At 35.4% G+C, this 72089-nt stretch overlaps 4 protein-coding genes across 12 annotated transcripts in view; 1 reads left to right on the top strand and 3 right to left on the bottom strand.

Moving 5' to 3' along the window:
• The first annotated feature begins 27218 nt into the window (after nucleotides 1-27218).
• Nucleotides 27219-39215, top strand: LOC114528919 (receptor-type tyrosine-protein phosphatase epsilon-like). The gene is made up of 20 exons (XM_028550630.1): nucleotides 27219-27245; nucleotides 27401-27527; nucleotides 28138-28255; nucleotides 28340-28503; nucleotides 29287-29393; nucleotides 29791-29878; nucleotides 30200-30267; nucleotides 30961-30994; nucleotides 31244-31347; nucleotides 31783-31902; nucleotides 32648-32796; nucleotides 33126-33267; nucleotides 33608-33754; nucleotides 34452-34551; nucleotides 34829-34905; nucleotides 36321-36452; nucleotides 36987-37118; nucleotides 37417-37571; nucleotides 37944-38079; nucleotides 39127-39215. The coding sequence occupies exons 1-20, from the start codon at nucleotides 27219-27221 to the stop codon at nucleotides 39193-39195; spliced, it is 2196 nt and encodes a 731-aa protein (XP_028406431.1). The 3' UTR covers nucleotides 39196-39215.
• Nucleotides 39216-42189: 2974 nt separating this feature from the next.
• On the bottom strand, nucleotides 42190-42666 carry LOC114528918 (kelch-like protein 40b). Its single transcript, XM_028550629.1, has one exon. The coding sequence runs from the start codon at nucleotides 42664-42666 to the stop codon at nucleotides 42190-42192; it is 477 nt and encodes a 158-aa protein (XP_028406430.1).
• Nucleotides 42667-44686: 2020 nt separating this feature from the next.
• Nucleotides 44687-54366, bottom strand: LOC114528983. Of its 5 annotated transcripts, none has more exons than XM_028550698.1 (7): nucleotides 54338-54366; nucleotides 47268-49119; nucleotides 46377-46741; nucleotides 46002-46129; nucleotides 45797-45917; nucleotides 45386-45468; nucleotides 44687-45139 (listed from the first exon to the last, which is right to left on the bottom strand). In XM_028550698.1, exons 2-7 carry the CDS (start codon nucleotides 49102-49104, stop codon nucleotides 45049-45051), a joined length of 2625 nt encoding a protein of 874 aa, XP_028406499.1. In that variant the 5' UTR covers nucleotides 49105-49119; nucleotides 54338-54366; the 3' UTR covers nucleotides 44687-45048. The 5 variants fall into 5 exon arrangements, with proteins under 5 accessions (XP_028406499.1, XP_028406498.1, XP_028406497.1 ...); XM_028550697.1 differs by lacking the exon at nucleotides 54338-54366 and adding an exon at nucleotides 50782-50909; XM_028550696.1 differs by lacking the exon at nucleotides 54338-54366 and adding an exon at nucleotides 49829-49888.
• A 13956-nt stretch (nucleotides 54367-68322) lies between these two features.
• LOC114528985 (RING finger and CHY zinc finger domain-containing protein 1-like) overlaps nucleotides 68323-72089 on the bottom strand; it is an 8033-nt gene continuing 4266 nt past the window's right edge. For 4 of the 5 annotated variants that reach the window (XM_028550705.1, XM_028550706.1, XM_028550707.1 and 1 more), the window contains 5 exons: nucleotides 69874-70185; nucleotides 69484-69611; nucleotides 69270-69390; nucleotides 69028-69113; nucleotides 68323-68810 (listed from right to left, as the gene is read on the bottom strand). In XM_028550705.1, the coding sequence (XP_028406506.1) occupies nucleotides 68732-68810; nucleotides 69028-69113; nucleotides 69270-69390; nucleotides 69484-69611; nucleotides 69874-70086 (627 nt within the window). In that variant the 5' untranslated portion in view covers nucleotides 70087-70185 and the 3' untranslated portion in view covers nucleotides 68323-68731. Of the gene's footprint in view, nucleotides 68811-69023; nucleotides 69114-69269; nucleotides 69391-69483; nucleotides 69612-69873; nucleotides 70186-72089 lie in introns of those variants that run through there. The other variant, XM_028550709.1, reaches the window with a different exon arrangement.

Here is a 72089-nt window from a genome sequence, read left to right as displayed (position 1 = left end):
AATCACGCAATCAGAAAGTGCACAGGAATATTGTGCTATGGGAATATGTGCATGACGGGGAAATTATTTATGTGGTAAACGCACAGGAGCTGTTTTATGGTTAATTTTCCATAGTTCGTCCCTACCTCGTTTTCATGCTGACAGACGGATGATGCGTCAAGACGAACTACCTATTCAAATTCGTCTAAATAAACGAACCATGCGGATAATTCGTGTCAGTGACGGATGCATGATCTATCTGTTTCCCCGTGTTCACACATAGACGAACTAGAAGACGAACTATCTTTCGCTTGCCCAAGTTCGTCCACCGATGATCCGTCCTTATAATTATAGTATAAAGCCCCTTACAGACGAGCAAGTTTTCTATGAGAATTTTAATTGTTCGTCAGTATAAACCCAACTTAAATCGGGTCAATCATGCATGCACTATAAATTTCGTGATTATATATTTAAGCCCCTTACAGACGAGCTAGTTTTATATGACAATTTTTTATATGACAAGTTTTAATTGGCAATTGCAGTGTGTGTGTACAACAAATTTTCTATGACAATTTTTTTCTGTGACAAGAATTGTGTGAACGTGCCATTAAGCCCCGTACAGACGGGCAAGTTTTCTTGACCAGTTCACTTGCTGGTGTGTATGGCGAACAAGTTTTATTTGCTCGTGTGTACGCGAAATATATGAAAAATATTTCTTGACAAGTTTTACGATAATATGAGCCATGATAAAATTAGTATATACGCGACAGAATCTCAAAACAAACAAAAAATGATAGAACATCAACTGAAAAACCTGCTCGATTGGCTCGTTGAGTACTGTTGCAACAATATTGTTATATTTTATTGAATATATAGTTCCGCACTGCGCAATTCCTTGTCAAGTTTTCTTTGACGGCCGTACATACGAGCATTTTTCCTTGTTGAAAAGCTGGCATGACTAGGTTTTTAACTAGGCTCCTTGTCAAGGAAGACTTGTTAATTGGAACTTAGCAAATAAAATTTGGCAAGGAATTTGACCCATGATTATGGCCTCGACGATTCGTGGTGACAAATCTCGCACGAGGCCTCGATAATGCTCACAAAAGTTTTACGAACAATTAATATTTTTATACATTTTTGAATTTAGTATTTGTGCACTAGTCATTAGAACAAAAGTGTTTTTATTTGCGTATACTATATATAGCTATACTCTAATATAATATAAAAGTTAAAAAAACTATTTAAAAATTCTAAACGGGAAAAAAGTCTAATTTTGAAACATTTCGCGGCGGACTTAATATTTATCAAATTTTCTGAAATTGCGATAAATTGCACAAGAGTCCAAACTTTCACCTCTTTAAATGACCTTGGATTTTCAACCTCTCATTTTCTTTGCACATGGAAGCGGTTAAAAATGAGGCTTTTACAAACCGTTCTCCCGCTTCACGAGGTTAATTTTTCAGCTAGTTTTTACTGTTAGATAAGCCAGATATTTTGATAAAATGATAGTTTTTTGAACATTTTAAAATCTTCTAGTTTTTTCTGATACAGGCCTGTATATTTTTTCCTGTACTGTTCGCAGTCTGTTTGCAAATCCTGTACTGTTTGCAAATTTCGATCCATCGAACTCCTCCGAGATGATCAGACTCCTCATTTAATAATGCAGTTCCAATAATACAGAACCCTAGAGCATGCATAATTGAATGTTTAAAGAGAAATAAACTGAAAAAACCTGACCGGCCCGAAAATCACACAGCCTAAAATTTCATACGCCATTTTGGGCTTTTACAAATAAACATGCCCGGGTAATTCTATCTTATCGACTGTCATAATTTATTGTCCTTGAGACAAAATACATATATTATCTCAGTGTAATTTCTTATAATTATATGTGCGACGGAAAAATAGAATTATAGCAATACATGCACACATATAGTCGAAAAATGTCGTCACAAAGAAAGATAATTAAACCTTATACTCTTACTACGAGAAAATAATTATGTAGTTGTGGTTTATTTTACAGATTGTCGAAGCTTTTTCCTCAGAAACCATCTTTCCGGGTATTGCATTACAACGGTGGGCAATTTTCGAGTGGCATTTCTCCCGAATCATGCCTATAACTATGCAATGATGGGTGAGAACTGTTTGGAAGATAATGCACAATTCCGTTATCTCAGTAATGAGAAATTACAAAACATAAGAAGTACGGGAATACTTATCTCTCCGTATACTAACCAGTATGAAAGGTGTTTGATAGTGTATTACATAGAAATAACTGTCACGAAACGGGATTACCTAAATTACCGGGAACACCGTTTAAAGCAAACACCAACTGGATCCTTAAGTTTTTACGACAGAGTATATGGACCAGTTTGTGCTGAACCTAACTCAACGACATATATAAAAAGAGAGAATTGCACTGAAAAACCACAACAAAAGTTTACTTTAGGTAAGTGAAAGTAATGCACTTTATCATCCCACACATTACGCGACATTCATACAGTGCGCTTTTGAAACCTGTCTTCGCCATGTTTTTTATAAAATTCAAACAGTTAATAAAAACATTAATTGCCATAAAGAAAAATAAATTAAATAAATTAAATTTCATTTTTGAGTGAATTAACTTGTAGGTACACCACGTTGTTATTTAATACTTCAAAGCTTTCGGTCTTTTAGCCCGAAGTTTTACGCATTACGCGCGTAGTTATTCGTTTTACGCATTAAGGCTGCTTTCCACTTATGCGTTTTTCATACGCACGTACACGCACGTAAAAGTGTAAATCCTTACATATGTTATCTTTGAAAGAACGAAGTAAATAAATCGAAAGAACTTAGTTTTCCGCATATTTTAGTATGCACTTGTAGACCTGGATGTTAAATAATAAAAATTTGGAAGCATTTCAAATTTCCCGTGCGTGTACGTGCGTATATAAAAAAACGCATAAGTGGAAAGCAGCCCTTACGCGGAAAACCAGGGAACGTTGATGCCATAAAGAACAATTAAACGAAAGCATTTTCAGAATGACCTTTAATTGCTCTTGCATAAACGTCTACTATTTCAAGGTTGTTATTAACTTTCTCTGTCAAAAACATTAGTTAACTGAATTATTATTATCAAATGCTTTACAGGATCAGTAACCAGGTATGGCGCCAAAACGAAAGACGTTCATTGCTCTTCAAAACAACTCATGGTAGTCAAGAGAGCAGATTATGGGGACTTTGACAAGAGTGGTAGATTTGATTATTCCGCAGGAACTTCTTTTAAATGTAGCAAATTTACCAACTGCAAGGTGAAATCGTTTTGTAATGGAAACAGGTCTTGTAGTATAATTTTTAATGATAATTTCTTAGCACCAGAATATTGTTCCGGCGCCGAAAAACAGATTTTTACTGAGTATACTTGTACGGATTCCTACAAATCACCTGTGTTTTCAGGTATAGTGTGCGATAATAATTATTACGTCGACCGTTAAACTAGCCATGCACGCGGTTGTTCGCAAATAATTTTACTCTCGTCAAGATAAATTATAGAAGCCTCTTGTTAATGTATTACAATTAAAGTTACACCCTTGTGCATTACAATTTTATTATATCATATTAGACATAACTCTACACCAAATCTTGACAAGCCAAATCTGTAACTAAATGTACATTAAATAAAAACCAGACCTTGCACCACTCGGTTTGATGCAGCTTCTTATTTTTTTCACAATCTTTAGCACTCAATGTAAGATTAACAAAGTTATACAAAGGTTTCATCGAAGTACACGACGGCTCAACTTCGTGGAAAGTTTATGATGAAAATTGGGATAAAGTTCGCCGTAACATGCTGTGTAAACACTTGGGGTTTGAAGTAAATGGAAATAATGAATTGATGTCACTAGATATTCCCAGTGGGGAGAAAATTGCCAAGGGAGATGTCATGTGTTACTCTACGAGCTCAAACGAAACATCATGCTGTATGCACCTTCAGTCTTACACAACCACTTCAAGTACAACAATTCCAAATGTAAATTGTAAGTAGAGTCAAGGAGATAACTTAATCATATATTTTTCAACAAAGCAAATTGCCTCATAATAATAGTGGTCAGGTAAATAATGTGGCAACCTCGTACCATAGACCATTGTACCATAGACAATTGCCTTTTGAATAGTCTATGCTCGTACCCACGCAGGGTAATTTCGCTGTGTTTTCGTTTCTATCTTGGTGGGACATCATCACAGGTGTGATAGTCCTCTGCGACATTATGGACAGTCATATTTGACAACAACGACAACAACATCTCCTGGTCCAAGAAAATTATTATGATAATACTATAATATATTCATTATAGAGAAAACATTCGCGTAGTTTGAAATCTGGTACTGGTATATAGGATATGTTGGCAATACAAAAAATCCCTTTTCCCACAACAAATAAAAACAAATTTGTCGTAAATTTGTCGCAATATTCAAGTGTTAAAACATAAATGAAAAAAATTATAGTTCAAAACCTCGTGATGTTATGAGTTATGAATTACTTACTTGTTACTTGTGCGTCCACCAAACATATGGTAGGTTAAACAGGTTTAGCCCCTGACTTAATGACTTGAGCTTCTCTACCTCTGTCTATTTTTCTGTAGGTCAGATATGCGATAAACCGATAATTACTGGCCAAAACACGTTTCCGCAACCCACATTTTCAGGAAATGGGACCAGTGATTACACTCTTGCAAGGATGGACAAACGCGGTTGGTGTTCAGGGAATGGAGACGAGTATCTAGGAATCGACCTTCAGAAGGAATACAATATTTTCTACATTGTGGTTGCGGCGGATGAAACCCAAACAAAGTGGAGTGGTTCATATTCTTTGAAATACAGTCGTAACACATCGTATGAAAACAGCGTAAAGGTATCCAATGTCGGACTGCTATCCCATATTTTCCAGATAAAATGCATATCATAATTATGTATTTTTGTCCCACTTATGTTTTTTTTGTAACTTTTCATGCCAGGTCGGACCTAAAATGATAAAAAAAATGTTACGTTTTAGATCCATGAAAGGTCTATGTCTCATTAGTAGCATTAACAACATGTCGAATTGAAAAGTTAAATGATTGTTTATTAACAAGAAAACTAAAGAATGACAAACAAAAGCCTATGACAGCGGCATTCGCTCAAATATAGCATACGTTCGTATAATTAGAATACGCATGTTCCACATGCTATAATCAATATACTTTATCGTATCACTCGTATGCTTATACACTGGCGGTAAAAAAGAACTGCTCAAAAGCGGTCAAAAGAAATTCATCCTATGGACAGTCTTTACAGCAACAGATAAATCATGGACGCTCTATGAATTAATTCCTTTCTTGCACTATCCCCTTGACATTCTCCAACAGATTTTTCAATAGGGTTAAGGTGTTTTGACTGGGCAGGCAATCCATTTCTGACACTACCTCTTCTTGAAACCATTGTTGACTATCTTGGACATTATTGAAATATTGCTTGGAATAAGAGAATTATCCAAAATGGCTATGAAGCTCTCACCTATATTCGCTTCTTTTTATGAATTTGTATCTAAACAGTTCTTTTTGACCGCTAGTGCACAATAAAAGATTGATTGTCACGATTCCTGTTACATACGATAATAGCAACATTGAGCAGTTGTTTTTGACCGCCAGTGTATAAGCAGCAACTTTTCTCATGACATATTTTCCTGTTTCAGATAACTGGGAATAAAAATGGTTATCAAGCGGCGTCAACTTTCGTTGATATTCATAACGTGCGTTACATAAAGATAGAATCGACTAACAAAGAGGAATTTTGTCTTAGAATTGAACTTTGTGAACCGAGTACGTATTTTTAGCACAGTCTAGAGCAACTGATTATTATTATTACGCGGCCTGATGCTTGCGGAGTGACTTGCATCTGTGCGTAAAACATACACCCAGAACCGTAGCTAGACCGCAAGGGGGGTTGTATATTCATATAATCATGTTTACGTACTCATTTAAAACACGAGTAGGAGTGTTTTATGCGGTATAAAACGCGAGGCGCAGCCGAGCGTTTTATAGCGCATAAAACACGACCTACGAGTTTTTTGAATAGCTTAAAATACGACATTAATTAACAATTAGACAACGAGGCGGAGTTGTCTATGAGCGAATAGTCAACGAGGCGAAGCCGAGTTGACTATTTGCTCATAGACAACGAGGCCGAGTTGTCTAATTGTTTTAGTATAAACTATAACATTAATTTTTCCATTTCTTTAATTTGTGTACAAAATTCTTGTTGGCTTGCAAACCATTCTGAAATTTATTTCGTATATTAAAGGGAAGAAAATATTTTAATTGTTGTTCGCGTAAAATGTATTAAAATTCAGTTTAAATATAAAAATTCAATTGAGTATACGTTATTTTTATGTATTTTCTTACCCTTAAAAATTGCAATTCCGTATTTTGTTGCTTTTTTTGTTTTTTCTGGTACGGAATTGTCCAACAAGTCGTCCAAAAAATCTTCAGATACTTCGGCGAAACGCGAATTTTCCGCCATTGTTTTGAATTTTGCTACTAGTAGGCTATCACTAATAGCCTACTAGTAGCGTAGCCAATCAGAACGCAGGAAAAGTGATAGCCTATTAGTAAGTTTATACTAATATTCAATAGACGTTGCGACCAATCGGATTGAACATGAACTTTATGTAAAGCCACATGTGTCTTTATATAAAGCCACATATGTTTCTTTATACAGGGTGTATCAGAAAAAACTAGAAGATTTTAAAATGTTCAGAAAACTATTATTTTATCAAGATATCTGAAAAATATATTTACGTCTAAGTATTTTAGCATCATCTGGCTTATCTAACAGTAAAAACTAGCAGAAAAATTAACCTCGAAAAGCGGGAGAACGGTTTGTAAAAGCCTCATTTTTAACCGCTTGTGCAAAGAAAATGAGACGTTCAAAATCCAAGTTCAGTTAAAGAGGTGAAAGTTTGGAATCTTTTGTGCAATGTATCGCAATTTCAAAAAATTTGATAAACATTAGGTCCGCCGCGAAACGTTTCAAAATTGGACTTTTTTTCCCGTTTACTCCGCTCTCTCGTAACTTTTTACACGCAAGAATGATTACATGCATGAGTGATAGTTGGAATTACGTCCGTAATTACCAGCACTCTTTGTTAAATGAAAACAATAAAACAAGAGTATTCATTGTTAGTTATGTTTAAGTACGTAGCATTCTTTGTTAAATGAAAACAATAAAACAAGAGTATTCATTGTTAGTTATGTTTAAGTACGTCATTCCAACTATCACTCATGCATGTAATCATTCTTGCGTGTAAAAAGTTACGAGAGAGCGGAGTAAACGGGAAAAAAAATCCAATTTTGAAACGTTTCGCGGCGGACCTAATGTTTATCAAATTTTTTGAAATTGCGATACATTGCACAAAAGATTCCAAACTTTCACCTCTTTAACTGAACTTGGATTTTGAACGTCTCATTTTCTTTGCACAAGCGGTTAAAAATGAGGCTTTTACAAGCCGTTCTCCCGCTTTTCGAGGTTAATTTTTCTGCTAGTTTTTACTGTTAGATAAGCCAGAAGATGCTAAAATACTTAGACGTAAATATATTTTTGAGATATCTTGATAAAATGATAGTTTTCTGAACATTTTAAAATCTTCTAGTTTTTTCTGATACACCCTGTATAAAACAGTGTCCTGATAGTGCTTTATCGAGTATAAAAGCCTACTCACGTGTTTAAAAAGGTTCATTGGATTGGTCAAAACGTCTATTGAATATTAATGAGTTTTTTGAATATCATATAGGAACAATATAGCTTTCTAAAGACATCCGTCAGGCATAAGACGAGAATATGAATATGCACCCCATCCCATGCAAATAAGCTTCTATATACCTACAGCCCTACGTTCACCCACCGCTTAATCTATGTTATTTTTCACATTGCTCGGTTTTCTTTGTTCTTTTCGGGAAATATATCCAATAATTCAACGGTGCAATATTCTTCCCAATATTTGTGACTCGTTTTTCAGAAGACAATTCTCAGTTGGTTCTATTAATTCTAGTTCCTAATTGCGACATGGAATAAAAGCATTTCCTTTCTATTATTGTATTATAAATGCAACCACGCCAATGTGAAAAATAAGTAGCTACGTTACTTTGAGGCACTTCCGGGATGTGTGTTTATTCACCGTCGTTTAGACCTCGGGAAATATTTCCCTATACGGACCTCCAATCTGGTAAATAACATATATTTACTTATCTAAACCGTACTTGCAGGGGACGCTGTTACCACTAAAATTGGTCATAGCAGTGGTATTGGACTTGCTTTGGGTGTCTCAATTGGCGTGTTTTTCGCTGTAGTTGCAATTTTAGTTGTTGCTGCTGTCATAATTATCAAGCGAAGGTAAGGGAAAATTAATAGAGTTTCTGGAAATAATTGTCGTACTTGCAAAGTTAAAGTTTTTTGCTTACCCTCTTTTGTGCTTACCCTCAGGCGAGCCCAAAAGCAGGAAACGAACCTGGAAATGGTCTCGGTAGAATACCAGGATAAAGAAAGCGATGATTTTGAAAGCTACGCAATTGAAGACAAGTTTTTTGAGTCGAACGAGTGCGCTGGAACTGGTAGCAATGAAGGAATCTATGCAAATGATAGCGCTGGTAAGCTGTAATGATAGCTAGTGCGCTGGCCACATAAGTGAAATTACACATTTACACCATGCATGGTCCTATTAGAATAGTGTTAGGAAAACGCAAAACCTTTCATCATTTGAATCTGATTCTAATTCTTAATCTGATTCAATCAGATGTAAATATTCTTTTGGCAAATAGCTTCCGTCATCCCTATTTAGGGCACAAAGACTATGCCAATTAAGCTTCCAAACAACGCCTTTGTCCATAACGATCATTAGTGCATGGTAATGACTTTTGAATCGTTCCACCCAATGTTATGGTTAGTTTGACACACGTGTCCCGCCAAGGCTGATTTTGAACTGTCTAAGTTTAAAACGGCCTTTTGATGTTCTTTAAACGTGTGCCGAACTGGCGTTTTGTTTGACCTAGATATTCTTTCTCGCAATCACCACATGGTATAGAGTATACAGCATGAGTTTTTTGTTTAGTCGCTACGCGATCCTTGGGTTTCGCGAAAATATGTCCCAGTGTCTGAAAGGATTTTAAGGCAACTTTTATACCACAATTATTCAGGATCCTCCTGATTGGTTCTGCAATTCCCTGAATGTATGGAGCTATAGCAAAACCTGTTTTTGAGGAATAACCCTCTGAGGAATTGCATCTAGTAGGGACAGGGGATTTTAGACAATAATTTAAAAAGTTTCGTGGATAATTGTTCTCTCTCAGTACACATGAACAACTAAACATGCATATGTTTGAATACATCAATAATGCAATTTTTCACATTTTCACCAGTTGCCAATTTTACTGATTTTACGCATTTATTTATTTTTGCTCTTTTTACATTCATTGTTAAATGAGCAAAAACGATAGACCACGCCTACTGAAAACATCTAGTTGAGTGCGGGAACTGCAGTGATATTTTGATTTGCGCTAGTAGAATGTAGCCGCCCAATTAAGCCTCTAGCGACGGCCCTGTCTGTAACTAAACTCACATTAGGTGAAAACCAGACCCTGTACCATTCGGTTTGATGCAGCTTCTTATTTTATTCACAATCTTCAATTCTATTCACAAGTTCAGTGCGGAAACTGCAGTGATACTTTGATTTCCGCTAATATAATGTAGCTGTATACAAGGAAACCACGGGGGTGACAAATATGTAAAAGAGATGTTATATCCCTATTCTTAACACATACTAACCAAAGACCGCAAATTTGTTATATAATATGTAACGTTCAATCGAAGAGAATTACAAAATAATATATGAATCTTCATCTCTATTACCATTTACATGCCAATGTATCGGATATGTACCATAACACAGTATTGTAGTGAATTATCAAGATATAACTGAAATACTCGTACATTCTTATTTGCATAACTTTGAAGGAAATGCTAAGGAAAACAGACATCCACCAGTCCCCTTGGCAGAATTTTTGCACTACGTTAATGAACTAAAAGCTAACGATAACTATATGTTCGGCAATGAATACAATGTAAGTATCGGACATTGAGAAATATCCCTCGAAGAAATGATACTCCAATTTTATTAACCGATTTATCAGTTGCATGGATTCCTCAATCCAAACGATCCGGCTCTACGTTTAATTCTGTTTAAAAAGCTGGAGAATACCCACCCGAAATGTTGGTATTAAGTGTAGCAAAATAAGAATTAAAAAGGACAAAATATTCGAACCGAGAATTTGTCTGCAAAGAAGAAACTCGTTGAAATTGAATGCTCAAAATACGGACATTTTTCTGCCTCTAAACATAATTTTCATGCTCAAATTGCTACTCCCTTGGTTATATCTTCTCGTATACGCATAAATTATACTGTTTAATAAACCATACTGTAATTTCTGTATGTAAAGATAATTTATCTTTCTATAATAGGATTTACCAAAAAATTTTACCACATCTTGGGAGGTGTCAAAAAGGCCGTTCAATAAAGACAAAAACAGATATGGAAATATTGTGACATGTATTGTATACAATTCCGCATCGTCCATATACCTATATACATACCCTATTCCCCCGCATACGAGAGCCCTGCACATATAGGCGCATGCATGCATGCGCTTATATCCGATTATAGGCGCATCTGCATGCCCATAAGGCGTCAATTTTTAAATCAAATGTTTCCTAAAATCGCATAAGATCTGCTTATAGGCGCTGCACTTATATGCGGGGAATAGGGTACATAAAATTATAATTAATATATTTGATTATAAGCAACGACAATTAGTAATGTTGAAAAATATGCATATGTGATTTTTTCAATATTTTTTATATCAGATTTCCTGATCCAATTTTGTATTATTCCAGATGATTATTGTCGTGTTGTTCTCTCTGGAGATGAAAATGAGGATTACATTAACGCTAGCTACATTGACGTAAGTTTCCCATGAAATAATTTTTTGAAAAAAAATTAAAAATTGGGGAAAAGTTCAATTTTAAACATGAAATGATTAAGGTTGAAGAACAGTCTCAAATTTGTTCCTAGCTCCCTTGATGTTCCCCTTATTAAATCCACATGATTTTAGAATAACGCGTGACCACATGCATTTTACATGTTTTTGCGTGTGATATTCAAGATTAAATATCGTTGATTACGGTGACACTTGTGTTTCGGTTATTTCATCAAATGTTAATTACCCCATGTTTGTTCACGTATGGTATGGTAACATCTGCGGAAAATTGTTTCCCGGACCTTTTTCTCTGGGAAAAATGCCTCCGCCACCGCGCCAAAAATTTCTAATTTCGACCAGCGTCAAAGATCGCTAAGTAGCATTAATGTTAAATTTATTTTTCTTTCAGGGAATCACTTCAAATTCCTACATAGCATGCCAAGGTTAGCAACACTGGTTAATATTTATACAGATATTTAGTGAAATTTAGCACGAGGACGTGAAAATGGCAAATAACTGGCGTGATGCGCCTATTTTTGGAGATGCCCCGCCATTCATTCGCCATTTTCAAGCCGTCTTTTACGTTCACGTTCTTGCGCTGAACCTGTTCATTATCCAACGAACAGCTAGGTACAAATTTATGACATGTCATTGTCTCCCCAAGGCCCTACTCCAGTTACTGTGAATGATATGTGGAAAATGGTTTGGGAACAGCGCAGTTACTCTATTGTGATGGTAACTTTTCTCAACGAACTTGGAAACCGTAAGGTAAGTGAAGTGTAAAGCACCTATGATGCCTTTTAAGTTTTCTGTATAGAATTATTCAACGATTCAACACCTCGCTTCATCAGTAGCATCTCTTAATTTATACATTATACCATTATCTTAAGGTAGCCGGATCAAATTACGGTAGCACGAATCAAGATCTATTTGCGAAAGGGATTTGGTTGCTACTGTACTTATTTCCAGAAAAAGAATAATTGTTTGTACCTAGCATCTGTATTTCACAGCAACTCCATTTAATCATACCGAGCAATAGTTCAGGGCGAAACAAATACCTCATGCACCGTGCCCTTGTTCGTTCCGGATGAAAAATATCCTGCTTTTGAGGCCTCATGGATGGCATTTTGCATTCAAACCTAGCTCGCGCCAGATAAATAACATGTATGCATCAATAATTTTGTTTTAGCCAAAATGTGAGAAATACTGGCCTGACGAAGGAAGTAAAATGTATGGAGATATTGAAGTAACGTTGGAGAAGACGGAAATATTTGCTTTCTCTGAAACACACACGTTACAAATTAGGAAGGTAAAATTAATACCTCAAGTAGAGAGTGTTTTGTTATTTTTTTGGCAGAATATAATTTAATCCACATTGAAAACTATACGCAACTTACTGGCATTATTCGATCTTCATTTAAAAATGCAAACACCTTACTATTCAACTTTCCTAAAACATTATCGATACTCTAACAAATAACCGCTGAAGTAAACTTTAGAAAAAAGTAGTAAATGGCACTTGCTTAGTTAAAAATGTACTTTCGGTTTAAAATAGTAAATTAAAATAACTGGTGGACAGTGCGAAAAACTCGTTCTGTAACATATAAAATTTTCATACAAATTGCTTTTGTTATAAAGTAGATATGAGCATTTTTATGAAGTCTGTAAAAACGGTTTTCAAATACTTTTGATCAGCACTGTAGTTAATTCGGGAATATCGGAGAAAATTCTTAAAATCAAAATTACGAAGGCGAATCGTTATTGTAAAAGGAATATGATATATATCGTAAACAAACTTGATGATTGGTCTAAAACGAAATTCCTTCTTGCTACACTGAATCAGATCCAGTGGCGTCGCCAGCATCGATAAGTCGGGTGGACATATCCATATATTCATGTTCATAGACCGTTAAAACAATCAATTTGAATGAAATGAATAATGTAAAACACGAATATATGAATAAGTCCGCCCCACTTATCAAGCTGGCGACGACACTGATCACATCCTATATATTCCCACGCTCTTTAGATCGACGAAAAACGAGAAGTCAGACATTACTACCTCAAATCCTGGCCTGACCACAGCGTCCCAAAATATCCTACAGAGCTCCTAGCTTTTAGAAATCATTACAGGACCCATCATGTGAAACAATCTGGACCTATCATCGTACACTGCAGGTGAAACTTTTAGACGACATCGAAACGACTTGTAATTAAGAAATAGAAAACATTTTCCGTGTTTCTATACAGAGAGAGAGAGAACGAGAAATAATCAGTGGGAAAACGAGCTCGTAGGGCGAGTTTTTCCACGTTATCTCGATTTCTCCCAAACTCCCACAAGTATTTCCATAACTGCATGTATATACTGTATACAGAAACACAGGAAAAAATGTTTTCTATTCCATTTATAATATAACTCAATAAAAGATTTTTTACAAATATTATAATTCGTATAAAACAATGTGTATAAAACAACGTAGAATGATAGAATTTTTTTGTTTATATAGTGCTGGTGATGGGAGAACCGGTGTCTTTATTGCTATAGATACCATCCTTGATAAACTCGAGAAAGGTGTAGTGAATTGTATTGATGTGTTTGGAGAGGTTTCGTCAATGAGAGAAAGAAGAATGAATATGGTGCAAACATTGGTATATGGATATAGTAATTTTATTTCTTACAAACTTTACAACTGGCAAACATGCGAAATAATGAAAATCATCTTATAGGCGTTGTGTAGTTTTGAACGTTTTGACCGAAAAGCTGTTAAACAGTATCATGAAACATTTTCTGATTTTCATGCATGCATATATTTTACAGTATGTAGGTATATACAAATAAGATAAGCTATATGCGAGATAAGCTAGATGCTTGCATATAATTGTAATAGATTTGACTGATTTTTTCCCCAAACAAAGGGTCATATTCCAAACGGTATATTCTAAACTTATATTTATTCACTTCTTAAAGTAAAAAGACTGTTTAAGGATTCTATTAATCCTTTTATATAGGAACAATATATATTTGTCTACGAAGCAATCATGGAGACAATTGTATGTGGGATGAATGAAGTTGATTGTTGTAATATCAAAGAGGAGATCGATTGGGAAACTTGCGAAAACTAAGGCCAGTGGATTAACTGGTTTCCAAGAGAACTTTAAGGTGTGTTTATCAGTTTATGGTTAACTAGGCATGTTTGTGTTATGCCAATGAATAAAAGAGTATTAGGATGCCACATACAAATGTGAATGAATTTGTACCGCTGGATGAACAGTGAATTGCGGGCAGAAATGCACGAAATGCATTCTGCACGAAAAACACGTAATAATAATTATGAAGTCTGATACAACAGATTGAGGAAATACATAGTAATATTTTCTTATTGCATGTCACAATTACATTGTAATCTTGATAAAACTTTTGTATCTTGCCGTCTTGATCGATCAACTGTCCTTTCCGTTATTACTATATAAAATTATATGCATGTGTTCAATGTTATGACAAAAACATCGGACGATGCTCTGTTATCCATATTTGTGCATCCATATTTTACTCATATCGCGAATATTTATACAGCGCATATAAACATCCTTCTCCTGTGGTTATGCCATAGTTTCTATCGTATCGTAACTGTAGTGAACATGTCATTATAACCTATTTGAAATAGTTCTGATTTCAAAATTTGTCTTTATTTTGACTGAACACACGTAGCAACATTCTTTAATACCTTAACCATGCAAGTTGAATTACAATTAAGTGGAAACCGCGCGGACCTTATTCTGCTTGTTTAAATTTACTCATTGTGCCTTGTGGAAGTATATATTCCACGATATGAACTATGATTATATAGTCTCCAATTTCTTCGATTCTATTCAGTCAATTAGACAGATAATTTAATAGTTTTTCCGACACGGGGTTTTCAGAAGCTATTTACAAAAAATATTGACATAATTATTATGACTGAATTATGCCATCTATATTTACAAATATTAAATTTCATGATATTATAAAAAAAGCTATGAATAACTGTAAGTATCATATGTTAAAATCACAGTTTTCAGTAAGTAATCTTTCATGCGATATTTAAAAGTCTTAAAGTCATTCCTTCAGTTGGTTTTCCAAATAATTCCCTGGTAGTCTTTGAGAGCTGAGCTCTGTTAGCATCAGTAAGCAATCTCACGAGTAGAAGTATTCAAAAAATATTATTAAAAACATTAAAATAATACACTCCTTGAAGTGCACGACTTCGCGCACTACAAATATCATGCAGTAAAAGGCTCTAAACTTTGCATTCAATATTAGAAATTATCAATATCCGATCACTTCTTCCGCCTCATCTCTTTAATTCTTTGTGACACAAGTGTTGTGCGATTCTCTTTGAGATTAACAATTCGATGTTGTAAACTACTAGGGCCCACGCAAATACCATGCAAATAACGTTTAATTTAAAACACTTGTCTTTGAAGAGTCTATTCAACACTGCAGTCACTTGTCTATTCAAAAAAATACGTATATTACAAGCATCGCAGGAGGGGGGGGAGCCTTCCATCTAAAGTGAGCTCGTATATATATTCGTTCTCGACGAATGAAATGCTACGAACACCAAACTTTGACAAGTGGTATAATTAACAGTTATTCTGCGAACTCGAGTCGTATATGAGCTGATAGCCGACGAGACGTGTAGCGCCGTAATAACTGTTTTATTATATACAAAAAACTTTGTCGCCCTTTCGGTGCATTTTGGTGTGCTATTATCATCTAAAGCTTGCATGGATTTCTATTTCACTCAACTCCCCAAATCTTTCGGCCATTTTGTTTACTTTCTCCACTAAACAGATATGAGCTAATATCTGTCATATATAGTAGCCAACCAATGAAATTGCAGCATACCTCATATCTGGCGCTTGTGTATATAATAATTAAGGATTAAAGCACTCTGTGAGTGCATTATCGGGTTTTACATGCACGAGTTCACAAACAAGGAACGAGAAGTTCAATACTGCACGAGGCGAAGCCGAGTGCAGTATTGAACTTCGAGTTCCTTGTTTGTGAACGAGTGCACGTAAAACCCGATAATACACAAACAAAGAGTGCTTTAATGCTTTTAATATTCACTTTGAGCAAACTCGTAAAGACTTTATATAATTTTAAAACTTAAATAAACAACACATGCTTACCTTTAAATACTAAAACACCCTAACCGGTTGCCCGTTTAGTATTTTTCGGTGTTGATTCATCTATAATTACATTAATTTCTTCTTAACTAAGTTCGGCAAATTTTTTGTTTATTGCCGCCATTTTGATCGTGCAATAAATCCTATAACGGCACTGCCGTGGCGTTGTTGCTATATAAAATTCACTCACGTGGTACAAATCGACCAATCAGAACGTAAGTTTACAAAAAATGAATATTAATAATATATATTAAGCAAGGGTGATTGCATTTGCGGACCAAACAAATTTCCTTATAATGCGGTTTAATATTCAAAGTCATGATATAATACGGCATTATAAGGAAATTTGTTCCGATCCCACAACGTTACTCGGTGACCCCGACAATGCGACCTTTTAGGGGAGAAAAAAGTGCCGGACTTTTCCTAGTTCCTATGTTAGTTACGAGATTTCAATCATAATCGATTTGACAGGCGTTTAGCAAACGATATTGCTTTAACAATTTTATTAATAAATGTTAATGATCGCACAGAATACTTAACAATTTAGCGGTCAACACTTCAGTAACGCACTAGCTATTGATGATTGTTGAGAATTTGTGGAAAGGGAACCCGTGGCCAGGATTGCAAACTCGCTCTACGAACGGAAGTCGCTCGGCGGTATATAGGAGCCTAATCTCTGGAGATGGGCACATCCTTGTTGCTTTTCCTAGTCATACCTTAAAAAAGCTAAAACCTACTTCTATCTTCATGCCAGTCAAGCAATACCCTCTCTATCCCTGTCAATCAGTCCGCTTTGCACCCCCTGTCAAAGACAAAAAAGGTGGAAGCCGGAAGGAACAGAACAAGAGACATACACGTCACCGCAGTTCCATTTTGTTTCTTTCCAAAGAACTTAAAGAAGGCTAAGAGAAAAATATTTTAAGTTTGCACGGTAATTGTCTTGTTTCGAGTGGAAAAGGACACCACTTGTGAACAGGATTCCATTTACGGGACTCTTAGATATAATAATTATTGACAATAATTATATATTGATCGCGCACGCTATCTGCAGAATTTTTTTTCAAAAAATCTACAAAATATACTTAACGCAAATTCATTATAGGTATAGACAAGTGGTGGAATTCGATATCTCAGCGACAATTAATATAACCGTAATTATGCGCAGGTCAAACTGGTATCATGCTGACCAAGCTTGTGGAAAGCAAAGTATAAGCGTTGAAATAGTTTCCAAGGAGATTTTGGAAGTACCTTGAAAGAATTTTTCTAGCTATATATACAGACATAATGTGCTTTCTCACTACTCAATATAATTATTAAAATCAAAAACCCTAACGATATTTTAATCTCTTTCAATCTCTTTTAGCCTTAGTTGGTGAGAGATTACAGATTGGAATGATAATTGCCTCGATTTACTCTTTTAAGCATATGCGCACAAGTGTTATAGAAGATGTAGAGTACCGTGATGATCTAAATCAGATCAATGAGGTGTGTGCGACAGAGATTTTAAGATGTTCCATGCATATGAATTCATCTACGTTCTATGCTACAGTAGCTGTATTGTTTAAATCGATCCGCGAGTTAGCGGACTGAGTAATTCCTCTCATGCTCCCCCTACCCATGCAACTCCTCCAAAAGAACATACAGGCCATCTAGTTAGGAAAGTTTAGATTCCACCAAAGCTGATTCCACCATTCTCCAGAATGCTGGACTAGATTCAATATGCATGCATCATTCACTTGCTCGTAAGTTAATAACAATCATATGTATTGCCACAGACATAATTAGAGCAGCGTTCTTTATACCTAAAAAATTTTTTCCTGAATATATTACCCGGTAACGCTCTATTAACTCTCCTTTAGTAAAAGATCTCTTTTGCAAAGAGAGACTGGTTCAAATTGTTATAGATTTAAGGAATGTTAATTGCTTCAAGAAGCAAACAAAAACTCTTCTTTCAACTCTTCTTAAGACACTTTCCGCAAGAAATCTTTGATCTTCCAACATGATAGATCAACAACATCCACGTTTTTAAATCTCCCCAGGGATGCAACTTATTTCTTGAAAAGAATGTCTTTATGCATACTTGATAACTGTGTATATCATTTCATTTAACACGCATATATAAAGTGTGTTAAAATGGGGACGAGCGAATAAAACACCTTTTCGGGTGTTACTCCATACGGGACATCTTACATCTTGTATTAGCGTGAGATATAAGCCATCAGAAAATTAAGAATCCCTATATACTTTCCCACGATCAGTCCTGACAAAAATTGGTTAAAAAAACCCAGAAACTTTGTCAATCTAGTTAATTAGTCGATTATATTGGCAGAAAAAAGAACGGTGTGAAGTTTGAACAATAAAAATAATCTTTTATGCAGACAATTGTTTTTTCCGGCAATGTCTGCAAAACCACCTACCATTCCTTCCAGCTCATATTAATCAGTACAAATAAACTGCATCTTTAAAAGTAAAATACGGAAGAAAAAATTATGCAAAAAACACAGTAATCTTTTCTAAACACTTGAAGCTAAAAAATCATGAATCGTTCTATAATCGTTCAACGACTATAATCTTAATAATATTAATCTTAATCATATATATAATTATGATTAATTATAAATATAATTATAATAAATTAGAATTATTCTTATCAATTATATTTAATTAATTTTAATAAGAATAATTTTAATTTGATATAATTATAATTAGTTATGATTATTAATTATAATGAAGATTATTGTTATTATTAAGATTATTATAGTCGGTGAACGACTATAGAACGATTCATGATTAATTGATTATAATTAATTAATTATAATTAATTAATTATAATCTATAAATAATAATAAATAATGATCTTGATTATAATAACAATAGTATTGTATTTTTTGGCATTTTATAAATTTCAAAGACGCTTTTACAAAGTTTGCACAATGACGGTTTCCGACGTTCATTGGAATACAGCAAAATAGGCTTACCGTTCCAAAGCCAACTACCATCAAGAGATGATAAATGATTGTGACTATAATGAAAGAGAACTCTTTAAAAGAGAGTGTTTACTTAGTATATATGAGAAAAAAATGGCTCGCAAATCATGTGTCCTTAACTGAAGAGCGATTAAGCCTCATATGCGAATTACCCATGCAAATATTTCAATGCCAGATTGACGCCACATGGTCCTAAATGGCCATGGTAGTTATCACTGACCAGGCTCAAATCTGAGCCTGCTTCGAAAACATTCCCCTCCTCGATTTTTAGGAAACTTTTATTTTGTGCGAAACCTCGCTGTTTTCGATATATTTTCTTAACTATAATACGAAAAAACATTTTTTCAAGATATATATCAGGACAAATAAGTATTATAACTTTAAAAAATATGGCAAAAACTACCTCGCAGGTAATCCTCATTTTTCCGAGTTTCATTGATTATTTTACAATCTGCATGAAATCCAACTGATTTTTAAACTCCTAAAGGAAACGTCTAAGAATTTCTTAACCATTTGTATGCCAGAAATTGTTGAAGATAATTGGAACTTTTCTAAACTCTAAAATTAATATGCATTTATCAACATTTTATGTGCAGAAAATACAATCTCAGCTAAGTCATACTTGATTTATAGAATTGCTCATTTAGCATCTCTGACCATGGATGCACCTTGATACAGTGTAACACCTGTGATATTATCCATAATGACATAATGTTTGGTACATAATTATCGAGAATTGCATTGTATTCCAGAAATTATAGCTGCTATGTTACCTACCTATAAAACCTATTCATACAGCGAGCGCAGCGAACAAGTATAATATTGTAATACTCTCTCTGGGCGATAAATATATTTATGATTTTATATACCCGTGTGGTCAACATTGATATAATAATATTTAACAATTATTCGTCGAAGGGGAGGTGAATATCGCTCAATAAAAAGCGAGACGAAGTCGAGGTTTTTATTTCGTGGAAAATCGTGGTTTATTCGCAATAACCCATGAAAATAGTGGTTTATTCAAAAATGACTGCCTGCAGCGAAGCTTGGATCTTCAATGCAGCAAACAATGAACTCAGATAGTATATTAAAAGTGTGAGAGACTTTATGTTCGTGTTTTGTTTACAAATAAACGCACTTGTTGACAATATCAAAATTTCTCGTTCATTGCATGGTCAGTGCGTGCGTTTATTTGTCAACAAAACACTCACAACAGTCTTTAAGCTTTAAATAATCCAAGGTTTCTCCACCAATCAGAGGCCAGAATTTTCAATAATGACCTTTGTTACAGTTAATAAAATATACGCATGGCTTATAGTTAAAATGATCGATATACAGAATTGTGTTCGGGAAAATTGTACTCTGTGAAATATATAAAAAACTGCTGATTTCTGATTGTTATAAATGTTTTTTATAATATAACATTTATAGTACGCGCGTGCTGATTGCTCGAGAAGCGTGTTTCTATAACTGTATAGAAACAAGGGAATTTTCCCGCCGAACTTGACAAGCGAAGCGATGTAATGATAATTTGCAATTTAATCGAATTATAATATTTGTACAAGATCATTTTATCGAAATAAAACATAAGAAATTGCTAAACCCAAAACAGGCAACTTTTTAAAATTGATTGTTTTGACAATAAAATAATGAAGGTGGACGAACTATGACATATATAGGTCACAACTATGAACTTCGTATGGTTCGGGCGTAATCCTAAATCTGTAAACCAAGGTTCTTAACCTAGCTTGCATAGCACTTTTATCTGTTCACTCATGCAGGGGCATGCTAAGTTTGCCATATATATAGACGTCGGTTCAAGCACCCCCCACATTATCCAATTTTTCACTTTTATGCCGACCAATTATGACCACCAACCTAAGCCTTTACAACGTGTTAACAAGTACTTAGTTCCTTTCTTTTTCACTTCTAGCAATACTTCCTCTACACATGATTCAGTGTCACTATTCGCGGGAAAAATGAAAGTAAACAACAGAAATATATTGAACTGGCTTATATATTATCAAGTATAAGCTTGTCTTAGTTTACACTACGAGTTTCAACTGCATCCAAGTATTATTTTTACTCCATAATATAAAAAATATTATAATCATATGCTGTCAAATATAGATGCATGTGGTAACATAAAATCAGAAAAGCTAAACTATGAAGCATAGCGATACAGGAAAAACTAATCATATTGTTTATTTTAATCAGCTTTTAAAAGTGCATGATACCAAAAAATAGACTATAGTGGCTTTTAATATAATTGACTATAAAAATACAAACGTATCTTCTGCCATAAGATATATTTGGGGAACTACACTTTTAGAGCATTATCAGTTTACTAATTATATTGCAAAAAATTTGCCAAATTTTCAATAATGAGCCTGGACTTGAATATAATAATGAATACCACGCATGCAGTTACCTTGTATAGTTTTCTTTCGATATCTCTCATGGCACTAAAATGATGCAGCCATACGTAATTATGACTATATCAGTTTAAATCGACCACCAACGCCGGAAGAATGTCGTGGCAAATTTATGTCTTGATAGTATTATATGGCATCGCATTGTTATTGTTTAAAGGTCAGTATAGATTTTTGCATTATAAAATACAAATATTTGAATCGCAAGCAAGTAACATTACACTGAACAAGTATATAGGTGAATGTTCTTCCTCATATTATAGACCCAAAGTCTGGACTTCCTGCTTCATGCATGTATAAACCTTATACTTATGTAAGGCTCCGTTATTTCATGGCTATATATATATGAGGCCTTTTCTTTTACGTCGTATCCACAAAATTAATATAGTTGGATTATCCGTCTGGACGAATGATCCGTCTGACCGATCATTCCTCTGAATATAAACACACGACAAACTATATCTATAGACCAACTATGTAGATGCATGAATATGTCAAAGAGAGCAGAATCGCGCGTTCAGAAAGTGCACGGGAATATCGAAAACGAATGTGGATGACGGGGAAATGATTTATGTTATAAACGCACAGGAGCCGTTTTATGATTAATTTTTCGTAGTTTGTCCCTACCTCGTTTTCACGGATGATGCGTCAATTAAGACGAACTACCTATTCAAATTGTCTAAATAAACGAACCATGCGGATAATTCTTGTCAGTGAATTCTTGTCATGAGCTATCTGTTTCCCTGTGTTTACACACAGACGAATTATCTTTCGCTTGCCCAAGTTCGTGCACCGATGATCCGTCCTTATAATTATAGTATATAAAGCCCCTTACAGACGAGCAAGTTTTCTTTGACAATTTTAATTGTTCGTCATTATACACCCAACTTGATTTTGAACAAGTGTACTTGTCATAGAAAAAGTTGTCAAAGTACATGTTTCGCTCGCGTGTATGAGTCAATAAAGAAAACTTGTCAAAGTAGTGTGAGCACTTGCATGCGTTTGACCAGCGGACTATTGTATTTTGCACTGGCAGCTAGCATGCATTAGCGCTGTACGGTTGACTGGTTTGGCGATAAAGAACTGCTTATGTTAAAAGAGAGTTTATTAAATATTAATTCGGAATCATATAGAGATAGAAACAAGAAAAACACTGAATCACGTTATTATGATACAATATAATCCTTACGATATTACATTATTCAAAATTGAAATTTTAAAATGGCGACTGCATGTTAGCGCGCTTACGTTTTCCGCTGTATATATACGATTACATGGCTAACTGCAAACTAAATTGTCAAAGTAAACTTGTTGGCACGTTCACACGACAAAACTTGTCAAAGAAAGAATTTGTCATAGAAAATTTGTTGGCTCGATGAATGTTGTTGCAACAATATTGTTATATCGTTGAATATATAGTTCCGTACTGCGCAATTCCTTGTCAGGTTTCCTTGACGGCCGTATACGTACATACGAGCATTTTTCCTTGTTGAAAAGCTGGCATGACTAGCTTTTGAACAAGGCTCCTTGTCAAGGAAAACATGTCAATTGGAACTTAGCAAAAATATTTGGCAAGGAATTTGACCCATGATTATCGCCTCGACAATTCGTGGTGACAAATCTCGCACGAGGCCTCGAAAATGCTCACAAAAGTTTTTACGAACATTTAATATTTTTATACATTTTTTAATTTTGTATTTGTGCACTAGTCTTTAAAATTAACAAAAGTGTTTTATTTGCGTATATCATATACAGCTATACTCTTATATAATATAAAAGTTAAAAAAATTATTTAAAAATTCTAAACGGGAAAAAAGTCTAATTTTCAAACGTCTCGCAGCGGACTTAATATTTATTACATTTTCTGAAATTGCGATAAATTGCACAAAAGAGTCTAAACTTTCACCTCTTTAAATGAACTTGGATTTTCAACCTCTCATTTCCTTTACACATGCAAGCGGTTAAAAATGAGGCTTTTACAAACCGTTCTCCCGCTTTACGAGGTTAATTTTTCTGCTAGTTTTTACTGTTAGATAAGCCAGTTATTTTGATAAAATGATAGTTTTTTGAACATTTTAAAATCTTCTAGTTTTTTCTGATACAGGCCTGTATATTTTTTCCTATACTGTTCGCAGTCAAGCTTGCGCTTGCAAATTTCGATGCATCGAACTCCTGCGAGATGATCAGACTCCTCATTTAATAATGCAGTTCCAACAATACAGAACCCTAGAGCATGCATAATTGAATGTTTGAAGAGAAATAAACTGAAAAAACCTGACCAGTCCGAAAATCACACAGCCTAAAATTTCATACGCCATTTTGGGCTTTTACAAATAAACATGCCCGGGTAATTTTATCTTATCGACTGTCATAATTTATTGTTCTTGAGACAAAATACATATTATCTCAGTGTACTGAATTTCTTATAATTAGATGTGCGACGGAACAATAGAATTATAGCATTACATGCACACACATATAGTCGAAAAATGTCGTCACAAAGAAAGATAAACCTTATACTCTTACTACGAGAAAATAATTGTGTATAGTTGTGGTTTATTTTACAGATTGTCGAAGCTTTTTCCTAAGAAACCACCTTTCCGGGTATTGCATTACAACGGTGGGCAATTTGCGAGTGGCAACTTCTACGAAAGGCCTAGGCATGCATGCCTATAACTATGCAATGATGGGTGAGAACTGTTTGGAAGATAATGCACAATTCCGTTATCTCAGTAATGAGAAATTACAAAACATAGAAAGTATGGCAATACTTATGTCTCCATATGGTAACCAGTATGAAAGGTGTTGGATAGTGTATTACATAGAAATAACTGTCAAGAATCGGAATTACCTAAATAACCAGGAACATCGTTTAAAGCAAACGCCAGCTGGATCCTTAAGTTTTTACAACAGAACATCTGGACCAGTTTGTGCTGAACCTAACTCAACAGCATATATAAAAAGAGAGAATTGCACTGAAAAACCACAACAAAAGTTTACTTTAGGTAAGTGAACGTAATACAATTTATCACCCCACACATTACGCGACGTTCATACAGTGCGCTTTTGAAACCTGTCTTCGCCATGTTTTTTATAAAATTCAAACAGTTAATAAAAACATTAATTGTCATAACGAAAAAATAAATTAAATAAATTAAATTTCATTTTTGAGTGAATTAACTTGTAGGTAGACCACGTAATTATTTAATACTGCATGCAAAGCTTTCGGTCCGTTAACCCGAAGTTTTACATTAAGGCCGACACAGACCGGACGCGATGCGGCAACGCGACGCGAATTTTGAGTTTTCAGAAGCATATAAATTAAATTCTGGAAGTAAAATTTGGAAACTATGGACGCTAGAGCAGTTAAAATGTTTTATTGTTAGCTATGTAATCTACAAGAATATTATGATAGTTTAAAATTTATTTGTGTGGGCCTTTACGTGGAAAACCTGGGAACGATGATGCCACAAAGAACAATTAAACGAAAGCATTTTCAGAATGACCTTTAATTGCTCATGCATAAACGTTTACTATTTCAAGGTTGTTATTAACTTTCTCTGTCAAAAACATTAGTTAACTGAATTATTATTATTGAATGTTTTACAGGATCAGTAACAAGGTATGGCGCCAAAACGAAAGACATTCATTGCTCTTCAAAACAACTTATGGTGATCAAGAGAGCAGATTATGGGGACTTTGACAAGAGTGGTAGATTTGATTATTCCGCAGGAACTTCTTTTAAATGTAGCAAATTTACGAACTGCAAGGTGAAATCGTTTTGTAATGGAAACAGGTCTTGTAGTATAATTTTTGACGATAATTTCTTAGCATCAGAATATTGTTCCGACGCCGAAAAACAGATTTTTACTGAGTATACTTGTACGGATTCCTACAAATCACCTATGTTTTCAGGTATAGTGCGCAATAACAATTATTACGTCGACCGTTAAACTTGCTATGCACTAGCTGGGTTGTTCACAAATAATTTTACTCTCGACAAGATAAATTATAGAAGCCCCTTGTGCCTATATTAAAATTACAATTAGACCCTTGTGTATTACAATTTTATTATATCATATTAGACATAACTCTACACCAAATCTTGACAAGCCAAATCTGTAACTAAATGTACATTAAATAAAAACCAGACCTTGCACCACTCGGTTTGATGCAGCTTCTTATTTTTTTCACAATCTTTAGCACTCGATGTAAGATTAACAAAGTTATACAAAGGTTTCATTGAAGTATACGACGGCTCAACTTCGTGGAAAGTTTATGATGAAAATTGGGATAAAGTTCGCCGTAACATGCTGTGTAAACACTTGGGGTTTGAAGTGAATGGAAACAATGAATTGATTTCACTAGATATTCCCAGTGGGGAGAAAATTGCCAAGGGAGATGTCATGTGCTACTCTACTCGCTCAAACGAAACATCATGCTGTATGCACCTTCAGTCTTACACAACCACTTCAAGTACATCAATTCCAAATGTAAATTGTAAGTAGAGTCAAGGAGATAACTTAATCATATATTTTTCAACACAGCAAATTGCCTCATAATAATAGTGGTCTAATAACCAGGTAAATAATGTGCCAACCTCGTACCATAGACAATTGTACCATAGACAATTGTACCATAGACAATTGTCTTTTGGATAGTCTATGCTCGTACCCATGCAGGGTAATTTCGCTGTGTTTTCGTTCCTACCTAGGTAAGACATTATGGACAGTCATATTTGACAACAACAACGACAACAGCAACAACGACAACAACAACAAAAAACAACAACAAAAAACAACAACAAAAAACAACAACAACAATTAACAACACTTCCTGGTCCAAAAAAATTATTATGATAATAATAAATATTCATTATAGAGAAAATATTCGCGTAGTTTCAACATGCGTAGTGGTAGGACATGTTAGCGTATTTGACAAATTTGTCGTAAATTCGATATTTGGTTTTATTTGGAATCAATATTAAACTGTTAAAACATAAATGAAAAAAATTATAGTTCAAAACCTCGTGATGTTATGAGTTATGAATTACTTACTTGTTACTTGTGCGTCCACCAAACATATGGTAGGTTAGACAGGTTTAGCCCCTGACTTGAGCTTCTCTACCTCTGTCTATTTTTCTGTAGGTCAGATATGCGATAAACCGATAATTACTGGCCAAAACACGTTTCCAAAACCCACATTTTCAGGAAATGGGACCAGTGATTACACTCTGGCTAGGATGGACAAACGCGGTTGGTGTTCAGGGAATGGAGACGAGTATTTAGAAATCGACCTTCAGAAGGAATATAACATTTTCCAGATTGTGGTTGCGGCGGATGAAAACCCAACAAAGTGGAGTGGTTCATATTCCTTGAAATACAGTCGTAACACATCGTATGAAAACAGCGTAAAGGTATTCAATGTCGGACTGCTATTCCATATTTTCCAGATAAAATGCATAAGGGTTTGAAGACTTTAGTTATTGCATATTGACCTAAAATGATAAAAAATATTACGTTGTGTGTTATGTCCTATTATTTGCATTAATAACATGCCGAATTATAGAAAGTTAAATAAATGTTTATTAACAAGAAAACTAAAGAATGGCAAACAAAAGCCCTATGACAACGGCATTCGCTCAAATATAGCATAAATTATATCGCGCATGTTCCATATGCTATAATCAATATAATTATTTACACATAACTTCCACTATAACTACGATGTCGTATCACTCGTATGCTTATATAAGCAACTATTCTCATGACATATTTTCCTGTTTCAGATAACTGGGAATAAAAATGGTTATCAAGCGGCGTCAACTTTCGTTGATATTCGTAATGTGCGTTACATAAAGATAAAATCGACTGACAAGCAGGAATTTTGTCTTAGAATTGAACTTTGTGAACCGAGTAGGTATTTTTAGCAGAGAATAGAGCAACTGATTATTATTATTATTACGGGCCTGATGCTTTCCGAGTGACTTGCATCTGTGCGTAAAACATACACCCATGCAGGTCCGTAGCTAGACCACAAGGGGGGGGGGGTTGCATATTCATGTTTACATATTTTATAGGAAAAAATAGAACAACTGATTATTTATATTACGGGCCTGATGCTTACTGAGTGACTTGCATCTGTGCGTAAAACATACACCCAGGACCGTAGCTAGACTGCAAGGGGGGTTGCATATTCATATAAGCAAGTTTACATATCATATAGGAGCAATATAGCTTTCTAAAGAAATCCGTCACACATAAGACGAGAATATGAATATGCATCCCATCCCGTGCAAATAAGCTTCTATAGCTACGGCCCTGGCTGCACCTGCGGTTTAATCTATGTTATTTTTCACATTCCTCGGTTTTCTTTGTTCTTGTCATTTGTTATATTATAAATGCAACCACGCCAATGTGAAAATAAGTAGGTTACTTTGAGTCACTTCGGGGATGTGTGTTTATTCACATATCCCCTCGTTCTCTCAAAATTACCTACATATATTTATCTAAACCGTATTTGCAGGGGATGCTGTTACGACTAGCAGTAGTGGTATTGGAGTAGCTTTGGGTGTCTCAATTGGCGTGTTTTTCGCTCTAGTTGCAATTTTAGTTGTTGCTGCTGTCATAATTATCAAGCGAAGGTAAGGGAAAATTAATACGGTTTCTGGAAATAATTGTTGTACTTGCAAAGTTTTTCGCTCACCCACTTTTGTGCTTACCCTCAGGCGAGCTCAAAAGCAAGAAACGAACGTAGAAATGTTCTCGGTAGAATACCAGGATAACGAAAGCGATGATTTTGAAAGCTACGCAAGTGAAGAGAAGTTTTTTGGATCAAACGGGTGCGCGGGAACTGGTAGCAATGAAAGAATCTATTTAAATGAGAGCACTGGTAAGCCGTAATGATAGCTAGTGTGCTGGCCACATAAGTGAAATTACACATTTACACCATGCATGGTTCTATTAGAATAGTGTTAGGAAAACGCAAAACCTTTCATCATTTGAATCTAAAAACTAAACATGCATATGTTTGAATACATCAATAATGCAATTTATCACATTTTCACCAGATGTCAATTTTACTGATTTTACACATTTATTTTTATTTTTGCTCTTTTCACATTCATTGTTAAATAAGCAAAAACGATAGACCACGCTTACTGAAAACATCTAGTTCAGTACGGGAACTGCAGTGATATTTTGATTTGTGCTAATATAACGTAGCCGCCCAATTAAGCCTCTAGCGACGGCCCTGTCTGCAACTAAATACATGCACATTAGAATAAAAACTAGACCTGTACCATTCGGTTTGATGCAGCTTCTTATTTTATTCACAATCTTCAATTCTATTCACAAGTTCAGTGCGGAAACTGCAGTGATATTTTGATTTCCGCTAATATAATGTAGCTGTAAGGAAACCAGGGGGGTGACAAATATGTAAATGAGATGTTATACCCCTATTCTTGACACATACTAACCAAAGACCGCAAATTTGTTATCATTATAATATGTCAGGTTTAACCGAAGAGAATTACAAAATAATATATGAATCTTCATCTCTATTACTCTTTACATGCCAGATAATGTACCGGATATGTACCATAATACAGCATTGCAGTGAATTGTCAAGATATAACTGAAATACTCGTACTTTCTTATTTGCACAACTTTGAAGGAAATGCCAAAGAAAACAGACATCCACCAGTCCCCTTGGCAGAATTTTTGCACTACGTTAATGAACTAAAAGCTAACGATAACTATATGTTCGGCAATGAATACAATGTAAGTATCGGACATTGAGAAATATCCCTCGGAGAAATGATTCTGCAGTTTTATTAACCGATTTATCAGTTGCATGGATTCCTCAATCCAAACGATCCAGCTCTACGTTTAACTCAGTTTAAAAAGCTGGAGAATACCCAACCGAAATGTTGGTATTAAGTGTAGCAAAATAAGAATTAAAAAGGACAAAATATTTGAACCGAGAATTTGTCTGCAAAGAAGAAACTCGGCGAATTGAATGCTGAAAATACGTACTTTTTTCTGCCTCTAAACATAATTTTCATGCTCAATTTGCTACTACCTTGGTTATATCTTTTCCGTAAACGTATAAATTGTACTGTTTAATAAACCACACTGTAATTTCTGTATGTAAAGATAATTTATCTTTCTATGATAGGATTTACCAAAAGATTTTACCACATCTTGGGAAGTGTCAAAAAGGCCGTTCAATAAAGACAAAAACAGATATGGAAATATTGTCACATGTATTGTATACAATTCTGTATCGTCCATATACATACCCTATTCACCCGCATAAAAGCGCCCTGCTGATATAGGCGCATGCGCTTATATCCGATTATAGGCGCATGTGCATGCCTATAACGCGTCAATTTTTAAATCAATTTTTTCCTAAAATCCCAAAAGATCCGCTTATTGCTTATAGGCTTATACGAATAGGGTATATAAAATTATAATTAATATATGATTAACAGCAATGACATTCAGTGATGTTGAAAAATATGTAAATATGTGATTTTATATATATTTTCTATACAGTTTTGCTGATTAATTTTGCATAATTCCAGATGATTATTGTCGTGTTGTTCTCTCTGGAGATGAAAATGAGGATTACATTAACGCTAGCTACATTGACGTAAGTTTCCCATGAAAGAATTTTAAGGAAAAAATTTAAACATTCGGCAAAAGTTCAATTTTAAACATGAAATGATGAAGTAATAATTAAAGCCGAGTTAAAGAAGAGAAACGATTTTTAAACCGACTCAAATTTGTTCCAAGCTCCCTTCATGTTCCCCTTATTAAATCCACATGACACGGGAATAACGCGTGAACACGTACATGCTTTTTACATGGTTTTACGTGTGATTTTCAAGACCAATGGCTGTTTTCCACTGCGTTTTTCATCAGTAATACGCACGGAAAAGTCTAAATCCTCATACATGTTACCTTTGAAAAAACTAAGTGAATATATCGAAGGAAGTTAGTTTTCTGCATATTTTAGTGTGCATTAGTTGACCTAGTGTTATATAATAAAATTTAAAAGCATTTAAAATTTTCCGTACGTGCATGCACGTGCGTATAAAAAACGCGTAAGTGGAAAGTAGCCTTAAGAAATAAGGTTGATTACGGTGACACGTGTATTTCGGTTGTTTCTTTAAATGTTAACCCCCTCCCCCCATGTTTGTTCGCGTATGTTATGGAAACATCTGCGGAAAATTATTTCCCGGAACTTTTTCTCTGGGAACAACGCCTCCGCCACAACTTTCTGAATTCCACCTGCGTGAAAGGTCGCTGATTAGCATTAATGTTAAATTTATTTTTCCTTCAGGGGATCAGTGCAAATTCCTATATAGCATGCCAAGGTTAGCAACACTGGTTAATATTTATACAGATATTTAGGGAAATTTAGCACGAGAACGTAAACGTCAAAGAGGACGTGAAAATGGCGAATAACTGGCGTGATGTGTCTATATTTGGACATGCCCCCCAATTTATTCGCCACTTTCAAGCCGTCTTTCACGTTCACGTCTTCTGCTGAACCTGTCTATTATTCAACGAACAGCTGTACATAGGTACAAATTTATGACATCTCATTACCTCATCTCTCCCAGGCCCTACCCCAGTTACTGTGAATGATATGTGGAAAATGGTTTGGGAACAGCGCAGTTACTCTATTGTGATGGTAACCTCTCTCAACGAACTTGGAACCCGTAAGGTAAGTGGAGACTGTGAAGTGTAAAGCACCGATATATGATGTCTTTCAAGTTTTCTGTAGAATTATCCAACGAATAAACACCACCTTACTTCATCAGTCGCATATCTTAATTTATACATCATACAATTATCTTAAGGTAGCCCGGATCAAACGGTAACACGAATCAAGATCTATTTACGATAAAAGGGATTTGGTTGCTACTGTACTAATTTCCGGAAAAAGGATAATTTTTTGTACCTAGAATCTGTATTTCACAGCAAGTCCATTTAAATGATACTGAGCAATAATTCAGGGGGGGGACAAATACCTCATGCACCGAGCCCTTGTTCGGTCCGGATGAAAAATACCCTGCTTTTGAGGCCTTATGGATGGCATTCTACATTCCAACCTAGCTCGCGCCAGATAAATAACATGTATGCATCAATTTTGTTTTAGCCAAAATGTGAGAAATACTGGCCTGACGAAGGAAGTAAAATGTATGGAGATATTGAAGTAACGTTGGAGAAGACGGAAATATTTGCTTTCTCTGAAACACACACGTTACAAATTAGGAAGGTAAAATTAATAATACCTCATGTAGAGAATGTTTTGTTATTTTTTGGCAGAATATGATTTGATGCACATTGAAAACCATACGCAACTTACTGGCATTATTCGATCTTCATTTAAAATTGCAAACACTTTACTACTCATTTTTCCTAAAACATTATCGATACTCTCACAAATAACCGCCAAAGTAAACTTTAGAAAAGAGTAGTAAATGGCACTTGCTTAGTTAAAATTGTATTTTCGATTTAAAATAGTAAACTAAAATAACTGGTGGACAGAGCGAAAAACTCGCTCTGTAATATGTAAAATTTTCATACAAATTGCTTTTGTTTTAAATTAGATATGAGCATTCTAATGAGATCTGTAAAATCGGTGTTCGAATACTTTTGATCAGACTGTAGTTATTGCGGGAATATTGGACAAAATTCTTAATATCAAAGTTGCAAATGCGAATCGTTATGGTAAAAGGAATATGATACAGTATATTTATAACTAGCGTAAACAACCTTGATGATTGGTCTAAAACGAAATTCATTCTCGTTATACTGCATCACATCCTAGCTATATATATTTAACTGGGAGATTTAGCATGAGGACGTGAATGTCAAAGACGACGTGGAAATGGCGAGTAAAATTAATGGCGTGGCATGTCCATATTTGGGCGCATCACGCCATTTACTCGCCATTTTCACGTCGTCTTTGACGTTCACGTCCTCATGCTAAATCACCCTAATATTCCCACACTCTTTAGGGCGATGAAAAACGAGAAGTCAGACATTACTACTTCAAATCCTGGCCTGACCACAGCGTCCCAAAATATCCTACAGAGCTCCTAGCTTTTAGAAATCATTACAGGACCCATCATGTGAAACAATCTGGACCTATCATCGTACACTGCAGGTGAAACTTATAGACAACATCGAAACGACTTGTAATTAAGAAATAGAAAACATTTTCCGTGTTTCTATACATTTATAGAAACACGCGCGGGAGTCTGAGAGAACGAGAAATAATCAGTGGGCGAGTTTTTCCACGTTATCTCGATTTCCCCCAAACTCCGACAAGCGTTTCCATAACTGCATGTATATATACTGTATAGAAACACAGAAAAAAATTTTTTTATTCCTTTTATAATATAACTCCATAAAAAGGTTTTATACATATATTATAGTTCGTATAAAACAATGTGTATAAAACAACGTAGAATGATAGAATTTTTTTGTTTATAGTGCTGGTGTTGGGAGAACCGGTGTCTTTATTGCTATAGATACCATTCTTGATAAACTCGAGAAAGGTGTAGTGAATTGTATTGATGTGTTTGGAGAGGTTTCTTCAATGAGAGAACGAAGAATGAATATGGTGCAAACATTGGTATATGGATATAGTAATTTTATTTCTTACAAACTTTGCAAGTAACTGGCAAACATGCGAAATAATGAAATCATCTTACGTTTTGACCGAAAAGCGGTTAAACAGACATTATCATGCCTAATATACAGTATGAAGGCGTGCAAGAAATTAATTCACACGAGATAAGCTATATATGCTTCTAATATATGTGACTGATTTTTTCCACCAAGTCAAGGATCATTCCGTTGCGAACTCCTTAAAGGACGGAACATTGATACATTTCACACCTCAAATATTTACTTCTTTTTTAGGCATGTGAAACTAAAAGAACTAAATAAATTTTACTAATCTTTTAATAAAGGAACAATATATATTTGTCTACGAAGCAATCATGGAGACAATTGTATGTGGGATGAACGAAGTTGATTGTTGTAATATCAAAGAGGAGATTGGGAAACTTGCGGAAACTAAGCCCAGTGGTTTAACTGGTTTTCAAGAGAAGTTCAAGGTGTGTTTATCAGTTTATGGTTAACTAGGCATGTTTGTGTTATACCAATGAATAAAAGAGTATTAGGATGCCACATGCAAATGTGAATGAACTTGTATCGCTGGATGCGCAGTGAATTGCGAGCAGAAAACAACTGCACGAAAAACACCTAATAATATCAAGTTTGATACAACAAATTGAGGAAATACACAGTAGAAATATTATCTTATTGCAATATAAATAATGTCATCATAAAACTATTCTATCTTGCCATCTTGATCGATGAACCGTCCTTTCGGTTATTACTATATGCATGCGTTCAATGCTCTTATAGCTACATGTAGTTAGCTCATTAAAAGATGAATATGACAAAAACATCGGACGATGCTCTGCTTCTTCGATCAAAATAATATATTGCGAAAGTGTTATATAAATTGGTCAGGATATCTCGCTCAATAAGCTAGTCGCTAGGAATAAAATAATTTAGTTAAAAATACGACACGACAATGAAATGAATTTCTTGCAAACTATGAAAACTTCTATACAATTTCCAAGTAGCATCCATACTATATGTCCATAACATGCACTTTGAAAAAAAATTCAAGTGTTGTTTTCAGGAAAACCGAGTTATCCTTCACTATAGTACCATGCATAAATTATTGTTCCCTATCGTATAATTATATATACGTTGGTCTTTACAATAATTTCGTCTTTTTAGACATTGGAAAAAGTGTCACCAATTCTTACTCCAGATGAATGCATTGCTGGATTACTTGAAGAAAATGGCAAAAAGAATCGTGTTGAAAATGTCTATCCAGGTATTGTGAAATTCGCTATAACTAACACACGCAGTCTCGTGCAATCACTTCATTGAATGTACTTTCTTCAAGGATCCTTTCGCGGGCCCGGTTTTTATACCATGTCTACGGCAGTCGGCGATGCACTGCGTGTCTGTATAGCATGTGACGCAAATATTTTATTCAAATGAATAAAGCATTCATTCTCCAGAAATCACCAAAGAGGCCTATCGTTTATTGTTGGTATTAACTAAGTTTTTTTATAATCACCGAATTAATCTTTGCACATTCTATTTAGGGGAAGGCAATCGTGTTACACTGGAATACTTGGATGGTGTTCAAAATTCAGATTATATCAATGCTGTTTTTGTTGATGTACGTATATACATACTAGAAATACATTGCATGCAAAGTCCCCTCGCCTGAAGCAATATATAAAAATATACATTATATTAATAACTTATATTTCCATCACTGAAATTCTATAATACTCGTTTCTGCTGAATGATCGAAGTCGTAAAGTAAAATCCTATAATATCTTCGTACACTTATAAAGTCGACTCTCGAGCTATCAAATTCGACTATAATCATAATTGTGCTACGAATAGTTTTAAATACTACAATTTTTAGCGAAATTTCAATTACTTTTTAAACGAATTCACCTTTAAAAATAAATACTTTCCAAATAAAAATAATTTCAATGAAATTGACGAATAAATTCAAGAGGTGTCATACATTTGATGATAAACCCACATATTAAACATACAAAATACTTGTATGCTTTAAAATACAAAATCTACCCATTTACCTGTTCAAAAACACTTTAAAAATGCTTAAAAATCGTAGATTTTTTACCATCCATTTGAATGAAATTTTTTCTATCCGAAGGCATCTTTTACATTATATTTTAATCAATTTTACGAGTCAATTTTTCGTATATTTTAAAGACCATCGAAATGAAAAATATTATTTAAAAAAGTTTTATAATTCAAAATATCAGTTATGCTGACGTGAACCCAAATTTTAATTTAGCCAATCGCACGTTTGTAAACGTTTGCTAGTTACCAGTTTAACTCGTCTTATACTCACGCATGCGCATAACTTACAAAAACGCCTAACGTCCATGACATAATGGCGGACAACTTTCATTTCGCATTTGCATTCCCGGGCGTAATTAAAATCTCCGGGCGGAATTAGTACCTTCGCCCGGTGCTTCGCACCGGCTCAGGGACAACGCACGCGTTACAAGGATAACTAAATTATCAATCTTGCAACATAAATATCAACTTAGAAAAGTGTTAGAAAAACGCTTTTTTGCACGTAATAGCTACTAGTTTAAACAAAATTTACCAACTTAATTCGCACGGCGATATTTTTCACACTTTACAATATTTCCCACGCAACCAGAACTTTCCACTTTTACTCTTTTTTGGAAGCCCTTTTCAGCTGTACTAATTGATTTACTTAATCTTTAGTTTAATGCGGAATGGTACATTATAGGTAACAGTTTTGCAATTAAAAAACTCACGTGCGTGAGCAAAACATACTAATTATATATAGTAATGATTTTGGTTTTGGAATTATATAGTTTACATTAATTACCAACAATGGTGACAATGGTGCATGCTATATATATTGAAGATTCAGGTTCTGTTTGACAAAACGACATTTAGTGGAATATACTTATAAATCTTTTACCGTGGCAGCTACTGTATAGCTGCATGGCTTATTCAATTCCATGACAACAATTCCATTATTTTACAAACATTTGTTTTCATTTTGTCATATAGAGTTACACTGCAAGAAATCATTTTATCGCGACACAAAGTCCTCTTCCAAACACAATCAACGACTTCTGGCGACTGGTTTTTTCGCAAAAATCATCCACGATTGTCTTGTTAAATAGCTTACAAGATGGAACGGTAAGCCGGGGTGAACGGGGGTGGATATGTTTATATATTTTGCTCTGCCGCGGACGGATTTATTTTGTACGCATTCGTGTTTTCTTCAAAAGAAATCCGTCGGACATAACAGAATATTTGAATATTCACCTCGCCCATATCCCCCCAATTATCAAGCTAGTTTTGGCCCCTGGCTATCCCGAAAACTTTGTTTTCATATCGGCGATGTTCTACGATACTCTTCATCGTGAACAATAAAGATCATTTTTAATGGACAAACAATTCTGTATTCATTCAAAGACAAGTATCAATCCAATTACAATAGACAACACCGATGCATTACGTCATAATTATGATAACGAACCAGGATTTCGCGGCCACCGTTTTTAAATGCTTAACTAGGCCTGTACAAAAGACATGCCTAAAAATTTAAGTAATTTGGAGGATATGCTTGATATTAAGTTTGTTACAAGCGCGATCCTCCGGTCTCGAACCACTAGTTTCCATAGCGGCCTAGTTGTTATATTGTTAAACTCGCTTCGTTTGGTATTTTAGGCATTCCCGATATTTTGGCCAACGACTATGAAAGAAAAGCCAATTCAGTATGGTTCTTTAACGGTGCAATTTAATTCTGAATGGGAATCTAATGGGATATGGACTAGAGAATTCGTCATATCACCTTATCCGGTGTGTATTCCTTGACTATACCTTCCACCTGTGGTTTACGGGTGGGGAGGTTATAAGCAGAGGATTACATAATTATACTGTTCAGCATCAAATGTGGTAAAACAACTGCCTAGAATAGACAAAACACTTCTCGAAAAACACTGATTTTAGGCAGTTGTTATACCACATTTGATGCTAAGTTGTTTGAAGACACCGCCGCGCTGCTCCTTGATTATATTGGAAATTATACTGTTCTATTTATATTTGAATGTGCGAGTAACTATTTATAGTTACGACCTTGTGTTTTTGTTCGGAACAGGATTTACAAGATTGTCGTGAAGTTAAAATATTCCATTACACAAAATGGCCGCACCATGGTGTACCACGGCACACAGAAAGCGTCGTTAATCTATTGTCATTGGTTGAAAATTCCTGGGAGAGTGATAATCAAGGACCAATAATTGTTGCATGCAGGTGACAATCTATATTTGATATTATTCAGTAACTCCCTACACTGCAAACTCTTTAACACTTAATGAGACTTTTTTCCTTTCTTTTAAGCTACGTTATCTTGCTTTAAGAACTATTTTTTTGGTATAATTTTTTTCTTAATACAAGGTTATTTGTCTTACTCAGAAAAAATAACTGCATGCCTTTCACAATGGCAAAATCTACTTTTAAGATTCTAATTGTATATATACTTAAAACTAGTATTTTTTGCTTGAAACAAGTTTTAGAAAAATTGCATGCAGTACGCGAGTTAGCTGGTGCTTCAGACTTCAATGTTCCAGAGGAATTATGAACACAAAGCACATGCCTAAAACTTTTATATCGTTTGTGTTTTAGTGATGGTGCTGGACGTACCGGAACATTCATTGCCATCTCAAACCTGCTTGAACGAATGAAAGTTGACCAGAAAGTTGATGTCTTTCAGGCAATTAAAATCATTAGAGGATCACGACCACAATTTGTTGAAAATTCGGTAAGAATATATTTTTTTCTCCTTGCTCCTCTTCAGGAGGGGAGGGCTATGCGCGTTAGTAAGCTAACAAACAATATCTACAAACGACAAATTATTATTTTTCCTGTAATGAATCCCTCCGCTCCGGTGTTACACTATGCAACGTGCTTTACTCAGTTGCAAGAGCACATATATATTGCAGCGGAATCGCAAAAGCGTAGTTTCGATTCCTGCCAGAGGACCTATATATGGTTGACTCATTTTTCCTTCAACTGTTCCTGGCTTGAATTTGAAGTGTGTATAATTAGTCCACTCGAAATTAGGACCCCTTAGTGTAAACCCTAGAATTTACGTGCATCGAGTGAAGTGCCAAAAATCAGAATCAATGGCGTAGGAAGCATCCAGAGGTTGGGGGGGCACCAGCTTTTAGGGGCACTTTTGGTTAATAAAAATGACGGTTAAAATGGTTAATAAAAATATATATATAGGGACGGTTTGACTCAGGGACCGCCGACCGCAGAACATTTTTCGTATTTCTTGGGCTTCGTACTGCTATGGGGTCCGGGGGCATGCTCCCCCGAGAAAATTTTGAGATATAGGCCTCTGAAATGGCCGTAAATCCCTCTCAATTTAGGGATTATTGGGAAATAGGAGATACTTTTTTCTTTCTTTTCGCTTCCCAAAAAGGCTTTTTTTTTCACAAAAAGGGCACTTTTGTTCCCTTGAAAAATCTTGGGGGGGCACGTGCCCCCAGTGCCCCCCCCTTCCTACGCCACTGATCAGAATTGCTTTACAACATGCTTTCTTTACAACTTGCAATGTATTTCTACTCGTGAAGATTTCTAAAGTTGTCAAATACGAACATTTGTTACGATCTGCTAACCGGAAACGTTTTCTTAGCATTTCGAACACTCTTTACAAATAATTAATCCCTCAAAATTATAATTGCATAGCATTGATAGCAAGTTTCTATGTAAGTTTCTTAGTGTAACAGCGCCTTTAAAGTATAATAGAGTAAATGTAGCCTATAATGACTTACATACGATTTATTGCAAATTTCTTTCTTAGAAACAATATAGGTTCTGCTATTTGGTAATAATGGCTTACCAGGATTCCTCTGCATGTGTGAAGACGTAAACCTGGCCGGTCGAGGCGGGACGCATAAAATTAATGTGAATCCCATATATCGATAAATGTCAGTTGGAATTCCTAATGGTTCTTTAATATAGCTACTGTAGCTAATTTGGGGCTTTAAAAATTATGTAGAAATGAAAGGAAATCCTGCCTAGCCTAAAACAGTGATATAATAAAACCCGCAACGCTATAACTTGCCCGCCATCTTTGAAGCCAATTATGAGGATAGTTTTTGGTTATGGTTATCTCAGGTATGGTAGAGCACCTAGTGTCCAGACTCTTTACTTTTATTGCGCAGTCACGTTTATCAAAAAGGTGGCAATAAATGACCACTAAACCGTTGATTTTTTGAACGTTTGAGTAATTATCCAGAAACGTCTATAGAACTGTGTGAAATACGTACAATGATTTGCTAATTTTTAGAAAAATTGAAACAGAGTCACAAACTCAGTTTTTTGCTTAAATTTCTGGCTTCAACCAAGCTAGTATTAACACGCTGAACGTACTATAGGCGTTAGTGTTCCAGTTGATATATTACAGTTCACTGGCTATTTTTCTTGTATTTCCGTACACTAGACATACCGTAGTGGGTATATAGGTATTAATTTTCTAAATATTTATACTAGCTGTTATAATACATTTATATTAATTGTTATAATTTATAAATTTCAATTAGTGATTTGGGGTCATAGGCACTTTTGATAATATGATATATATATGCTAATATAATATGATAATAATGATAATGATAATGATAATAACAATAATAATATTAATAGCTGATAAAGAACTATAAATTAATATTAATTAATTTCCTAAATAATATATGTCACACTATCGTAGCTTTATAGCTTAATTAGCAAAAACAATAAATCTTAGCTTAATGAAGTTCATGCTATCAGAACTAATTGCAAGTACATAAAAAACTTCTGGGGAACAATTAGTTACAAAAGTATAATACCAGCCCAATTACAGGTCAACCCATTGGAGGACTTCATTAATTATCCAATTCCATCTCACAATATACATAATTGAAAATGTCAATCTAATTCCTTCATCCACATAAGAAAATAATATGTTTTCAGTAAAACATTTGCCCATTTGACAGACAGAATTCGCAAACCACAATATATGGTTGCTTCCCACTACCATATGGTGATTAATTAGTGATTAATACAGTGATTATGCTCTACTCTCATTTTATGCTCCACTTTTCTGACCAATAACAACCATTGGTATATAACATGTGACAAATATGAATTTGTGAATTACTTGGACATGTCACGTACAGCCGTTTCAATCACCACACCCTTAGGTAGGTATTGAAAAATACAAATCCTCTCCGACATAGCAGAACCAGGAGCTGGCCATAGGAGGCCTAACATGTGTCGCGCACACTACTGATTTAAATAATTATTATATAGGACTCTGTGACTTACCTTAACAACTGCAGTGTCATGATGAAACATATTAAATTGACCTTGTCCAACAATTTCTTATCAAGCCTGTATTTGTTTTAACTGCTGAACTGAAACTGATAATTCTGACAAGTTTTATTGCTCAACTTTATATGCTTTGTATTCTGTTTATGAAACAAGCTGCTTTAAAGAGCTTTTTATACAAATGCCAAGATTTTAGACCATGAATTCCACGTAATTTTCACTTTTGCAATCAATAATCAAAACTTGAAAAGGGAAGAACGTCCAGCGGCAATCCATGTTGTAAACAAGAGAAAATCGAGCTGTGATTGGCTAAAGAGATCTGATCGGCCAATCAAGTGGCAGCCATTATTCAAACGCGCCCGCGCTTTTTTTAAAAAAATGAAACTTAGAAGTTTGAGAAAACGAAGGGGATATTATCATTATTATTGTTAGGGGTTTGTGGTTTCTTTTATACTCACTAACCTTTATTATCATGGTTGTATTGGTGATATTTTTAAAATACCATTTTATATTATCTATCTCTATCCACCTTGTGAACAACCAGCCCAGCCCTGGTGATTGCACCCACCCATAGCTGGCTGGTGGCCTGCATCACAGGGTTGCCTGATTACTGAAAAAAGAAGCCAAACATTGTTGTAGTTGGCCCTTTGATTTCTTTGTTTCAAACAAAGAAAACAACGATTATGGTAATAATATTTGACCAATTTATTCAGTAATCTGAATAAATTATCTGAATGCATCACCTCCTACAAAGTCACACTGAATTCACCCTGACCTACTAGGGTAGTAAAGTCTAAAAAATGCCTCTGGAGCAGCATGTTTTTCTGTTACAAGTTCTTTACATTACTGTCTTGAACTTTTCAGTATTCTTGCACAGGGCATGCATAGGAAACATCCAGAGATTGGGAGAGGTGGGCACCAGCTTTGAAGGGCACCTTTGGTTAATAAAAAGGGCAGCTAAAATATGTATAGGGAGGATGGTTTGATTGCCAAAACTGCAAAGACACCACTAGTGTGGTTTATATTTATGCTCTGCAAAAAGATTTGTGCACATGTAAGTGGGCAGACTTAGGTAACAAAAAGGGCACTTTTGGTCCCTTAAGACCTATATGCTACTGTTCTTGCAGAGCCAAATCTTCAAGTGTTGGGTGTTTAAATAGGGTAACTAATTAGTTATAAAGCACACCCTTAAGACACTATCAGTATTAAGCAAACCTAGATATAATTGAATAAATGATTTTTGAAAATAAATTCAATTTTCTAAATTATTCATCATGTAAAAAAATAATAATTGCAAAGTGTTAAATCAAGGTGGAAATATAAATCTATAATCTGCTGCAGCCTTAAAAATTCAATTTTTGACAGCCCAAAGTATTAACTTTAGGCACAAGTTGAAAGTTCAAAGTATTTAAACAGGAAAGATTGCATGAAAAATCTAAATATATGGACCAATAGTAATTCTAAGTACTGAGGACACAAGATATATATAAGCAGTTCATATTGATTATTGTCATTATTACCAAAACAAATTTGTTCAATGTCACTCCAAAATTATTCATACAACAACAGCAGTGTGTGCATATCTTGCCTCAGACATTTCTGGTAGTTCTTCCCAAGAATACCTTTCAAAATTGAAACCTTCAACTGACTTTAGTTGCCCTTGGTCACTCCTTCCTCCAAGGACTACAATGTTGTTCTTGATAACAACTGCTGTACATCCCCACCTCCCACAAATCATTGATGGCAACATGATACTTTCTTCCGTCTTGACATTGTACATGATAACTGTATCCAATGTCTTGGCTTGTTTGCCAATGCCACCAATAACAATGATGCTGTCTTCCCATCTCACAGTTGCCATATCACTCACTTCATATGGCAATGGTGACAACTGTTTTAGCTCATTCTTCTTTATATTGTACAGTATGACACTGCTGTGGCGACGCTTCCTATTGCCAGTTGTACTTCCACCAACTATCAACAAATTGTCATCGAATAATTCCATGCTGTGATTTTCTCTTTGTTCTGGCATTCTTGATAAGGTCTTCACGGTATAGGGAGGAACAAGCTGGACTGATCTAATTAGGTCAGATGAACTATTTCTGTTATAACCTCCAGAAACTATCAACATATCATTATACACCACACTGCTGTGGTATGCTAACTTATCAGGTAGTGTAACCGGACCGTTATTCCAGTCTTTTGAATGACCAGGGTTTGGGTGAATATTCATTCTAATCATATCATCAACAATGTCAAGTAAACCACAGTCACCGCCTGCTATAGTAATATGATTGTTATAAATGAACGACGTCGCTCCCTCACGATCCTCTGGCATCGATTGTAATGGCGACCACATTCTTTGACGCCAGTTAAACATCTCTACTGAATTATTTTCTGAACCTCCAGCAACAATTATATTTTCCTTGTGATTACCCTCCATCGTGACGAGAAAGTCTTTCTTTATGAATCAAAATTAGCTTCGGTCAAAGCCGTTTTGCATTCAACAAATTGTTCTCCGTAGCCTTGTAAATATGAATTCAGTTCACGTCGTTCTTTTGTTGTAATTTGCTGTTGCCCGTGTTGGTGATAGTCTGAGCATAGATTCAGTGTATGTTTCTAGATTCTTGATCAAGTATCTGACACTTCCGTACAATACCATTTGACTTCTGATGGATGTTTTATATTCTGTTTTCACAGTAAACTGGATCCGATAAAACTGGATCGTGGGAGCAAATTACCAAAAGCAAGAAACCAAAAGCCAACAAATTCTGATTTGCGATTTGTTGGGACTAGTACTAAGGTTAATACGGAGATTTATAAACCTCGTGCGATTTCCTTGTCTCCCTATTTCAATCATTTCTCAGGAATGTACAGGATAATTATTAAGAAAATATAAGTTTAACTGAATCAATTTGACAAATTACACGGCGTCTGGGCGTGTCCCTCTATTCTTTTTGACCCAACCGCCCCAAAGGCCCAACCCTTTTTGACCCTCCACTGCGTGTCCAGTCATATGCCTATTCTAGTAAATGAAGTTTCGCCGGTTCGCCCGTTGCATGTACCTGTTACAGGAATAGGTAACTACCCCTCCATGAAGTTTACAAAAATAAAAGTCAAAAACCTTGTCAATATAATTTCCCATATGGCAATCCGAGTTTTCTAAAATTTTCCAACGGATCAGGCAGCCCAGAAATGTTTTCGTTCTCGTGGCCCTCGCGCGTCATAATAACACACCGAGTAGACTCGCGTACACGCGCGAGCGCCACAAGAACGAAACCGTTTCTGGGCTACTATGGTTTCATCTTCTCTCGGGAAGACATTCTTCCGTTGCTATTTGTTTGTAAAATTTACGCCTAATAAAACTTGGCTTTTCCAATCTAATACAAGCAAAAGCTAAGCCCGTCCCAGGGCCAGAAAGCAAGACACACCCCAAATACCTTTCTGGGTGCATGTGCGCCCTGATTGAAACTCAAAAGAGAGATCACTACGTATTATTGATTCCAGACATATCATGCGCTGCTGCATTGGGCCAAATTGGATATCAAACTTTATTCATAGCGGCCGGGGTAGTAGTTCTTGCAAATTATTCATTAAAAAACTGAAGTTTAATCTATTTTTTGTTGGATTTTGGTCCCGTTGAATTTAATTCAAACAATGAGATAAATTATGTTTATGACAGTGGTTCAAATTTAAGAACGTTTCCCCTTTCGTGTAGGCTCATATTATCAGCGGGTGTCTTATGTAAAATAAAGGCCAATAGGTTAAAAGCAAAGATTCTTTGTATGCCGTGAACTGTTGAATTTGACGCAATCAAAATCAACTGTTGAAATTGAATTTGACACAATCAAAATGCAACGAATAAACTTAGCCTAAAACTACAGTAGATAATAGTGGTACAATAATCAACCCTCTCAGTGATACAATTCGAAGACAAAACAGTGTTAAGACTCGAACCTAAGAGTCTTTCAATAAGAATAAGCACATGCATGCAGAACGAGTTAGTGTATAGCCTTACTTTATTGAAGAAAAAGATAATTATTATACGTCCATAATTTTTAAACCATGCATTTCAGTTCTCGGTTTCAATACAGAAAAGGTTCATTAATAATAAAACAATAATGAACTGTATTAATGTGTATTAATGGTATACTCTTTATATGTTCTATAATTGTTTTTCTTTTAACTCGATATGATTAACTAAACGAATATATTAACTATTTTATATATAACATATAATAATTTATTTAAAAATATGTATATGCTCTGCTCCCTTCAGGCTATACAATTCAAATTCCGTTAATTATATGCGCGTACACGTAAAAAATGCGCTCTAGGAGAGCTTATAATTACTAATACATAAAAATATTTTTTATACATGCAGTCTCACAATGTCCATTTTTCATACGTGTCTTCACCGCCTTCTTCTTGATGGTTTATTTCCAGCTGTTGGGCGTCTCTGGAGTTTGTGAGCGAAACTCTCCCGGCAAATTGGGCATCGAGTTCTGTGAAAAGAAAGAAAAAATAGTACAATTATGCCTTTGATTAACGGAAGCGTTGTCGGACATGCACATTTAAAGTAAGCGTCTGGCTTTTTCAAAGTACCGTATACTTTAATTCACTTTTTGTAGAAACATCAAACAAACAACAAACAAACATACAGTAGATTTCCCGTTTCTATAGCTTTGACCTCCGATCCTCCTCATTTTAACAAAAGTGCTAAATTAAGATTATTTGTCTCAATAACTTACAATCCGCTTTGAATCATCTGGGTGGAGCATTCTTTGTGAACTTTGTGGGAACATGGAAGGATCTGGCAGCCCGTGAATGCATCCTGCAAAAAAGGTACAGTAAAATTATGATTTCAAAAGCAGTTACCACCTTGCCTTGCCCGTAGATCTGTACTAGTAGCTATAGAAAACCTGAATTATAGATTCAACCTTTGTATATCATTAGAAATTATTGAAAATATCAGAAAATTTGCCATGGCCCCATTTACACTACATTTATGGTTTATTGGCAAGTCAGAGCTAAAATGGGTATCCGTGCCCAGCCTTTGATTTGGTAGCCTGAGCACTAATACAATTTGGCACAGGTCCAATTAATTGAGTGTGGTGTAAACGGGTTATTGCATGTCTCATAAGATAATCGTGAAAAATTACCTCCAAGCAGATACCGCAAACATCATGAGCGGAATCTGGACGACATTTATGATTTCCTCTGAGTTGAACATCAAGACAAACACCACAGACGTCACAATGATATGAACGATCTCCGTGGATCCTGCAACATCAAGTTACGATGAAATTAAGTGTAATTATTCAATTTAGTATGATTGTTTTAACCATCAGTAGCCAAAATTCATACCTGCAAATTCCACATTTCTCGCAATGATAGGGATGATCATCTCTTCCAGTAAGATGTTTGCAAATTCCACAGTAAAAATCAGCAAATTGAGTGTTACACGAAACACAAAATTGACCATTTTCACCAAACTGTTTAAACACAACATCAAACGAAAATATTAGAATATTCGTACTTGTAAAAATTAACATTTAAAATCACCAGCGAACCGATAATTGAAAACAAGTTAAATCTGAATTCTGATATACTCATTGAGAGATGATATTTCACTATAACTACATGCAATAGAAAATCTTCACATCTTTCAACAGCGGGTTTCTCTCAACGAGAGCTTGCGCTGAGTAATATGGACTACAAGAATATCATTTCACTTGTTACCTGTTGTTCTTTTCCGCATTCCATGCACTTGACCATCGTCGTATCACGTGATTTCAGTTTCTTTTGCTGGCACGTGCTCGTCTCGTTGTGGCAACGATGGCAAGCCCAGTATTTATCACAGCATTCAAATTTCACCATACAACGTCTTTTGTAGTGATTACACAACCATCTCTCCTCTCTTCTTCTATCACTATGTGAATAGGAACGATCATTTTCGTGAGATGTTGATGGATCGTTGTATTCTCCAGAAGGATCTCGGATACTAAGCTGTGTAGCAGACTGTTCAGTTCTTGAATCATCTGCAATTCCATTACTTGCTCTTGTGGTCGTTTCAGTTAAATTTCTTCTTGAACTATTTTCACTACCTGGATTTGGATGAAAAATATGAACTTCATGTTCAAGTCATGCTATTGCTCTCTATAACTTCACTGCATTTATACGCCAGTATACTTTGAATTAGCATTCTTAACAATTCTACTGATTGGTTAAATATTCCTTATTTTTGCTCTCTTTGAAACAAAAAGTTGCACGTGTTTATATAGGAGAATATCACTGAAAAAACCCGGTGATATTCCCCGACCCTAAGGCGAATGATTGTTTTAGTATGATTATAAAGGAGACTATTTGAAAGGAAACGATCTGTTGAAGAAAGTACATTCTTCACAAGCGTAATAAAACGTCTGGATGATTTTTTTTCAATTTTCATCTTGCACTTTAAAAACTCGCCGCCATTTTGAAAAATTCGCTTAGGTGATTATTGCGTAATTATCTGAAGACGCTCGACCAAATTTCAAAAATCACCTTTGTAATTATGCTAGCGACAATTAACATACCTGAATATTAGATTTATAATATTATATTTTGGTGCTCAAAAATATGTTTAATTCATACCTCTTGTTTCTCTCGTGGAACGACGATCGGCAATATCTTCAAACATAGACGATCTATTATTTCTTCTTGTATCAGTTGCGCTGTTTTGAGGATAATTAAGTGGAGGACCATTTGCAGTGTCATATTGATTACTGCTATTCGATACTTCTCGTTGTACCGGTAATCTTGGAGGATACGAATTTGTTGGGAAAGTAGTAGAAGAGCGTCCATGATGTAGATTGCGTTCCCTCGCGTTTTGAACGAGCCTTTCTTTAATTTTAACAATCATCTGCTTCAAATTAGCATAATCCCCGCAGCAGTATTGTTGGATGAGATGTGCTAAATCAAATCTCAGAATTGACTCGAAGAACATGCGTAGTGCACTCAGATTCGTCGGATTGATAACACCTTTCCGATCCAATTGAAACATGGCTTCGGTTGCGATAAGATTCGTTTCAACCGCAAACTGTTCGTGAGCCCAAACTTTTAGTTTAAAAACATCATTGGAGAGCAAACTGTGGGAAATAGCTAGCAATAATTGTTTATATGAATTGTTATATTGGGGCGTGGTTGATAATTGGTTGTTCTCCCCGCCGATAGGTTCCATGTCATTTCCTTCTACTACTTGGAGAGGGTATTGTATAGATTCGGGTGGAACGTTTCCTTCATTTGAACGATCACTGCTGGATCCAACATGGTTAGTTCGACTATGATTTGGGGGTATTATTTCTGTGTGATTATTATCAATCCCTGACGTGACCATTTCTTCATTGGCGTTCCTAATTGGCATACTAGGATATATTTTTTTAAATTTTTCGATATCTTTTTCTTTAGTAATTTTGGAATCCATCTCGATTAAAAGTCTTCCATTTTCGAATAAGAGATCTTTGCTCTTCTTTTCTGTCTCACGACACATTCGTTTTAAACCTAATATTTCATTCTCTAAAAGGCCCCTCTCTTCCCGATTTTTTTCAAACAAGTTATTTTTTTCCCAAAGTTCGCGTTTTAGGAATTCATTTTCGTTCATCAACTTTTCATTTTCTAATTTTGTCTCGTCGTAAAGTCTTTTAAAACGATCGTCGTTATCGGTTTGCGTGGATTGATCATTCATATTGAGAGCTTGCGGAATGTCAACGCCAGTTGGCATCGACAGAGGTAATATTTTTACAACTGTCAGATTTCCTTTATTGTTGCTTTCTTTTGCCATTATTGGAAAAGAATGACACCTTCTGAGAACGGGCTTATGCATATGTTGCCTGTTTATTGTTCGTTGTTTGTTCAGTTGATATTCACTGTGCAAAGTGAAAACGTTTTTCTTAGAATCTTCAAGATTATGAGAGTTAGCAACAAAGATTACCACGGGCGAAATATGAGAAGCGTTGTTGTCTGTTAGCTCAATAGGCAAACTCGACCGTCTTTTGTTCCTTTGCGAAACATGTTGAGAAGAAACATCAAAATATAAAAGAATGTCATGACTAGGCAATTCGAAAAAAGTTGATTGATTATGCAAGACATAACTCAACATGACGTCATTGCGGTTATGATTTTGCTGACGTAAGTCTGTAGGGAATAAATTTTGCCGTTGCGTCAGCAACAATTGTTGCTCCGAGCCATTCGAGGTGAGGATTATAACCAATGGAATCTTCAACTTATTTTTGTACCACCATGGAAATAGTTTAAGCAGCTCCTTTTTAATTACGCATAGTATGACCTTTCCACCGCCAGGATCACCAATAAGTTTCACATCATTTAATTGACGCGTTAATAATGGAGCATTTATTACAAATATCCTTTTACCATCCTTGTCGCCATCTGGTAAAATTTCATTCAATTCCGGAGTTTCTGCCATACTTGCCATGTCCTTGGAAAAGATCTATGCAAAAAGCAATTTTATGCAAGGTTAAACAATTACATCTAGCATGAGGTTATTATACCGTAGATATTTTTACAAAAAATACGTATGTATACAAAAACATACGTGCAAAAAATTAGCCGCGGCGGCCGGCATCAGCGACCAGTTTCGAATCACTGAACATGCGCTAAATCGGCGGTACTGGTAATACGTGCAAGTAGAGGCCAGCCTCAGCCTTCAGGGTCAAGTGGAAGCATATGCGGGGCGGGATTGACACAACCCAGAGTGTGTGCATATTTTCGTTCGTCAGCAAGTCTAGAACCATCCTTATTAAGCTGTATTTCAATATTTTAATAACACTCCGGAAATATGCATATTTTGGGTGAGGAATTAAGCCCTGTGACAATTTTGAGCTAGCACTTCCTTTCCTCATATTTGCTCTTGGCTATTTATCTCTTACTTCTCGAGGCCAAGGCGAAATACTTTGACGATCATTTGAAAAACGGTAAATTTCCGCTTACACCATATGACGTAAATTGCTGACCGAACATAACTGATAACTTGCAATCCAACAACTTCAATATGAGTTGTCAATTTTTCACCCTGATGTGTTTATGATTCCATGCAATACCAATATCTTACATCATGCCAAGACATTATTCAGAGTTGTACGATATTATTGCGCACATACATAGTTGGAACATCCCATACAAGTCGCGCGATAACCTACCATCAGGATTTCCATACCAAAGGGATTTCTACCTAATCTACCTCTGGCCGCAACGTGGACGGCGAAGCGTAGGTAGAAAAGGTAATCGCGTGAGCGTATTGACCTTCTGTGGTCTCGTGCATGCGTCAACGCATATCAACAATTTTATTAAGTCAGCAAAAAAGTAAATAAAACAAGTTCTGCATGAAAGTGTGCAAGTTATATTATATGGGTTTTCCCGTCGTTTTGAATTTTGATAAATTGTTTCACAAGGCAGTTTTGCTTTAGATGAGAATAAAATGGATACAACGGCATTGAAATAAATTTTAACAATTTTAACAATTTCCATATGAATAACAGCCCTTCCAGAAATAACAGCCTTTATGAAATGGGAAATAAGTTAAATTCCTTTCGCGTTTGCATGGTCGGAATCTCGGCGGTGTCATAGTGACATAGAAGGAGTGATCCTTCCTTAAATTGAATATCTCTGCAAGTATTTGGGCTAAAGATGCAGGAATACCACCAAACGATAGCGCTTGAAGAGCTCATATAAATAGTGTATTCAAATCGGGAGATAGCGCCAAAATACTAGAGAATGAGCCTTTCACTTTGTAAAGTTTTAAGCGATACACGCTAAAAAATCGGCAAATCTTCTAAAGGCTCGATTTTTAAGCTAAAGATATCACAATAATCCACGAATTGTGTAACACTGTAGCTCTGTAACACCGTAACCGGTTTTCCATTGCGTTTATGGGCAACATTCTAATAATAATAGGTCATCTGATCGACGGCAATAAGTTTTATACAGCTATTTATAGTCTGTGTTATTTTGAGCAAAATATGAACACATACAATAGTGTTCAAAATAACACTTACTGGAGTTACATAAAATAATACAAATAACTGAGTGTTCAACATTATAAGCTATACATGATACGATAAGTAAAATTTATGTCAGTAATTGCCTTGCCTACCTTATATAAAGTCAACACTATAACAGACTTATTTATCCAATTATCCTGTGCTGTAGTATATTCTTCTATGTAACACTGATTCACCGAAATACTCTTCGCTGTATTTTAAACTGCTATCTCTATTGCACTTGTTATTGAAATTGCACTTGTTTATATATGTATGCAAGAATCGATCGGTATTTGCATACGCATGATTCATAAGCAAAGTGATCGTGATATCCCGCATTCATGGGTTTTTCCCTGTATTTATATACATAATATAACGTAATAGTATATGTAGTGGCATGTCAAGTATCGTTGTTTTGTCAGACCTCCAGCATACTTACAGCTGACTGAATATAAAAACAAACCAATCAGAAGCCAGATCCTCGAGTGAATTAGTTCATAAGCTTATTCGGCAGTCATTACAATAGTCGTCGCTAACACAAACTCGTTTCGCTTGAACTCCTCAGTAACTGGAACTAAATCCGGCCAATTTCTCTAAGATTTGGTAATGTTTTTATAGTAATATACTCCGCTTAACTCGAACTCGCTTAACTTGAACTCCTCGTTAACTCGAACTAAATCCAATTCTCCTTGGATTTGGTAATGTTCTTCTATTATAATAATTTACTCCGCTTAACTCGAACTTCTCGCTAATTCGAACAAATTTTGTTTTCCCTTGGTCGACTATATCCGGTTAACTCGAACTTTGGTTTCGAATCATAGTTCAGCAAACTTTAAAATGTGAGAAGATAGTATTTTAACATCAAAACAACAACAATTAAAATCGGTGTATGTAACTCCCGGTCGCAGAATGCAAGAGTCCCAGGTTAGATGGAGATACAAGTGAGATACTCGAACTAACTTTTAAGGTGTCGCTGTTTTATTTAATCAGTATTTCGTCATTATATAAAGTTTTTTAGCAAATAAAGGCATGAACTGCGGCAATCCAATGTACGTAAATATTAACGTAATCTGACACCAACCTGGTTAACTCGAACTCCCGGTAATTAGAACAATTTTTCTTTCCCCTTGCCCTTGTTGGAAGTTCGAGTTAGCGAGGGAATCATGCAGTACTTCGAAGCTCCACCGATATAACAACATTAGCCTGAATTAGGGCAGAACAACTAAAGCTGAACGCGAATTTGATCCTGTAATTTATTCAAACATAAGAGTATGCAACGAATTGAAGTTAATGAGTTCACGGCAACCAAGTATATAATCCATCCTAATTATCGCTACTCTGGTTTTAATAAATGAAAGTAATCACCACACAAAGATTAACTTTCACGACCCGTGATTGTGTGGTGATTACTTTCATTTATTAAAACCAGAGTAGCGATAATTTGCTTCCACAAAATGGATAAAAATCCTAGTTTTTAAAGATCTTGCGCTGTCCAATGCCTGCAGCAAATTTCTTGATACTTTCATCACAGTATTTGCATACTTACTTACTCACTACATGCTTACTTACACAGGTTTGCTATTTCTTTTAAAATTTAATAGCATGCATAAATACCTGTTGACTGGTTCTCAATTCAAAAGAAAATATGCAAATATTTCGCTAGCAAACGATTTTGCTGTGAGTGGAACTCCGCCTTATGCATGACGCTGTTATGATTCTGGGTGGGTTGTATAAAAACGTAGTTAGCGCTAACTGCAGTTAAAAAGTAGTTAAAAAGTAGTTAACATTACCACGTAGTTAAGCCAGTTGTATAAAAGTGTAGTTAGCCTTAACCGGGGTTAAATGTAGTTAAAGTTACTATCTTCAAGGGCATCGTTAAGTTCCAAATCGTAGTTAAAAATGGCGTCTTGAGCTTTTGAGGAGTGAGAAAACCTTAAAATCAACACATATACAAAGGTTGTCAACCGTTATCCAGTCAGAAAAGGCCCCCGTCGAAGCTTGTAAACTTTCAATATGCTTTTGCTTTTTTCATTTTGGCAGCAACAGAGTATATTTTTGCTTTGGGAGCCTTGTCGATGCCAAATTACGATCCTAGCAAAGATATAAAGCCATCTCCATTTTCAACTGCAACCGGTATAGTTTGACTCAAAGGACCTTTTTATATTATAATAATTTCGTTGAATTATTATAACTTTCCCTGTTTTATTGCAAATTTTTCCTATATTTTAGAACATAATACTGTAAATTTTTCTAAATACGAGTTCACAGTCTTGTTCAAAATCAATTATAGCGGTCGAAGTCAATAATTTCAAGATACTTCATGCTCATTTTCTTTCTTTAACAACACCACGCAAGCTCCACGTAAGTTAACTTTGTGATTAGTTAATTTGGAGATTTAACTTTAGTTTGAATGACGTTTGAAAATATATATAAAGATGCATCCTTTCTCATCAGGATCTAGATTAAGCCATGTCCTAATTTGGTCACTAACTACTTTCAACAAATTATTGTTGAAACTATTAATTATTATTACAAACTGTTCTTCCGTTTTCCGCAAGTCACACTCGACGTGCAATATAAATTATACTGAATATTTATATAGTTGTGCTTTTATTTTGGGTTTGTGCAAAAGAAGACGTCTTTGTTATTCTCCTGAACAAATTGTTTAATAACAGCGCGCGGCAAACAAATGAGGAATATCAGGTAGCTATATAGGTAGCTGTTCACATGAGCGCGGTAACCCGAAATTTTAACGAAGCATAAATTAAATGACTTTCAGGTATTGAAATGAGTAAATAGCATGATCCTGGTAGTCGTGTAATCATATTCTAATAATAGCATGTGATTCAGTGTTTTGTTTTAGAAAGACTTATTTTAATACATCCAACTCCTCTCACGTTCCGTTAAATCTCGGAACTTTCCATGACTACAGGAAGTACAAGTAATAATTATGGTAACCGTGTATTTATAGATGAAAACGCAATTCCTTATGTTTTTTAATGAGGTCGGTTTTTCTTTCGTCGCATCATTTGAAGTGCAAGCTAGGAGCACAGTCCATTCAATGCATGCTGGCGCAATTAGGTTTTAATTTCGATCGTTGGATGGAAATGTCTTTGTAAATTTTCGGTTCATCAGTACAAGTGTTTGAGGACAAAGTTGTCACTGCATAGAAATTTGCCCAAAATAATATCGCTTCGGAAATGAAATGCGGACAGATGAGATTTTTTTGTATAGACTTAGTTGGTGCTACTGTTTTTGCAAATTTGGTGGTGTTAAAATGAGTGGATATTTGTTAAATAATAATATTATACTGTAATTGTTATCATAACACTTAGTCTCACTGAAGTAGCCGTAATGTTCAGTTCAAATTTGGGTTCTTTCTCCATAGTACGAGTGTTGAGAATGTTTAAGATTTGCTAAATGCTTTTAAAATATTCTGGTGATGGATTGACTGTAGATACGCGGTACACTGTACCGTAGTCGTAGATTTACTACAGATATATACATGGAAAATTGGAAATTATATAATATATATAGTGAAGGGTTATTTAATATAAAAAACCCTTAGCAGACAATTTTATGAAATGCAATCAAAAACATACTCCGCAAAACAACATTTTATGATAAAGTGCTCAACTTAATTTATAACTATACATGATATTTGCTTACCTTATATTATATGAAGTAAACGCTAACAAACTTGTACTATCCACGTACGATCCTGTATAAAGTAGATTCCTTTATTTAACAGTTACACCGATTCACAGAAATACTCTTCGTTGTACTTTGAACTGGTAACTCAACAAGATGCGACGAAATCACTGAAGGCAAATGATGAATTGCATTTTACTGTTAGTATTTATACTGCAACCGTGATAAGGGGTTTTCCTGACTATAAATAATCACATGACGTTCATTGATCTTAAAATACACTGGAGTAGCATACCACATTCTCGCTACACAAATAGTCTATATCGCGTTTCAAGCGAGGATGCCCCCAACAGTGCGCAATGCAAACTCGTTCAAAATAAGCGCTTTTTCTGTTCCTGTGCCTTAGAAACTGAAGCTATATACCTTTCACTTACACACGGATTATTAAATTTAGACCTACGCTGCACATTCTTCATTGTTTTTGGCAAGGATTCGTTGTATCCCCGAGTCGGACTTTAGAAGTTGAATGAAGCGGGCTATGTAAGAATATTGGTCAAAAATCGCCGTTTAGAGTTGCGGGAAAACTCCTTGTACTGCTTCCATTATACAATATTTGTTTCCCTTGCACTCGTAATTAAAATCCACACGTTTGGGCGCGTATTTTGATATGAATTTCGTACATAACGTGAATTAGCTTCGGACCGATGGCCTTGAACTGTAGGTATTTTGTGACAATGGTCGACATTTGCATAATATTGTTCACACATTAATTAATGCAGTCTCTGTTGTTGCCTTTGGTGATGTGAACATAATCAGAATGGAGGCCCTACGTTTACTTAGTTACGAGATAGGCAAGCGAGAGAATTTTATATTTTCACCTTGTATTCTTTATTCACTTTAATATAGTGGTGTATACATACCACAGTTGTGTATATTTTGACAAATACTGATAAATGAAATGAAAAATCTGATAAATGCTCTCTCAATATATATTATAAATAGCGTCGCGTCGGGAATGCCACACAGCCTACAGGGTGTTTAAAAAAAACTATTGAAATCACTCATTGTTAAAATTTCATTGCAGTGTTCACGAATTTTAGCTCATGGGGATTTAATGCAACTTGTGTAAAATGCTAAATGCTTTGTGTTGCTTGAGAAAGGGGACATGGCGAAGGTCATGGTGCTTGAGATGCACATTTAAATATTCTTATTCATAATAATTGTAAATTGTGAATATTGTTGATAACTGATATCATTTTTGCGTTCAAACAAATTTTACTGCATCATATGCATGCATAAAAATGCTTATGGCAAACATTTATACACCTATATATGGTGCTCAGGCATTCAAACTCTAACAATTACATTGTTATGCATCGGTGATTTCAATAGTTTTCGTTTTTTTTAAGACACCTTGTACACTGCTACAGTACACATCAATGATTTTCCTATATTGTGTATATAATACAGCTGGAATACTACAAGGGAAATTGATACTGCGCTCAAAACACGAGGTTTTTCATGCTGAAGACACGGGAAATATCTTAATAATTTATCTTTACCATAGCCCACAGGGTCACCATTCATCAAAACGCGAATCGTACCTTTAAAATGGGTACGAACATATTTATTATTCATATTCATATTATTATTATTATTATTATTATTATTGAAAATTATTTAAACAAGGTAGCCCTTCAGCTAGAGCTGATTTTCAAAGGGCCGTTTACACTATTATAATACATTAGTTAAGTGAAAAATAAATTAAACTAATATATATAGAAAATATTTACAGTGTGACATCAATCGGTATATAAGCTTGTGTGATAATTTGTTAGAGTGATTCCAAAATAACTAGTCGATATTTGCTTATAATTGTAAGTTAGCTCATCAGGTAAATTGTTCCAGGCACATGCTCCTCGGTAGGAAAAGCTTTTTTTCATTAAGTTCCTATTAGGTTTGTCTAATCTGAGCCTGTGTCTGTTACTGTGCATTTGGCAATTTTCATTATTACATAGTTTAAACATATTATTAATATAGTCCAGCGCAACATAACGAATAACCTTGAATGTCATTAAAATGTCGCTTTTAAGTAAGATATATTTAACTGGGATCTAACTGGAAAATTTTACCTATTTTTGACTTCTATATAAGAAACCTAGAACCTGTCACTGTTTTGATATAACGGTGATGAAGTCCTTCAGAGAAATTTCTAGGACATAAGTAGTGTTTGGCAAAGCGTGTCAGATTACCTCGTATTTATGGTATTTTGAGCTTTAGTTTGATTATTTAACTTTAATTTGAAAGATGTTTAAAAAAGGTTTATTGCTTTCAATATATTTAATTTTTTCGGTAGAATAAATAAACTGAAAGTTCAATATAATGTGAGAAAATTAGCGTCCTTTGAGTTGTCTCGGTGTCATTGCTATTTATAAAGATGACTATCCTTCTCATGAGGATCCAAATAAAGGCATGATCTTATATGGTCATGGGAAACTATACTTTCAACTAATCTTGCGGCTTGACCTCTGTTTGTATAGGACGCTTGTCATCAGTTGACTTCATTACTCTTACAATATAATAGCCGAATTCGTATTATAGAGACAGGAAATTCGGTATCGAAAACGGGAAACATGATGTCAGATGTGAAACCGGTCACAGACGGGTCTCTTGTCCGAATTTTTCCGTCTTACTTCCCCGTCTAAACAGACAGGTAAGTTGGATAGGAATCCCGTCTGGGCGAGAACCTCGTCTTAAATTCGTATTTAGACGGATAAATCAGAAAAGTTTCCGAAGACTGGTTTTTACTGTCAACTTTCCCGTCGAGGATATCTTGGGAATTTTTTATAAACAAGACGCCGTTCTGGCGTTAACTCCGGCGCACGTGCCAGTCTTCAATATATAGAGCTTCTGAACATAAACAATACAGTTCGCGTATTGTTTCGCATACATATTCGCATTTAGATGCCTTGCGAACCTAAATGTTCGATCGCGAAATTCAGAAGCACATCGCAGTATAGAAGTTCAATTGTTCAAAAATGTAAATAAACCACATGATACATTCACTTCGTCTTACACTTTGCCTTTGGAATTCGCGCTTATATAGTTGTATTAAATCTTCGATCCTGTGCAAACTACGCGACGTGTCAACGCGCCCATACACGACCACATCATCTTGTTAAACGGCGAAATAGCAGCGATATTATTAAAATAGGACCGGGTCTACATGTATTAAATATATTCTTACACCAATTCAATCTAAACTTAATCGAACAGCATGAAAAGAACGGTTTATTTGTTCCTCTTGGAGGAATTGCCGTATCATGCGAGCGAAATCGAATCGCGCATTGGAAAATTAGCCAAAGCTGTGCACCACAACTTGAGAGAAAATTTATTAGAGAAAAGAGACACTGGCAGTCATGAGACTGAATTATGTGTCTTTTACATACAAATATATACGATAATTTAAAATACATAATAAAATAAGGAACAATATATATTTACAACTTGGGAGATAAGACTGGGACGTAGATAAATACGGTCGCATACTCCTTTTGAATACTAGTATACTTCGCGCCATTATAGACTTGCGACGACGAAAAATAAAAAAAAACAAAAACAAAAACAAATTTTCAACTCCGAATTTTCAAAAGCGAATTTTCAACTCCGTCGCTGACGCCGGAGTAATTAACCGGAAGTCAACATAACGAATCGAATTAAAACTAACCAATTAGAAAATAGTGCGTGCGTTATGATTCCTTTTGCCTTTCACCTTTAAAGGAATTATGTGAGAAATCTTTCAAGAAGAATTCAAAATAGAACATCAAAATCAAGTGATTGTAAAGTGGGAGGTTTTGATTTTGATGAGTTTCCCGTCGGCTATCTTTAAAACAGGGAACGGGGAATGGGGGAATGGAACGGGGAATGGAAGGGAATGGAATGGCTTCGGGGAATGAGCCGGGGAATGGAATGGCTTCGGGGAATGAGCCGGGGAATGGAATGGCTTCGGGGAATGAGCCGGGGAATGGAATGGCTTCGGGGAATGTGCAGCTTGTGCGTCAGTGCGAGTTTGTTTGGCCCATTTAGCGTGATTAAAACCTGTAAACGCTTCCATGTCACGAATCATGAGACAGCTACTCACAGTTTGAATTCCTTGAGGTAAAAGACAAAGCGATTACAAGCTCATAGTATAAATGCGATGTTTGCATTGTCATTGTGATGTACATTGATGTACATTATATAGATAGAATTTGGGTAGGTGGTTCAATGTAAATCCTCCAAAATCTGAAGGCAATTAGTATAATACTGTAATAGTATTTTTTGCAGAAATCTTTTTAGTTCTTAATATGCCTTATAAAGCTCAATGTGTGTGATTAAAAGGTGAATAAAGATACTGACACAGTGTCACTTGTTTGTTTTTTATCTCAGGCCACGCGAACAAGACAGTCTTGTCTAAGCAGGAATAATGGTTGTGGTGGAAATGTGGCGAACGCATTCTGACAAGTTAATGGGTTTGCCCAAGAATACACTGAAACTTGGAGCAACAATGACCTCGAATATAACTACGTAACTAATATATATTTATTAATCTAATTTATATGACACCTCACATAATTCAAATAATGTTCAGATAAAGAGGTAAATATCTCACTGTTAATGGTGTAATAAATATTTTATATGTTGATTATATTCATAATGAATTATTTGTCCTGCTCCATACTTTGGCAATTCTGTTTAAGAAATCCCACCATAGTAGATCTTTTTTGAAATAGTTACAGTCAAGTTGTTGTCTAGTTTTAGTACAAAATAATACAAGTGCTACAATTAAACAAGGGAAAATAATAATAATTAATTACATAAGCAAGCACATTTTCTATTTTAAAAAGGTCTATGCACCTGCAGGAATTTCAGTGGGATGTCACTGGGAGTATTGGACAATATTAAAGAACCCACAGTAATAATACAATTGTCTTTAATTAATGCACAAAATTGTTAGTACATGTCATCTCAATTCATAGACCTTTTTAAAATAGAAAATGTGCTTGCTTATGTAATTAATTTTTATTATTTTCCCTTGTTTAATTGTAGCACTTGTATTATTTTGTACTAAAACTAGACAACAACTTGACTGTAACTATTTCAAAAAAGATCTACTATGGTGGGATTTCTTAAACAGAATTGCCAAAGTATGGAGCAGGACAAATAATTCATTATGAATATAATCAACATATAAAATATTTATTACACCATTAACAGTGAAATATTTACCTCTTTATCTGAACATTATTTGAATTATGTGAGGTAAAAAGTCATATAAATTAAGATTAATAAATAATATATTAATTACATAATTATATTCAAAGTCATTGTTGCTCCAAGTTTCAGTGTATTCTTGGAAGCAAACCCATTAACTTGTCAAGAATGCATTCACCACATTTCCACCACAACCATTATTCCTGCTTAAACAAAACTGTCAGAGGTCTTGTTTACATAGCCTGAAATAAAAAACAAACAAGTGACACTGTGTCAGTATCTTTATTTACCTTTTAATCACACACATTGAGCTTTATAAGGCATATTAAGAACTAAAAAGATTTCTGCAAAAAATACTATTACAGTATTATACTAATTGCCTTCAGATTTTGGAGGATTTACATTGAACCACCTACCCAAATTCTATCTATATAATGTACATCAATGTACATCACAATGACAATGCAAACATCGCATTTATACTATGAGCTTGTAATCGCTTTGACTTTTACCTCAAGGAATTCAAACTGTGAGTAGCTGTCTCATGATTCGTGACATGGAAGCGTTTACAGGTTTTAATCACGCCAAATGGGCCAAACAAACTCGCACTGACGCACAAGCTGCACATTCCCCGAAGCCATTCCATTCCCCGGCTCATTCCATTCCCCGGCTCATTCCATTCCCCGGATCATTGCCCGGCTCATTCCATTCCCCGGATCATTCCCCGGCTCATTCCATTCCCCGGCTCATTCCATTCCCCGGCTCATTCCCCGGCTCATTCCCCGGCTCATTCCCCGAAGCCATTCCATTCCCTTCCATTCCCCGTTCCATTCCCCCATTCCCCGTTCCCTGTTTTAAAGATAGCCGTTTCCCGTCCCTAGTATGAACTCGGCTAATGTAATAGCGCTTTCCATTTTGGGCTTTCTGCCTGGAGGAAGCGTCCTTGTTTAGTTGTTGTTCTCTAATTATCTCCACTGTAGACACAAGCATTAAGGAATTTTGTAATTTTTACACGAAAAGATGTTATATGGAAATCAGACGAGTTTCTAATCACCAAACGGTTAAACAGAACTAGAGTAAGGGAAAGAAACATTTTACCACACCTACATTTATTATCCTAACTGGCGTGCACATCATAATTTAACTCCGCTCCTATTTAGCAAATACACGACTTTGTATAGCAGACATAGGAAATTTCGTTATTCAGAACAATTTAACATACGGCAAATAGTCTAATAACAGCTACACGACTTAATCCACTATCAAAAATCCGACGAACGTATATGTAGAACGGACTGATTGTATTGTCCAATATATCACAGATTTGCAGTAGCTATATCCACTTTGAAAGTTTCCAAACTTCTCACTCACAAAGTATAGACCGCACAGACTATACAGTAGTTTGTGAATTATTTGTAAGGTCAGTCAATTATCTGAACGGAATCAAAGGAAGAATCGCGCTTTAGTCGTGCACATGCAGCGTAGAATGAATGCATCAGAAGAATTTCTTAGAATGTGCGTGATTTCTAAAACTTATCTATCTGTCTTATCCTAGAAAATTTCCATGTAAATTAGGCACGTTTTAAGTAACCTCATTTCCTCTTCGCAGAAAAGTTTCATTACGTATGCTAAAAATATAGCGCAGACTTTCGAGGGTGTGTGATTTTATATTCTTCTAATAATAGCCTATGAAGCACAAAGCGACCATTTCCGCACACCATGAAGCGAGGCGATATCAATGCATGCGTTAAACTCCCATGACTATATACGGGAGGTATACAGGTAATAGTTTTTCAATAACATCAGTTTTTCTTTCGTCGAAAGCGCGTCGCATCATTTGAAGTGCAGTAAGCAATCCATTGCAATGCATGCTCGCGCAATTGGGTTTAAATTCGATCGTTGGATTGAAAGGTCTTTGTAAATTTTCGATTCATCAGTGCAAGTATAGTTAAAGACAAAGTTGTCACTGCATGGAAATTTGCCCAAGATAATATCGCTTCGGAAATGAAATGGAGAGCTTTTTGAGAGGACACATTTTATATACCTTATAAGCAGCTGGTGCTGCTGACCTTAAAAAGAGTGTTGAGGATCCTTTGACATTTTAACGGAACAAGTTAAGAACAATTCACAAATCTTTTGCAAATTTGGTGGTGTTAACATAAGTGGATATTTGTTAAATGATATTACACTTAACTTGCAGATCAAATTTGGATTCGTTCTCCACTGATATACGAGTGTTGAGATATAAATAAGATTTGCTAATATTCTGATGATGGATTGACTACAGATACGCCGTATACCGTACCGTAGATTTACAACAGCACAAATGATTTAAATAACCAAACACTAAACGTCGAATCTTGTTTTTCGATTTTTAAAATCATGCAGGGATTGCAGTCGACTCTATAAAAGCTTTAAAGTGATATTTTTATATCAAAACTCCGAATTACACTTTTAAGAACTCTTTTGGAAGTTAAAACTATCATGCATGATGCATGTATAAAGCCTTAATAGCCTAATCGGTTACGTCTTCGTAAAACGACATACCAAGCTCATAAAACGCATTCGTACAGCAAACACGAAATAAACAAAGTAGACACCTACAGTTATCTGCAGCATCGAAACCAAACTCCAATCCGATCAGATCTGTTCGTATAAATCTGGAGCTATCCTAACATCCCTAGTCTTCGAACGCCAAGTACTATGCAAGCGTTTTTCACACTGACGCAGTATACCTTGATTGTTAAACTGTTTAAATTTCAATCAAAAGATCCACGAAGAAATACGACGAATATTGCTTTTATTCGCATCAACTGGTTTGTGGTTGCTACAGTAATGATAATCACTCCTAACTTCGTTGATGATTTTGATGAATATTTGAAAGTAATGGTTCCGTTGCTCGTCTGTTTATTCTGGATTATGACTATAGTTATTGCATACATGTACATACGCACCTTATACATGCACGCTTTGGAAAAGAAGCGATCCTTTAAAGAAAGGTTAAATGTATCCGAAACACAGCAAGGAAGTGTAATCATTAGTCAAAACATCCGCTTAGCAAAAACAACGTTCTTTTTCATAATGAGCGTCGTTCTCTCAACTCTGATATCAACCTGCGTATCTGTTCCTCCTATATTGTCAAGAATGTGATCAAGATGCTGTAGCGAGAGTGTTCCTGTATACAATGCCGTTGTTCATGGCCATATAGCAGCCATCATACTTTCAATTAATTGGATAATAGGAACACCACACTACTGCCTACTGGAAAGAATTTAAGAAACGAGTTCGCAAATGCCGTCGTGTTGGAGACAATGAAACTATACAGTCACACAGAAATTAACTATTTTATTAATTACAAGAACTGAATGGTTAATGACTTGCGTCAACTAAACTGTCAGGTCTTGCAGAGAAAATTGATCTGAACTGGGCAAGGTTTAGCCTACTCGCAGACTGATTAAGAGGCCGGAAATTAAACGGGGAAAATTCAGTCTGCTGAACTGCGGGCTTTATCGTGTAAGGTGACGTATCACTTACACGGATTTAAGTAACTGAACGTGATTGGCTCAAACATATCAACGATAGATCAAGCGTTTTGATTCGTTTAGTCGCTAAATATTTTGAATAAGTTATTTTTGGATATATAATAATTTTACACTGTTTGTTATGAAAGCATGGCGTCGTCGAAGCACAGTTACGATATAGATGTTCACCGTTGGGTGAACAGAACTTTCTTCAAAGACTTGTCGCATTTTGAGTTGCCATTTTTCGTATGCCTCTTTAAGTCCGCTCACAATGAGGTTATATGTTGAGCAAGAAGAGCGGCTCGTTTCCTTAGTTTATCGAGACAATGTCGACAAATGTAAAGTGATGCTCTAAAAGTCTAAAACAACAAATAGCAACTGTGGAAGAGCCTTTCGTGTGGCTTTTCGATGGTTCGAGAGCACACAATACAATTACAATTAAGATTATTCGACGCCATGTGCGCTCCTGGCCATGAATTTAGTATTCGGTGCGCCCGAATGATTATCATGTTATTATGCAGTTCATATTACGTCACCGTGATAAATCTCTGACGATAAACCCAGCAGTTCAGCAGACTGAATTTTCCCCGTTTAATTTCCGGCCCCCTAATTCAGTCTGCGAGCTGGCTAGGCAAGGTGTAAATCATGAATAAACGTTTTATAACAAAATATTTACGAAGGAAATAAGAAATTTATGTAATGTGATTTTATAAATAGACTACTAAGACAAGGTGTATCCCCAAGGGGATACGCCTTGCCGACGATAATTAAAAATCTTATATGATGGGCTTGGCACCCTATCTAAAAGACCGACAGGTAATGAATGCACGCAATATGGGAAAGGTGGTGAATGGCCAGCAGCAATTTGAAAACTAACAAAGACCAAATACCCAAACCACAAGGACTGAAGTTCTTGAGTGTAACCTTTTTACCAATTAAAAAGCGTGCGATAGATAGAACACATTTCTCGATTTTATCAATCGGGCCTTATATTGTATTGTATCTAATTCAATCCCAGCAAACGTTAAGGTTGTTGAGGGACCCATGGTTTTTTCCGATGTTACAGGCACGCCAATGAAATCACAAAGAGCAATGAATAATTGTAAGTTTGTTTAACAAGCAGAATAATCCGGTGCAACAAACAGGAAGTCGTCGAGCAAAATTAATGAAGGAGCTTGCCGATGTTAAGCCTTTCCGTGGCGATCCATTTGATAGCCGTAGTAAAAATCTCAAAAGTGCCGGCGACACGAACTGGAGCAACCCATTAGCATTGCCCAGTCGTAATAATACAAACTCCGCGTAAATAAATCACATTAAATAAAACGCTTTATACGGTTATACTGCAGAAAGAGCAGCAAGAGGTGTGACAATAGGTAATCAAGTCCTCAGTTTATTCTGATTGTCGGATAGATATAACTATTTCAGTGTGTATAATGTATAAATAATATAAATAAAATGTTTCATGGGTAACTTTCTGTTAAGAATCCTACATATTAATTATTATTAATTTATAAACGTGCTCCAATTTTGTGCGGAAATTAAATTCACTAGCTTGTGGTCAACCTTTTGCACTCTGCTGACTTGTATTGCATGTACCAAATGTGATAAACTAAAAACGTTAATTAAACTATAAAATCGCCCAGGAGATGACTGGCTGACAGAGTCTGTGTCGCAAGATCGAACTATATGCTACTCCACTCAATTTTTTGTTATCACTCATGCATATCTTTTTATTTTTATAACTTTTAATTAATAAGAGTAACTCCTATTTCACATTCTCAATAATTTCAAAATCATGCAATGAAAGATCAATTTCTATATAGATATTATTATATGAATATTTTGAAAGGTCTATGGACCTTTTTTTATATTTTTCAGTGGTTTTGTGATGCATTGTATGCGGTTCGGTTTGCTAACTATTATTGCCATCACTGAAAACGAATAAAATGTCCAGCAAATTATCAACTGCATGTGTTATATTGTTGTTACTAAAACAACCAACAGTCAATAGAAGGAACATTCAAATCTGCACTTGGCATCATTTATATGTAGCTAATAAAAACCCCAAGCAATGATTTAATGAAAATACATGCAATATAAGTCAATCGTGATCATGGCTACAATATTAGAAAAAGTAACTCACAATACACTCTATAGTATAGAACTGATAATCATTAATATATATGACGTCAAAGCCATTGCACACTATACATAGCTATGTTTATAGCGGACTTGCGTTTATGATGTAAATTGAACTATCTACATAATTATACCCATGACTTTTGCCAAGTGTTCGCAATTATGCACGCAATCTCAGTTTTTTGACAAAATTTCACATTTCTCTGGCAAATACCACGCGTTGAGAACGTAAAATCATAGGACAGAAATCCCATCGTGTGCGCCTGGCTCGCACGGTGCGGTACTCCGCACCGGCTCGGGGATAACAGTTTTACAGTGATATTTCGAATTTATCTCAAAGTCATTCTTAAACCAGTATGGCCGGATATTAATTTTACAAGTTTGTTATTATAATTATAATCATGCACACACTGGAAGTGATTACTTCCTAGAAATGTAATACTATAGCTACTTTAATACTTTCTTTCTGTTTCTTGTGTCCTATATAAGAACTGTTGAACGTTACAGTTGTCGTGAAAATTTGCATATAGTGATGCATGATATGAGTGATAGGAGTGATAAGTGGCTAAACCAAAAGGAAAGACCTATAACAAGATTTAGATGATATAGATTATCGTCCATATAATATCAATTCAGTAATTTTGAATTTTTTCCCTAAAATTATTTCTCGCATTTTTCTACGCTTGAGTTATTATGCAAGAAAACTATTGGTTTAACCATGTTAAGCCTTTTGCGTTTATATTGCATTTCCATATCTGTTACTAATACATCAATTATTTTCAAAATCATCCGCTAATCGTCTGCTACCGATATCAGGTCGGCGGTCATATGTGAACCAGTCTTCTTTGGGTACTTCTGCGGAGTGTTAACTTATTGCTGCCGAGCTTCAGCGAGGCAGCACACTATTCTGGACGTACTGATGTTTCTCCAGAGTTCACTCGACCCAGGCTTTTGCGCGCATTTATGTATTGTCGAAATTTGGATTTGATTCTGTCTGTCTGTCCGGAAAGATTTTTGTTCCGGGGGAATAATTAAGCGTGCGTATGTTTAAAAAATTAAAGGGGGGACGTACGGATTATATCTTCTAAATTGTAACGCGTGTGCAAATATCGATGTGCTGGAGTGCGAATGCAAACTGCCAAGTAAGTATGGTTTTTTCCTTTCTGCCGATTTCCATCAAGGTGATGAACTTTTTAGTATTTACTCGAGAGGCAAACAATGTGCTTTTATGAGTTTATCGGTGCTTCTTACGGCCCGAAATTTTCCCTTATCGTCGTGGTCGAAGATTACATTTAATAACGTCTTATTACAACCGTTACAAGGCCGGGGACAAAATGTACATAAAATCTCTTAATAGGGGTTTTATAGTCTTACCGTCAGGTGTACATTTTTTGTCTGTGGAAAACTTACCAACATATGTTAGTATATCAAAGGGAGAAAAATGTATGTAAAAGCTCTGAACTGACACTTAGTTCTAGACTGTACCAGTACAATTATGTTCATTTAATAAGTCGACATATCGGGTCCTACTAAAAACCGCCCGAGACCGCCCGAGAGTATAGAAAAACCGCCCGAGACCGCCCGAGAGTATAGAAAAACCGCCCGAGAGTATAGAAAAACCGCCCGAGACTTCAAAAAAGCGGCTAACAGAAATCTGAAGTTATTTTGTGTTTTTAAATTAAATATCACTAAATATGAAACGTTCTAAGAACACGTATGCTTAGACAAGAACATTTGACACTAACTAGCACAGATTAGCGGGCTGAATTGTAATATATTGTGCATGGAAATTCTCCTGGCTCTGTTGTTTTACTCAACATGATCCCCCCATGCCTTTAAAAAATTGACTGGTTCGTCCCTAAATTTCAATCAATTTTAAAATAAAAGGTCTCTAGATCTATAGTTTATAACCGGTCTCGGGCGGTTTTTAGTAGGACCGGACATGGGATATCGGCTGTGTTTTGTCATAACAACTACAAATAGATGATCTGCCCGTTTTTTAAACCCTAAAGTCATCAGCATGACTTTGCCCATGGGGCTCAACATATACTGGAGGGACACAAAGGATTAGCCCAATCATTGTACATGTTAGAGACAACTGAACACAATTTTATGCGGCAAGTCCCATTGAGAGTCTGAGAGAGTAAATAGTATTTACAAATTACAGACACCAATATTTGAGAGTTGAGACACAAACAGTGTCAGTAAAGCATGAGAGGGTAATCATACATATTTTATGAATCCGGCAGTATTTTATGAATGATATATTTCCTCAATATTTGTAGATGTCTAAATCATGTGCAATTCACATAATGCTACCAGGTACTGCAATTAATGTTTGCCAGGGTGAATTAGAGCAAGTTTGACCTATGATACATGCAGACTTTAATTAAATAAAGGTGCATGGTGTATATACCTTGTTACCTTCAATGCATCAATGGACATGAAACAAAAATAACAGAGTAAACTACAGTAATTACAAAACGAATCAAAGTGTTTAGAAAATGCAAATTAAATTATGCCCAAATTTACTACATTATTAGAATGTAGAAAGTATGATTAACTTTTACCTCAGCCTGTCATGTATGCAAATATAAACGTAATCTGACACCAACCCTGGTTAACTCGAACAGTTTTTCTTGAGAGTTCAAGTTAGCGGGGGATATATTTATATTGTTACTCTATTGAATATCAGGAAAGCTTATCAATTAATACTTAGGCATCATAGATCTGTAACTTCTTAGTCAGTTTTATCTTGCCAATAGCAGTTTTATAGTTGTTATATTGAATTTGTTATATTTTGTAATAAATTATATATTTGTTCAAATGTTTACATATCAAAGTTTTCCTTATAATCATATATAATCAAGTATGATTAACTGTATGCTGCTGGTTCTTTTTCCACTCCAGTTAAGTTATTAAGTTATGTTCGTGAATCTTGTTATTGTGCCCTCATTATTAATGTCACACTGTTGCCCTTGTTTCTGAATAAAACTGTTATCCGTAAAAATTCATCTGAACATTTAAATAAAGATTTTTAACTTAGCACTTTTGAGAAGTGTTTTGTCTATTTTAGGCAGTTGTTATACAACATTTGATGCTAAGTAGTTTGAAGATGCTTCCACGCTGCTCCCTGGTTATATTGTAAAAATTTTTAATTCAGATCTTCGGCAGCAATTTTTCCTTCTGATAAGAACGTCTAGTTTCTATGGGTTTCCAGATTTATTTACAAATATTTTTATCTATACACGTATTTACTCGGGGGGGGGGAGACTGGAGAATGCAAACATCATTACGGTCCCGACCTATAAATTGGCTTGAGGATAAAAAACCCTCTCCTTTAGGTCGCCATTGAAATACCATTAACTATATAATTATGTGTCAATCGTAATTTACGCGCACTAAAATTGATCAATTATTATAATATATACACCTCTAATATATAAATAATAAAATATATAAAAAAAGTATAAAATATCTTTTTTTGTTGTGTGAATCTTCACCGCCTTTTTGATGGCTTCTTTCCAGCTTTTGGGCTTTTGTAGTCGAAACTCTCCCGGCATATCGAGCAACGAGTTCTTTAAAACAACCGGAAAAAAATCCGTGATATATAGCGTTGACGTTGTCTGAGATGTAAAAGCAATCGTAGAGCTCTTTCAATATCTCGAGATATTAGAGATCTCTAATATTTTTTTCAAACAAATATTGTCTCGTTTCCACTTGAGGCTTGCATGTTCCCTTAATTTTCATAAGAGAGTTGCCTCCAAATTAATGATTCATGCAAAAATAACTTACATTCCGCTTTGAATCATCATCGAAATTAGGCATTCTTTGTGGACTTTGTGGAAACATGGAAGAATCTGGGAACCTTTGAACGTATCCTGCAAAAAGATTAAAAAAACGTGGATTTTAAAGCGGTTACTATTTTGTTTTCCACGGGGAGGGGCTAGTAGATATTAGGTTTAATGTACTAGCTAATGTATAATTATAGTGCGTCATGATTAGTAGGAGATCCTTGAACAAAAATACATAGTTACCTCCAGGCAGATACCACAATGCTCATGACCGGAATCTGGGCGACATTTGTGATTTTCTTTAAGTTGAACATCAAGACAAACACCACAAATATCGCAATGAAATGAACGATCTCCGTGATTCCTACAACATCAAGTTACGATGTCTGGCTACTCACAACTTTGTAAAAAAAGATTTTTTCGTTTCAATTACGGTTGTCAATAGGAAGGTTCATACCTGCAAATTCCGCATTTCTCGCAATGATAGGGATGATTACCCTTTCCGGTCAGATGTTTGCAAATACCACAGTAAAAATCAGCGAATCGAGTGTTACACGAAATGCAAAATTGACCATTTTCACCAAACTGTGTAAACATAAAAATATTAGTAACAGAATATTTATTGGCAGAATTGTCTAAATCCTAAAGGGGAAGAACTGTCAATCCACTGCAGCGAACGTGAACTAGTCTATAGGCATAAAACGGATGTACTCATTGAAAGAGATTTTTTACTATATACATGTATACTTCCATACAAATGAAAATCGTCTCCTCTTGCAGTGCAGAGATTACTTCAGCTTGAGTTTGAACTGAATAAAATGGGCTAAAGAAATCTTTTCTTTTTTACCTGTTGTTCTTTTTCGCACTTCATGCACTTTATCATCGTCGTATCACGTGTTTTTGGTTTCTGCTTACACGTGCTCGCCTCGTTGTGGCAACGACTGCACGGCCAGTATTTATCACAACAATCAAATTTCACCATGCAACGTCTCTCGTAATGATTACATGGCCAACTTTGCTTTTCCTGCGTCGACTTATAGCAGACAGATGTTGAATTCATGTCAATACAGACGAGAAACCAGGCAAACTCTTCTTAAATCCGAATCTACACGGATGAATGGGACGAGTTTTCTAATCACCAAAACGGTCAAAGACAGAACTAAAGTAAGGGAAAGAAACATTTTATAACCACCTGACCACTCATACATTTATTTCACAATTCCTACTTTCCGACAGTTTATGAAAGAACGAATCAAGATAAGCTTCCAATTTCTACTATGAATTCGGCATTTCGGCTAATATCGAACACTCTACTTATAGTATACAGGTCCTACCTAATATGAAAGTCTATAAAATAATGCTCTTTTTTCTCCCTACACAATGAAACAATTTTGTTATCAGTCGGAACCAATTTAAAGTGTTAATGCTATATAAATGTAATAATTTTGATCTCCACGGCTCCTATTACTAGTTTCTAAGTGTTATTTTTGCTCTGCAGTTGTGCTATCCTGAACTAACTGTATATTAAGTACTGCTCAAAATGACACTAACCAAAAATAAAATAATACATCAAAAAAATAACAGTGTTCTACTTTATGAACATTATGAATCAACGATAACGCACGTGATGCACAAATGTTCCTTTCTCCACTTCGAAATGATGTCAAATTCACAATGAATTATCATACATACATAATTCAGAATCATACATACACATTATTCATTGTATATCTACGCGTCTGCAAGTTTCTGGGGTTTCCCCGGCCGTGACTTCACAATAATTATTAGACAATTATTGCTGCCGCAGCGAGGTCGCCTGAGCGACCGAGCAAGGCAGCAGTCCCTAATTTATGTAGTAGGGGAAGCAAATTTACGAAATAGCGCACTGCATTGTGGTAAAAGATCTCCTACCACAATGCAATGCGGTCGGCTATACTATAAAACGACTGCATGCTTTATACGGTCAGTGTTTCAAATTCAAATTGTTTTTGGAAGGCAGACACTGAGTTAGCCGTGAGATTGTGCTCGCATGACGCATCACTGTTGTATAAACGGACACCAAAAGCGACGTGGTGAACCATACCGTTACTTGGCAATTGGAGTCTTGTGCTTTTGGTCTTTTACAAATACTTGCGCGTTTGGAATTTGAACTTTAATCTATTGTGATTTTAAGGTGTCGTATAACATTTGACTGTCACTTGTTTTATAGCTTTGTCATTTCGATTTTTTTAAAAGGTTTGAAACATATTTTCTTTTACTTTTATCATTGGGGTAAACCTGTGTGGCGTAACTAAAGCATGTATAAGTATTTAACTTTTAAGTTAGTTCTTTGATTGTTTTATTTAAGGGGCTAAAGCCTTAGGGTTTTAGTTTCACAAATACCTCGCGCATTTGGAATTTGACCTTTGATCTATTGTAATTTGAAGTGTCGTATAACATTTGACTATAATTTGCGTAACCATGGTATGAATTTTTAACAAGCAAGCATTTTGCGCATGCTATTTCTATAAGAGTATAGGCAGCAATACTGCCTTTAGGTAACCTAGTAAGTATAGATATAATAAAGCTAAATCGCTGACTCATATAATTATTATGACTCGAAAGTGTCACCTGTCGATCGATAGATCTGTAGAGCAAATCCAAGATTCAAAGCAAAATGACAGTAGATGTCATCAGAGATGTATTACGGAAATGGAGCTTTTTGCGGTTTCTGGCCGCGTATTGTTTCAAGATTCATCCGATCGATTTTAATGTGGTATATATTTAAGTAAATTGGATAAAATTTGCAAAATGGTCTATCGATAAATAGCCTATGGCCTATCATTTTGCCAGAAACTCAGTGCAAATATATTCGGTGCTGAGAAAATCAAATAAATAAACACTAAACAGTCTTAATTTGACACAAATACATAATTCCATTCCATCATTCCAAAACTCAAGTGGCAAAGCTGACTTGGACGCGTATTTTGTGCGAATACATTTGGCACAATTCTTTCCAGGAAATTGTTAAGCGGCAAAAAGTTCACAGAACACAGTTCAGAGACGTAGTGCGTGAAAGGGTGT

Source organism: Dendronephthya gigantea, unplaced genomic scaffold (assembly GCF_004324835.1).
Source record: "Dendronephthya gigantea isolate DGI-Jeju-01 unplaced genomic scaffold, DenGig_1.0 000052F, whole genome shotgun sequence".
Classification (NCBI taxonomy): Eukaryota; Metazoa; Cnidaria; class Anthozoa; order Malacalcyonacea; family Nephtheidae; genus Dendronephthya; species Dendronephthya gigantea.
The sequence above is the reverse complement of the archived record's forward strand: the minus strand, read 5'-3'. Positions and strand labels throughout refer to the sequence as shown.

Bases quoted from the DNA above. Each gene is read 5' to 3' on its own strand.
- LOC114528919 (XM_028550630.1), top strand. From the start codon at position 27,219: ATGGCAAACAAAAGCCCTATGACAACG. The intron at 33,755-34,451 runs GTGTGTTTATCA...TCGTCTTTTTAG, and splicing joins GTTTTCAAGAGAAGTTCAAG to ACATTGGAAAAAGTGTCACC. The intron at 37,119-37,416 runs GTGTGTATTCCT...TGTTCGGAACAG, and splicing joins TCGTCATATCACCTTATCCG to GATTTACAAGATTGTCGTGA.
- LOC114528918 (XM_028550629.1), bottom strand. From the start codon at position 42,666: ATGCCAGAACAAAGAGAAAATCACAGCATGGAATTATTCGATGACAAT.
- LOC114528983 (XM_028550696.1), bottom strand. The intron at 46,742-47,267 runs GTATGAATTAAA...ATCCAAATCCAG, and splicing joins TTCCACGAGAGAAACAAGAG to GTAGTGAAAATAGTTCAAGA. The intron at 45,469-45,796 runs GTAATTTTTCAC...CCTTTTTTGCAG, and splicing joins TTTGCGGTATCTGCTTGGAG to GATGCATTCACGGGCTGCCA.